Here is a 72,089-nt window from a genome sequence, read left to right as displayed (position 1 = left end):
AACTATATGTATGAACAACATCAATATCCATATCAATTGTAGAAGGCTTCGAGACGGAGTCCCATTCATACTCATTGGAATCTATTTCTAAATCTTGATTAGGATGCTTACACCATGAAGGCTTGGGATGCCTGGACGTGGAAGTCTCAATATCATCAAGGGTCACACTCTCGTGTTCTAAATTTGCAACTGTCTCATGAGACATTGAACTATCTGAATCTCCCCAAGGAGATTAGTAGAAGGGACCCAATCTTCTCACATACCTTGTTTATTTTCCAAATTAGGTATGTACTCTTTTTCTTCTTCACAATCCAACTTATCAAAGATAGGAGCAACATTATTGTGATTTGCATATCCTAGGCCAACTAGCTTCTTAGATTTGTGTCTGGAAAGACCATGATCAAGGGGTTCAGCTCTAACATCCAATCTATTACTAAGAGGGCCATGTCTGGGATAGCCCATCTTCTTGACAAAAATATACCCTCTTCTATGAGCTCTAGGAGAGGGAGTGAAGTTCTCATTGTGCATATACTTCTCTTCTCTATAAATCCAATCTCTAACAACCACATTTTCTTTCTCATCTTGAATAGGAATTAATGACTATACAAATGTGTCAAATAATGTCATAGTTGAAGAGGAAGGTTTCATCTCTTATGAAGGTTTATCATAAGACCTAGGAGAAATTGGTAATGTTGTGAGGGAGTTGAGTTGATATCCCCCCATGCCAAGGTCTATGGATTTGAACTTGTCTTTACATTCAGCTAAAGTTGCATCAAAATCATCTGCTTCTCTATTGAGGGGAACATGATTACTTGCTAAAATTGAGTTAATAGACAAAGTATTATCCCCAGTTATACAAATATTTGCTTCATTGTAAGAGAACTTAACACATTGATGATAGGTAGATGGCACCACTTTCATATCATAAATCCATGGTGTACCAAGTAAAATATTGTACGTAAGGGATCCAACATCAACTATTTGGAATAAAATATATTTTCAACAGGATCAACCCTAACGGGAAGGATGACCAACCCCTTTGAACTTCTCTCTGCCTCGTCATAGGCTTTGATAATAATCTTCCTTCTGGTATCAATAACTTGTTTAGAATAACCTAATGTCTTTAAAAGACTCAAAGAACAAATCTTAAGCCCAACACCCCCATCTATTAACACACACCAAGCACGGGTTCTATGGATCATGACCTCAATATGAAGGGCAAGATTTGTGCGGATGGCTCAATGATTTATCATCTTCCTCTGAAAAGGAAAGGTAATGAGGGCTAGCAGTATGATTAACCATGTTCTAGAATTGATTGACATCTAAATTTTTTGGGACATTTTCCATGCACAAAGCATCCTCAAGGATTTGTTTGTATCTTAGAGACAACTCTAAAAGCTCAAAAATCAAAATTTGAGCAGGGGTTCTTTGTAATTGATCAACAAGATTATAATTTGACATAAGATTGACCACTAGTTTTGAAGGAACATTCTTGGATTGCACTCATTTTGGCTTACTTGGTTGGTTTGAACTAGGTCCTTTGATGAAAATGGGACTTTGACTTTGCGTAACAACATTGAGACTTTAGGAAGACACTTACTTAGGTTTAGTTGACTAGTTTGAATTGGGTCCTCTAATGACAAGGGGACCTTGAGATGACTCTCTAGAGTGAGCACCCCTTAGCACCAAAATAGGTTTTTCACCAAGGATCGGAGAGCTCAAATTTAAATAATAATCATTGGGATCTTTATCTTCCATCATGTTGACACTTTCTTCTACAACCTCAAGTATATTGACAACATTTTTTGCATTTCCATAAGTGTAATTGATTGTAGCCTTGCCATTCTTAGGTTGGAAGGCTTCCCCTTTCTCATACTTGGGCAAAGGCTCTTTGAATGTTCTGTGATTAGTATTGGTATCTAATCCATCTATTTAAAATTTTCCATTCTCGATAAGATCTTGAACCATATGTTTAAATCTCCTATAGTTTTCAATATCACGTATAATGCCATTGTGAAGCTTGCAATAGGCCTTCTCATCCCATCACCACGGCTTAAATTTGGGTATGTAGAAATTTGTAGCATCATAAGGGTGCACAAGATTACGAGCAAGGAGCTTCATGAGTATCTCTTTATATGACTCACCCAATTGTGTAAAGTTAGGTTTCTCTCCTTTAGGCCTTTCTTGTTATCTTGTCTTGTTGCTTTGTTGATTGGCACTAGACAAATGGAGAACAACTTGGTCTTTAGGCTTAGAGGAAGCCACAACTCCATCATTAACCACTTGTTTTTTCTTATTCCAACATGTGTTATTTCCTTTATCCTTGTTATTATTGTTATTCTAACCATTGTTGTTGTTGTTTCTATTTTTTGTTAAACCACCTTGCTCTCTCAAAACATCCTCAATTTTAAATGCAACTTCAACCATGGTATCAAAGGACTCAAAAACCATCTTCTTAACTTCGTACTTCATCTCAGGAACCATGTTACTAATGAGGATTTCAATCTTTTCTTTCTCAAGAATAGTCCAAGAATAGTGAGAGCACTGTCATTTCCATCTTTGCAAGAAAGTAACAAAGGATTCTCCTTGATTTTTGTTTGTGTGACATAAGTCCAATAGCAAGACAGATTGTATGCAAAGTGTTGAACAAATCTTTGAATTAACTCAGGGAACGTCTTAATAAGAGGAGTTACATTGGTAAACCATTCCATTGCTTGACTCTTAAAACTCCTTGGAAATAATCTCATAAGATATGAGTCCTCATGATGAAACTCAAAACTCATAGTATAGAACTGATGCACATGATCATTTAGATCCCCATTTCCATCATATCTGTCATATTGGGGGATCTCAATTTTTCTAGGAAAATCTTTCATGTCAACACTCTTATCAAAAGGATTAGGATAAATTGAATCAAGTGAAAAAGAACTCTTGGGTGCCAATATTTTCTTTAGTTGTTTCTTCAATTGGTCAATTTCTTCTTTCATAGAGGGATCATGCTTTTGAATCTTTTTTTCTATATCAAATTTGTAAGGGACCTTAGCACCCTTGTTGATTAAATGTTGAAAGCATGCATCTCTATTTTGGTCCATATATGCTTCCATATGTTGCTGAAAATGTGGTTCTAGTTGCATAGCCATGTAATCATAAGAATTATAGTCAAAATTTAAGCTACCACCTCCATATTGTGAACCATGATGAGCTTGTTGTGAAGGTTGTCTTGAAACTCTAGGAGGTGTTGGTCTCCTATAATAATCATGTCTTGAAGCTCTCCTTCCTCTAGGGCTAGGAGATTGTGAAGGTGTTCTTGAGTGTCTTCCACTTCATGGAGTCTTGGGAGGGGTGGATGGAGGAGAGTTGTTTCCACCACCAATGTGCACATTGTTGAATTTATCGTCAAGTTGCAAAGCCACAAAAAGGTCTTGTGCTTCTTGACGAGCTTTCCTTTCTATCTCAATCATAACTTGCCTTTCTTCCTCTGGGCATCTAAATTGTTCTTCCTTCTTAGCTTGTTCCTCTAGAAGGGCTTTTCTCTCACGCTCAAGTACTTTGAGTTTGCCACTCGCATAACCTAAAGGTGTCATGAGCGGTGTGTACAGTCTTGACTGTCTAAACCAGTTACCAATAAATGTTGCATTCACACGAGTGCTAGAAGGTTCACTAATTTGATCATCATATTGGGATTTCTCTTCTTGATAGGCATAAGGCTTACCTTTCTCAGCCCTTTGGTATTTATCCAAATATCTATCCTCAATATGGGGTGAGGTTGGTCTATTTTCACGAGTGGCACTACCACTTAAAAGGTCAACATAGTATTCACCACTTTGATTCTTCTTTTGTGGAGCCATTGTAAAATCCATATCCATATCTGAGTGAGGTGATGCTAAGGGTGTACTTAACTCAATAAGGTCACTACTAGGGTCAAACAAAGCTTTTGGAATATGCTAAGGTGATTAAACAAACATAGGTTCTTTTTCCTTATGTCTTTGATGAGTTTGAATTAAAGGTAATTGTTTGAAGATGACTTGAGGTTACTTTCCTTGATCTACTTGATATATTGTTGTAACCGACATGGAAGAAAAGGTACTAGGTGATAGGCTAACCCTAAGAAATGTTGTTACCAAACTACGATAGTAAAAGCACTCACTTATCCAAAAGAGATGTGATAAGATAGAATTTTACAATAGGCATAAACCAACACGGCCACAGAGGTGCCCACAACTTTGAGTGAATACCCTAGCACATATGGACTAGGAGGATGATTTACCCAAATTATAAATAATTAAAATTGAATTTTTATGAAAGTGGATGGACAAGAACTAAGACTCTCCAAGCATAATATCAAATAATCCAAAGGTATATCTTTCTCAATAATGATGGTCTCTAACTCACCAACTCCAAACAAGGTCACTTGTGAAATCAAAGATCACTAATTCAAGGGGTCAAAGCACAATAACTCAAGGTGCAAACAAGTTTCTAACAATGGGTTAAGTAGCATAATCTGAACCGGATCAACCTAGGGAGACTGGAGATAACAGGATAGCAAAGCAATTTGATCATAAAATGTCAATTCAAGAACTTAGATTTTATTTGTTTTAAATATACAACTAGGTGTGATATCTTGAATCATGAACCAAGCATGCACGATGGCAATTAGGAATTTCAAGAAAACATCTTCAAACATGAGTAAGGGATAAATCAACCTTGCACATAAACAAGAATAGTGTCATAGTATCAATCTAATCCCTAGAACCACCACTATGTATGTTCTCAAAATGTTTTCCAATCATGCACATAGTCTTAGAAAAGAAAATTTGGCAGCACTATGGTTCTTAGTAATGTTCAACTCTATAGCTTTTGCAATCTAGAGTGGGCAAAATCCAATCCTAGTACACTAGGGTTTTGACATATTCTAAGAATTTAATCAATTGGAGATACTGAGGAAATCCAACAACTCAACAAAAAACTACACTTATGAGGATTTCCCCCACAAGGACATTTATATAGTGGTTGCTACTACCACGTCAAAAATGGCTATTACCACTTGAGGTTCCATCCACTTGGTTAACCTAATAAAGGGAATGCCCACTACAATTAACCCTCTTTAATCAAGGAAGACTCACAAAGTTGTACCACATGGAGACTTGGTTTGGATTCAAGGGTTCCAAGTTTTTGATGTGTCCAAAAGGGAACAAAGCATCCTCCTCTAGCCTCTTCACCTTACCCAAACATAGAAAAAAAGATTCTTTGACACGCTAATTTTAAATCACCTCACCAAATTTTTGGAAAAGGCAACAATAAATACCGTTAATCTCAAAAGAGAAAGTACCAATGGATGTTGAGGACAATCCCAAGCGAAATAGTGAGATAATAACATATATCCTTCCCTACCTACAAGGGGATCTATCGTCGAGAATAGCTTTGCATCTAAGGCAAGTGAATGAAGCACATTCCCTCAAGAACTCCATAAATAGTGTTCATAGGGCCTAATTATTATATAAAACACATATGCATGAAACTAAATCTAGATCCAATTTTAGAGCACCAAATGAAGTGTGAATCTATGAAAGTATGTAAAAGTACCCAAGCCAAACACATGAGAGGGTTCATTTTACTTCCAAATCCAAATGTTATAGAGATCCAAAAAAATACCTAGTAATCCTTGCAACATGTCTTTTCTCTGTTGTACCTTTTTTTTACGCTTGAATGCTTGCAAACTCAAAACAAGCAAACACAAGATATGCAATATATATCCAACTTATGCAAAACTAGGGTTAGATCTAAAAATGTATTTTTTAAGAGTAATAATAACTAGAAAACAACCCAAATTAAAGCTCACATCATGCATTGATCCATGTGAAAATTAAATGCAAGCTATTCATTAAATGCCCTTTTTTAATATTGATTTTTGACCTAGTCAACAAGATTGAACTTATATGATATGAATTAAAATCTAAAATTCTAAATGTAAAAAAGAAACCCCTATAAAAAATTAGATAGCTTTCCAAAAAATCTAGAATTTTGAAAAGATCTTTTCATTTGTGCCCTAGGGAGCCATTTTGTCAAAACAGACCAATTTTTGCAAATTGAATTATTGAGTCTTAATATGATCTCTAAAATCAAAACACAAAGAACCAACCCTATTTATAATTTAGAGACCTTTCCAAAAATGTATACTTTTCTGAAAAAATTCACTAATTTGCACCCTAAAACAAATTTTCATGAAAAATCAAGAACAAATTATAAAAAAATTCAAAATACCTTGAAAAAATTTGAAAATTTTGCGGAAACTTCTCTGAAATATCACCACCTTGCAAAAAAATTCAAACTAAAATACCAATCCATTTGGGAGATAAGATCAAATCTTTAGGATCTAAGGTTTTTTGTCTCCAACCAAATCTGCATATGAGGGTTAGCTCCAAAAATATCTAAAACTAGCAAGTAAAGGTGGGTTTCCCCACGATGGGTGCCAAAAATTTATGCCTAAAATGTGAGCACACTTCTATGAGTCACTATATCCAAGATTGCTCAAGAATGAGGTCTTGAATGACGGCTCATAGCTCTCTATTCATGGAGTGCAAGAATTTGTGATAGAGGTCCTTAGTTTGATCTAGTTTGTGCCCATGCAAGTACACCATAGAATGAGAGATTCAAAGATCAAAATATGAATGCAAATGAAGATGCAAACTAATCTAAATGATGACAATGTAAAGCAATGCAAGAAAGGAAATCTATTCTATGAAAGGGAAATGCAATATTAATCTATAAAACAAATATGGATCTAAGCTAATATGAAAATGCAAGGATGGATCATGATGATGGAAGCCATGGATGCATGAGAGAAGAAGACAAAAAGATAGAAGTTCTCCACAAAAAGATTTAATGCTCAAACTCCTCCAAAAATCGCTCTCTAAACCTGCAACATAACAATAGCATGATCATGGATCATCAAAAATAAGGAGAGGGCTCTCCATATAAAGAAGAATGGATGATTAAGATTAAAAGGCAATACGATTTAATCAAGGGTGGAGAAAGAATGATCCATGTGAGATGAAATTCCACCAATGAGAAAAGATGAGGAAAATTAAATGGAATACCACTTAGAAATATGTGCATTAAGTGTAGAGGAAAAAATAATTTATTTAATTTCCTTTTTTCAAGTGAGATTTTATTTATTTAATTAAAAGAGGGATCTTCTTTCAATTCAAAGGAGATTTTATTTAATTAAAAGGGAGCAAGTTCTTTTAATTAAATAGAAAATATTTAATTAAATTAAAAGAGGGTTTTTTCTCTTAATTGATTAAATGTGAATTAATAAATTAATTAAAAGAAGGTTGTATTTTAATTAAATAAGACTTAGTATAAAATGATCAAACCTTTAGGAAATATTGAAATAATTAAATTAATTACAATTTGATCAAAGAAATTGATTTGAATTGATTTAATAAAATATTGCAAACCATTGATTCATGAAATTTGATAAATTGAATAATGGGAGCCCATAGTCTAGGTGACCATTTTAGGGTGCATACAGTTCCTAGACCCAAGGACAAGAATGTAATGGACACAAAATGGGTATTAAAAAAAAGCTAAATGAGAACATAGAAGTTTCAAGAAACAAGGCAAGGTTAGTTTGCAAGGGTTATGCTCAAGAAGAAGATATTGATTATGGAGAGAATTTTTCTCCTGTTGCTAGAATAAAAGGTGTTAGAAAACTCCTTGCATATGCAATACACAAAGGATTCAAAGTATATCAGATGAATATGAAATCAACATTCTTGAATGGAATCTTAGAAGAGGAAGTCTACATTGAGAAACCAGAAGGTTCCATTGATCCTAGCAAAATGGACATGGTTTGCAGACTACACAAAGCTTTGTATGGTCTCAAACAAGCCCCCAAAGCCTAGTACGAAAGGTTACATAATTATCTCATAAAGATTGGGTTTAAAAGAACTAATGATAACATCAACATATACATCAAAGAAGGACAAGATAAGAAGATTGTGTTGGCAGAAGTCTTTGTGGATGATACATTATTTACTATAAATGATAATTTGTGCAAATCATTTTTTGTGGAAATGAGTAAGTAATTTGAAATGTCAATGTTTGGAGAGATTAAATTCTTTGTTGTCTTACAAATTCAATAGATGAAGGATGGTATCTACATTACTCAATCAAAATACATCAAGGAGATATTGAAGAAATTTAGAATAGAGAATTCTAGACCAGTTGGAACACCTATGTCTACTGGACATAAGCTTTCCAAAAATGATGATTCCAAGGAGGTAGATTAGACTACCTACATATCAATGATTGGAAAAGTTTAGTATGCAATGCACACAAGACCTGATATAGCATTCTCAATTAATATGGTGGCTAGATTCTTTGCTAATCTTAAAGAAAATCATATGATGGTGTAGATATTTAAAATCATCCCAAATACTATATTAATTTATTTAATATTTCCCTTGACACTATAATTGATTATTAATTAATTAATTATATTTCTCATATTCTTCTACTTTTAATTAAATTAATTAAATTAGATATGTTTACCTCCCTAAAATATTTAAATTTAATTTAAATGCATCTCCTTTAATGTGTTAAATTTATTTAATGCATAGTACTCCATAAATTCCCTTTTAAATAAATGCCAATTTATTCAATTCCCTCCACTTTATTGAATTATATAATCTCATGATTAAATTAAATCCTAATTCCACTTAAAACCTAGTCTACCATCCATCACTCTCATCCTTATGAGTCTACCTACTAGTTAATCCCACTTTATTATCCTAAATAGCCTCCTAAACACCTTTTAGCTTCTAAGTGTTTGCTCACACATATGTGAGCAACTCAAAGCCCAAAAAAGCCCCCCTTTCATTAATTCCTCTAAAAAGCCTCTTACACTCTTATACACTTGTCTCCGTTTTCTTTCTCCAAGGTTGCTCACACGTGTGAGCACACCTTGAGCCATCTTAATCACCAAAAAGGCTTATGTTGACCTTTGTATGGCTTTTCCCCTTAGCCCATGTGTCTCCCTTGTGGCACCTATGTGGATGCCACATAGATGCCACCTCTCCAAGGCCTCTCTCAAGCCTATAAATAGAGCCCTTGTCTCAAGAATTCTTCATCTCTTCCATACGCATTGTTATCATGTTAGTTTATGCTTAGAGCTTTTTAGTGATTTTAGAGATTTTAGTACTAACACCTTTGGTAGTTTGTTTACTTCTTGCATTGTTTTGCATATTCTTGGTAGATTTGCACTCTTAAATTTATTTCTTACATCCATCTCATTATCCTTGAATACCCTCAAGAATTTTTGCTTCCATAGCCATCTCTTGAAGTATTCTTGATCATTTAGTATAGTTTCATACTCACTATTGCATATCATTCATCATCTTGGGATTCAATAGTTGTGTTTAAGGAGAGCACATTCACATCCCTCACTTTGGGCACACCAACAAGGCCTCTTGTGGGCACCTTTGTTGAGCTACTCTGAGGTTGCATGAGGATTATTTCTTTTTAATTGTATTAAGTTTTAAAACTCAAGTAGAATTAGTTGTATTTTAATTTACTTAACTCTTTGATATACATGTACAACTACTGTGTGCATGCTTCTGATAGATTAGGTTTTCACTAGTCCACCCCCTTCATCCAAACTTTTTCATAAGTTCTTGACCTTCATTTACCAATCCATTTCATCCTAAGAAAATATTACAAAATTCCTTGAAAATAATAAAGAAAGAGAAATAAATATCAAGGGATACCATCCATGTATCTAGATGTTTGAGTCCTCCCTTTTTATCTAGTGTCTTCTAATTCCACTTAGTCATCCATTCATTTTTTTCTCTTCTACTTGCACTCTGCATTGGGGGCAAGCTCCATCCATGCTCACTCGACATATTCCTTGGACATTATCCCCACAATATCCTACATACTCCCACCATCCATTCACATATTTGATCTTGACATCCTATCAATATCTTGCATCCCATAGTCCTTGTCATGTTCATTTTGTGCATCCTCCATCCATAATCCTACATAATCCCATCATCCTTTCATATGTCCTTGATCTTGATTATCACATGCATTTCCTCTTTTCCATATTCATACCATCCCTCTTATGTCTTGTATTCATATCTCTTCCACTTTCATACCTTTGCTTGAGATCAGAACTAGAGGAACCAAAAATAACAACAACAACAGACAAAAAAACAATAATAATATCCATGTATGCTTTGGAAATAATTCATGAACTTCCATTCCCTCCATACGTATCATGTACACACCATCTATCCATTTCCATGCATCCTTTCCCACCACATTTCCTTCCATTTTCCTATCCTTGGTATGGGGCATTTTAACTCATTTTGAAGCATGGTCCTTGGCTCCCTGTTGTCCGATACCATATCCTTTGGTCCCCATATTCTTTCATCTTTCACTTCATCCATTTTCCATTCCTTGGTTATCCCTTGTCATTGGTTCCAATCTAATTCCACCTTCCATCAATTTTTACTTCTTCCAATTCAATTCAATCAACTCATTTATCCTCTAATCTAATCAAATTGTCTTCTTCCAATAATTTCCTATAAATCAATTTCCATCCTATCTAACTATCTTTTTCTTCTAACCTGATCTTATCAACATCATTCAACTCATTCAATCTAGTTCTTCCATCATCTGATCATGCATCTTGTCCAAATTATTCTATTCATCATCTCTTCTCATGCGATTGAGCTTCACCCTGTCACATTGAGCTTATCAAAATAGTGATTGCAAACAAACTTACACAAATTCACAATGAGACTAAATGATTTGAGAACCTAGTTCCTTTCACGCAATTGCTAGCAAAGAATAACAAACATTTCAATACAATCAAACAATCAATTTTTGTCTTACATGATGCATCTTTCTTACACATGCTTTACATATTCACCATCTGAATAAAGTTTATGGAAATAACTATTGATTGCATGACTACTTGGCCATAAAGTCTTTTGTTGATTTTATCTTTGTGTGTCAGTGATAGCCTCCTCAAGTGTGCCTCGATCTTCAATATCTTGGTATCATTTGAATGTCTTAACTTGATTACATGGGTTATTTTGTGATATGATCTATTTTCATGATTCTTTAGCACATATCTATCAATTTTTGAGTTATGGTTAGGTATTGCTCACTAGGGGCAACAGGTTAGCACACTTTCCACCAAGATCCCTAAAAATGATTTGGGTGTGCCTAGACCTCTCCAGTGCATAGATGTCATTTATTCTATCATGACTATGAAAACTACATCTATTGTCCTAAAGTCTCGATTTTGTTGAGAGTCTAGTCCACACAAAGGAATCTTGTCATCTACATGTCTATAGCATTTGATGGATAACTCCTCTTATAATATCAAACTAAGGTGTGCTCTCCCCTATGAACACAATTGAATCCCATGTATTCATGTAGTTAGGATACATCTAGTTAAATCATTATCCAACTCACCTGGCTTCATTTCAGTCTTACCGACATGTCATGTAAGGTCATCTTTTAAGCCTTTTTATTTCCCTTCCCATGTCTATTTTTGAGAAAATGGGGCAATATATATTCCTCTTTCACCCCATTTCCTCCAGGGGACACCCTCCTCCCCTCTTGTCACTACAACACAACTCCTAAGATTCCTCTCCTCTTTGGGGCAACCTATATTTTCTTTTCTTTGATGTATTGTTGTCCTTACATCACATCAAAGACATGCAAAATGTAGACGGTTAAAATCGTCCCAAACAATATATTGATTTATTTAATATTTCCCTTTAGACTACAATTGATTATTTATTAATTAATTATATTTGTCATATTCTTCTACTTATTTAATTAAATAGGTTTACCTCCCTAAAGTATTTAAATTTAATTTAAATGCATCCCCTCTAATGTGTTAAATTTATTTAATGCATAATGCTCCATAAATCTTCTTTTAAATAAGTTCTAATTTATTTAATCCCCTCCACTTTATTAAATTCTATAATCCCATGATTTATTTAATCCCAATGTCACCTAAAAACTAGTCTACCACTCATCACTCTCATCCTTCTAAGCCTACCTACTAGTTAATCCCACTTTATTATCCTAAATACCCTCCTAAACACCTAGTATCCTCTAAGTGTTTGCTCACACATGTGTGAACATCTCAAAGCCCAAAAAGGGCCCCCTTGCATTAATTCCTCCAAAAAGCCTCTTACATTCTTAGACACTTTTCCCCCTTTCCTTTCTCCAAGGTTTCTCACACATGTGTGAGCACACCTTGAGCCATCTTAATCACCAAAAAGGCTTATGTTGCCCTTTTCATGGCTTGTCCTATTAGCCCATGTGTCTCCCTTGTGGCACCTATGTGGATGCCACATAGATGTCACCTCCCCAAGGCCTCTCTCAAACCTATAAATAGAGCCCTTGTCTCAAGCATTCTTCATCTCCTCCATATATATTGTTATCATGTTAGTTTACGCTTAGATCTTTTTAGTGATTCTAGAGATTTTAGTACTAACCCCTTTGGTAGTTTGTGTACTTCTTGCATTGTTTTGCATATTCATGGTAGAGTTGTACTCTTAGATTTATTTCTTACATCCATCTCATTATCCTTGAATGCCCTCAAGAATGGTTACTTCCATAACCATCTCTTGAAGTATTCTTGTTCATTTAGCATAGTTTCATACTCACCATTGCATATCATTCATCATCTGGGGATTCAATAGTTGTGTTTGAGGAGAGCACATCCACATCCCTCACTATTGGGCACACTAATAAGGCCTCTTATGGGTGCCGTTATTGATCTGCTCGAAGGTTGCATGAAGACTCTTTCTTTTTAGTTGCATTAAGTTTTAAAACTCAAGTAGAATTAGTTGTATTTTGATTTACTTAAATCTTTGTTATACATGTACAACTAATGTGTGCTAGTTTGCGTGTGCTCCCGATAGGTTAGGTTTTCATGTATACATATCTATTTGGCCTTTGAATGATATAGTGTGAAGTTCCTTTCTTATAGCATTTTATTGGTCTTCGATCTCCATGTGGTTGTTGAATTAAGCAAGGATTGAATCTGTTGTTGAGATTATATTGATGAATTGTGCATTTCTAGGTAGAGATAAGATTGAACATACTATTTTGGTGTATCACCCCCTCTAGATTAGATTAGGTAGTTTGATTTTGATACATTTCCTTCTCCCTTTTCCTCTCAAGAAGTGGTTAGGTGCACCTTGATCGCAAGGAAGCCAACCTTCTCTAGAGACTCAATCTCATTGTTCAAGTCCCACAACTTGGAGATTGTTTCCATGTTTCACAAGGTTGCCTTTAGGTCAAACTTCACACAAGGGTTCAAAATTTTGTGACAAAATTTTTTTAGATAGTTTTCACAACAAGCCAATCAAATAGTCTAAATGTATTTTCTACATTTTCACATATGTATATAAATGTCAAGAAAGGGGGCAAAAATGCAAACACGTTTTGGAGTCTAGATTTGAAGAGTCTCCCACGCTAGGGGATTTGTTCTAGAGGCTCCAATGGATGTTTTAGGAGCCCACTCATCTCTAAATGTTCTTATGATCTATTTAATTATTAATTACTAATTACTAGTATCTTCTAAATCTAAATTGTCATGTATCAAATGAGATTAGTCATTTTATCTCTAATCTAATTACACTGGCATGTATTTTGGAGTTCTTAGCTACTATAAATTCTAGAAGTTTTGTGATGAGAATTCAATATTTATAATGCTAAAAAAATTACTGGCTTACGAAATATGATTGTGATCAACGTTGAATATAGGATTTTTTCCTCTTCTTATTTTTTTAGAATGGATAACACCTTAACCATGGCAAAGCATTTATAAACATCATTCCTTTTCATTGGCCCTAATTGTGTAGGTGTAGTTAGATTTCTATTCTTTTTTTTTTTAATTGTTTTTGTTCTTGCATAGTCTATGGTTTTCTAGACTATCAACTTATGTTTATCCATGGATAATTATTAATAATTTTCTTCTCCCTTTCATCTTTTCTTGAGATATATTGTTATGGCCAAGAATTAGGGCATCAAAGTTGTTCGTAGCTTAAGAAACCCTTGTTCTCAGAAGCCCCTCCCATGATTTGTTTTTCCATTTTTTTTTAACTTATTAAGTAGAGAAGCATTTATGTTGCCTATGTGAACTATTTTTTTCTCTGAATCATATTTTTATTTATTTATTTACTTTCTTCAATTATTTTTTAATAGGCACTTTTTTTAATTTAACACAAATGTTTCATTATAAACAAGGGCTCTGTTAGAGCTAGACTCCCTACCTGTTGGTTAGAAAAATAGAGTATTGTATTGGAACATAAAATAGGAACATGCACTGTTCAAAAGACAAAACATAGAAAGAGGTTTTGATTTCATACCGAATTGTATACAAATAAATTGAGCAGTGATCGAAAAAGTTTTCATTCTATTAATTTTCTAATACAAATATTATTGGCAAGATGAAAAATATGAATTGTTAAGGATTGTAGAAATTTTGATTGTTTCCAAAGCATAGATAGAAATTTAAAACCTGATTAGATATGATGGTCAAGAGCATAAATGTTTTCAGAAAATCATAGATTACTTATGAAACATATGCTTCAACATCCTGTACATGGTCCCAATATGGTTCATTAACGCAATGGTCCCCTATGAGTTCTAATGTGGGCATTAACTAGTAATAATTATCTTGTGAGAATATGCAACATGAATATGTGTTGGTAGATTCACGCTATCTGGAGGTAAAAAAAAAAACTTATAAGAGCTTCTAAATTGTTTTAGTAATCATTTTTGAATTTCTTTTCTAGGTTAAATTTAGTTTCCAATAAATTCTAGATTTAAAAAAAAATAAAAAATTCAATGTCTTGTGAATTCATGATGTAAATATCTCAAACAATGTATGAACTGAGAACAAAGATGATAAAAGAATTTTACCTTGCACATCCTTCAAACTAAAATGACTAATAAAATCTATCAATACATATTTTGTTTAAAGAAAAGATCTATAAAATTGCTTTGAGATATTTTGTAATCTACTGGATCGTACTGTCCAAGACCATGAATAATGAAAACAATGATCTATCTCTAGTTGGCATGAGAGAGAAGTATGTACAATATATGTTGGTAGTAGTAGATTTAACATGTAACTAAAGCCATATGAGATCTCTTGACAACTCATTCATCATTCCATTAAAATAATCTCTAGTAATCACTAAAAATTTAATCAAATTAAAGAGGGTGGGAGTGACAAAATCCCTTTCTTTGTGTTAAACATGAGTATGTTGCCTGAGCAACGAATACAAAACTTCTCAATCTCACTAGTTTTTTCAACGATTTTTGGTAAGGGGTCCTCTCCTTCATGAATAGAAAATAGATGAATTATTCATAACATATATCTTCTACCAATCTATATATGAGTTGTAATTAAAGAAAAAAAGAGATGAGCAAACCAACCCTATAATTCTTGCATACTATGTAATTTAAGGCTGCCATTATTCCTTGAACACTAATTCTAATATGAAAATGGACAAAAAAAGAAAAAAGAAAAACTTCATAATTTACAAATGGAAAATCTATTACGACCAACATTGAGATTTGTGAATTCCAAAGTAAATTTTTATGTTTTCCAAGCACATTATTTGAGTAATTGGTACCAAAATATCACTTAATCAATTCACATAATAGAATGATTCAATAGAATGCTAGATAAAAGTAGAAACATGTTTGAGTGATTCAGTTCTTGAGAAAGAAATGATGGAAGGAGGTAGAAGATATTCTTGCAAGGCTATTGTGATGGTCATAAAGAGATCATTATTATAATATCAAAAATTAGATACATGACAACCTCAAAAGACTATCATAATAGAAAAAATGAATTGTGTAGATAAATAAAAGTAGAAAAGATCATTCAAAATGATCCTTGAGGGAGAAAATCAATGTTAACAAGAAAATAATATGGCATTTTTGTGGAGCTAAAATTAATTACAGAACAATATTTCATGTTGATATTTTTGATGATACAAAAATTCATGCAAAACTATAGTGATGACATCTAGGGAAAGTATAGATTTTTGAAAAGGGACTTACTAGTTATATGAGTGGTATCCAATTATTATAATGGTCTTTATTCTTGTATGATGATTTATGATTTTTTTTTCAAAAGTTTCATATCATAATATATTTTTTGAAAATATTAAATTATGTTTTAACAATGACATCTACAAGTACCCTACTGCTATTTTAAAGGAAGATCTGACCTACTAATCTTGAGCTAGAGAATAGATTGGCATATTGTATTTTGGTTGTAGCCTTGTAGGTGGATTGGTGAGTCTAAGTTTACTATTCAACATGGTCAAAATATTGAAAACAATATGTTGTGGGTATTCATAACAGTCTCACATGCTACACTTCTGCCAATACATATAACTAAAAGATTGCAGAATGCACAAAGATTTTAAATTTGTCTATTGATGCAAACTATTTCATTTAAGTGGGTTGAAAGTAGTATATAACCTACTGCTCTAGAAAAAAGTAGTTTAATCATAAAACATCCTAATTAGCTCACGTTACATTCTCTCATGACGAAATTAATAGTTGCGAAAGTGAAAAAAACTACTCCAACATTCTTCATAGTAACAAAGCAACATACATTTATGCATTTTAAGTTTCTTGAAATGTAGGATATAACCTTTCAACTTGGCTTGAGTCAAATCCAAGCTAAGTTACCAAGTTCACTTATTTAAGGCTCCATTGACGAAATGTTCGGCCTCAAACTCACATATTGTGTTGGCTTTGGAAAGGGTTTCTTACTGTTGTCATGACAATAGCCATCATCCTTGTAGAGCATTCTCAAAGTGGTTGGTAAATCCCCAAGATAAGCACCACTTCACCATGGTGTGAAAGTGGTAGCAACTCTTTATTTATAGACAAAAAAACACTTAGGAAAGAAATTCAAATGATCAACATAGAGTAGGGTTTATTGGAGGGTCAAACACATGTTCAAAATTTGCTTGGCCTCAAACTCACCTGTTGTATGGGCTTTGGAACAAAAATTTGAGTTTCCTAGAAACTCAAAACCCTTTTCCCCTTAGAAGTTTCATAATATAACAAAAATTTGTTGGAACTTGGGAAAATGTTGTTGATAATAACGTATCGGCAAAGAGCCTTGTATGTCCACTCACATCCATTACTGTTAATCCGCCATTACATGTTGTTTTCTCTGCTATGTTTTATTTGACAGTAAGCTTAGATTCAATTTGTATTAGATTTTCTTTTTCATGTGTTGTGGGAATGATGCATGCGAAATTATAAGAATATAGTGCATATTCAATTTCAGCCTTAGCACTGTTTTTCCCCCTAAAAATCTTCAATTTAATTGCTGTAAAATAGTGATAAACTTTCCAAGAATTAATGCAGATCTGTCGGCTGTTGAAATCTATGAACTGCCCATTTTTTATTACTATTTAAGTGATTTGGCTTAGTGTTTACACCTATACCCGTTACTTTCTCTCTATTGCTTTTTTTTTAAAGCTTATCCGAGTATTGGTAGGGGTTTATTCCATGTTTTCTTGATGTTGTTTAACTCTAATTTTGATTTAATTTTTAATTTGAATGATGGGAAAAAGGATAAAATAGAATCTTTACATTTTTAGTCTTCCTCTGCAGGTAAGGTATTTCTTGTCTATTTTCTCCAATCTGCATTTATTATTAGGGACATTTAATAGCAAGGGTTTCATGATTTAGGTTTAAATTAAGGAAGTTTTGCCTCTAGATATTTACAATGCTTTCAACTTTGTTTTCACATTGCACCCAACTCTTTAACTTAATTCACTACAGGTTCCCTAAAACCTAATGTACTATATATTGACTAAACATGTTTTCTAGGCACTTTAAACATTGAAGATTAAAAATCCACATTTGCCTCCATAGGAGTTATGTTGCAGCACATGCAAGTTCTTATTGCCTATGACAGTCTAGATATCATTGACTCTATAATTTGCAATTAGTGCAACAAAGTTATCTAGCCTACGTACCACCATAAATATAGTTGCACATTACATAGAAAAGAAGCCAATATCCATTGTAATTTATAGAGAGATCTATTCGAACAAAATCTTCCTGACATTGTATGCATTATATATGAAGAGTATGACGCAAACATTTCATCTATGGTCTTGCTACCCTTGGTAGGAACTATGTTTCCCTACAACTCTTGTTGGTATTGGACAATTGTGTGGCTTTCTAGAATTACATTGAGTCTAATAGATCGCTTAAAGATCACACACTAAGGCTTCATTCCTAAGCTAAAATTGTTAAATAGCCAAAGTTGACTTATTTTTCAATTAGTGTGTGATGTTCAAGGATGATTGTCTAATTCCTTTTGAGGTAGTTATTCTACAAGGACATGATAGAGTTAGTGATATTCAATAACAAAATCATGTCTTGATATTGATATGCAAGACTGGTAGGATATATCACCAATATACATTTAGAAGCCATGAAGCAATACCAAATAAGTTTGTGTAGTGAAAAGGGTCTCAAATGTTGGACTTGAACAAGGTCAGCTATGAAAGTTTCAACATAGAGAACTTTAATGCCAAAGACTCAAAAGGGATCGATTTTTTTTATAAATAAATAAATAAATTAAAAATTCCTTCTCTTTTTATCTATTTTGTACCCTTAAGCTTATGATGAGTTAATTAAAATGACAGTAGAAAAGGAAACTAATGTGTTTAACTCTATTGAGATTATAGATGCCCAAATTTCAAAACAGTTAATTTTAGTTGATGGTTGTCACTGTTGTGGGGAAAAGAATCATGATAAGATTATGGTAAGTGTATTTTAAAACCTGAGCCATATTATCCATCCCTCTAGACATTAATTTTTGAAATGCTCTATGCCTGAGAAAGTATAATTCGAACAAAATAGAGAGTTTTCTTATCATTTGTGAGATACAAATATAGTTATTTATGGGAAATGCCACTTGTCACAATTGTAAACAGAAAACATCATCTTGTGATATGGAACCATTTTTTAGCATGTTTTGACATTACCCTCATATAAGGAGAAAATTGGGAGTCCAAGTGGAAGAAAGTTTATAAAGAAGTGAGGAATATTTTCAAGATTCATCGTGCTCATTTTTATTGCAATTTTTTAAGGAAAAGGGGGGCTTTCCTTAAATCCACATGCTACAGAGGGAAATAATTTTATATTATGTAACATAGCTTCTTTTCTTTTGCAATCTGTTATGGAAAAGGGGCAAAAATAGTTTATAGTTTTTGTTTATGATATAAAAGCAGTCAAAACTAGGGGGCTCACCCTTTACAATAGTGGTGAAATAACCAGCAGAAAACCAACAGACAACCACACAGACCCCCTAACAATTTACATAAAAAACACAAGTAACAACATACTAGTAATTAAAAGTAATAGAGTTCCTATTCTTAATACACACAAAGTTTAACAAGTTAACAAAAGGCATGTAGGTGGTCATTGCATCGTACCACCTACAGCCTAAATCCAAGTTCAATAGAAAAAATAAAACCAGCACCATAGGATGGAGAGTAGGAACCGACAGAGCACCAAAAAACACCAGGCACTGGGAGGCCACTAGCTGGCATTTTTTTTCTTTCCTTTCCTAGCTAGGAGAACCTGGCCCAGTCTTAGGCGAGGAAATTATAGAGCAGCTTCGAGTATTTTCTAGTTTTTGTTGTAACAATGGAGAAATTAGATACTATTCGTTATATATGGGAATGGATCCTATGTGTTAAGTTCTTTTTGATTTGAGAATTAAAGAAACATAGATCACTCTATATTCATTTATGTTTTCTTTGGATTATAATTTCTAAATGCTATTGCTTCTATTTTGTCAGAAGAAATTATTGTCTCCAATTGTCATTTTTCATTTCTAAATTTCTAATATATTTTGTGCTTGTTTTGTCCTTTTATCTTCTGGTCCGTCCCTTTAATCCTTATCAACATTGACAGTGCAATTCGATTTTTTTAATATTCGTTGAGCAATACTAGCTTCACACAATTTTAATGGTTAAGAATGTAAAAATTATTACTATCATTTTCATTATGCTAGCTGGCTATATTGCCTCACTACATCACTTGGACTAATTTCTAGCCCATGCTCTATTAATGTCTTTGTCAAATGAGTCACTCTATTTGATGAGTTTCCATTCTTTATTTGGTTAATTTATATTGTACGAATGGGGATTCAATATTTACTCCAAAGGTGTCCCTTTACTAAAGTATGAAAATGTCATTTCAAAATCAACGTTCAATATTTACTAAAATGGTGTGGAAGACAATTAAAATCATCTTAATTGCTTAATTTGTCTCGTTAAATTAGGTTTATACAATTGGCAATTGTTCTGCCATCACATGACAAGTGTTATGTGCAAACGAATGAAGGAGATGTATATTTACATATCACACAATGTTTCATAACCATCACTATCCATGACAAGTGTCAGGTTTCTCCATTAAATGACTCACATCTTCCTGCATCTGTGACAAGTTTTGTGAGTTATTTTAATTATCTAGTCTCTCTACATCATGTTTGGATGAATTTCGATGGAAATGGTTCGCATTTTCCTGCATATGGGACATCTTTCCACCATACCCCAATTTGTGGTTGCACTTCGTCTGTAATTGTCTTCTTTTGTACGTTTGCAGTTACAAAAATCTCATTTCTTTTCCTCAATTCAACAAATTTCATTTGGTATGGTTTTATTGAATTTTTGTTTTCTGCTCATTATTTTTGCTTTGGTTTATTTTCTACAAGCTTACAAATGGTTTCTGCTTTGGATTTTTTAGTCTAATTGTTGCCCATAGATTTAGCTTCTTGGCTCTATTTTTTGTTTGTGAGTATCTTTGACTATGGTAGCAATTGGTGAATTAAACCATATAAACTGACCTTACTTATGTGTGCAATGAATAGGTATTGTGACAAGGTGTCCACTCATTTTGTAGTTGCACAAGATTGATGAAGGTAGGAAGAAATTCATTGATTTTGGTAATTTTTTTGTTTCACTACATCAATTAGACACTATATTACATATGGAATAGTGCAACATTTAAGAAGGATTGACCTTCCCTGAAATGCCTCATAGGGCGGCCAACTCTTCATTTTATGTGTGCCTACCCATCTTTGTATTAATATAAGAGAAGCCCAGTAATAGGAGGCACCTATGTTTGCCCTACTATTCTAAGGGGGTTCTGGGAGGAGGCCAAGAGATGGAATGAATTGCATAGTTGCAAATGCATGGAAGCATGAAAATCCTTACAAAAAGGTTTCTGCATATGTAACAAGTGGCTATAGCTTGGTCTCCCTATTCTTCGATAATGGTGAAACTCTTTTCAACAATTTTGTTATTCTATCTTTATTATTATGGTCTCCCTTTTCTTCAATAATGGTTAAACCATTGCTTTTGAGCTTTATTCCCTATGCACTTTACTGCCATTTTTTGTGGGGTTGACTGTGGACTCCTAAAATCTTATAGTTAGGCTTTCTTTAAGCATGGACTCTTCGTTTTGATGTTCTTAATGTGGTATCTTCTGTGTCTGTCAAACACCTGTTGGAGTGAATGGTTTATGTTATTTGAAGATTATTCCTTTTTTCTTTTCCTTCTTCATCCATTTTTTGTAAGTTGGTGTAAAATATGATGCACGTCGAGAAGACGTTGAATTATATACCCTCTCTTCCATCTTTCTTTGACATAAAACCATTTCAATATATCTTTATAACATTAATTTTCTTGTTATTTCCTTGGTACAAGTCAGAGCTTTGTTGCGGTGAAGGGGATTTAACCCAGAAGGTATCATTTTTGCTATGTTTATTTGGCTTGCCATACCTTAAGTTCATAAATAATTCAATCTTACCACCACTTTTTTAACATTGCATACTCAATGCACCTCCTCTTGTGTTGTGGGGGACCTGACTCTGACTCACAGCTTTGAGTAACAAAACAGAATAACAAAGATAGAATAATGAAATCAAATTTATTTTTAATAACAAAGTTAGAATAAAAAAATTAGATTTATTGTTACTCTATCTTGAAAGAATGTGTAAAATGCATCTAAATTTTCACATGAAAGTAACTTGGTTATATTTTTATCTGTCTCTCTTTGCAAATTGTTAGTAGGTAGTTGTTTGAATAGCATTTCTGAACTAGAAATACTGTCAGGTTATTGAATGATTTAGCTAATGTGATCATAGAGCCATTTGAAAAATGCAGTTCTCAAACTTTAAAAAAGCATCTACTGTTTAAAATAGTCAATACATGATGCAAGAATATGGAAACCATGTCTGTCATCTACATTGTTTACTTTTCATTCGTCCACATAGAGATTGAAACAAAAAATGGACTAGACCTTTATTATATTAATTTGAATTAATTAAATTATAATTAATTAGTATATTAAATATTTTATTTTCAATTGAATATTAAAATTAAAATTTTATTATTTCCAATTTTTATATTAGTAATTCTTATTTGAATATTTTACTTCAACTATCTTTTTAAAGCTCAAATTTTCAAAAATTAATTTACTTATTTTTATGTTTTACTTGTATATTTGATATTAATAATGTAGATTTGTATTGATTTTAATTACTAATATTATGTATTATTGTTTGATTTAATTTATATTTAATTTATTGTATATTATTATAATATATAAATAGTATATAAGTAATGTATAATATTTGATTTTTTATAAAATTAACATTATAAATTTTATTTAATAAAAATGTCATAATATTAGAACAATATGTAGTATTTATAATTTATTATGTTTATTATTGATTATGAGATAAATTATACATATTAGGAATATTTTATTTACAAGCCAAAGTGAAATTATTTAGCAATAAATTTTTTTTATTTCTAAAAGATTTAACTAGCTATACATGTATATAATTTTATAATAAAATTGATAAGTAGATTAAATTTATTTTGTAAATTACATTACTATATATAAATAATGTAATTAGAATTTATTATTTGTAATATTTAATGGAAATAAGTAGTAGAAATATTTTTATTAGGTTTATCTTATTGTTATTGCTTGGATTAGAGTTTATAATTATGATTATAGTGGATTGAAGGTTAATTTTATGGAGTTGGAATTTTTTTATAGTTACATATTTGTGTTTATTTTTATTATTATAGTTAACTATATATATATATTTGTGGGAATAATTATTTTATAAAATCATGTTATCAGTTTTGAATTTTTTTCAAACTATATGCTATATTTTTTGTCACACATGCTTACATATGTCATGCCATCAATACCACGTATTCTAATAAAAATATGTTTGTAATTTATGTGATATTAGTTTTAATAAATCTCATTATTCATGAAGATTAAAAAATTATTTGGTGATATAATATTTTCTTTAGAAGTTGGAGCACACATAATTGTCAGCAAACAAAGCTTTCGATATTCCAGATTCTGAATTCCAATCACTTCAAGGTACACAAAAACTACACCTATTTACATATCCCCTGAATTACAAAGGTTTATACACTTGATAGAAGTTATCTATATCATTTTTATTTTTTTACTATTACATACTTTTAAAAATATTAGACTTAGAGAATATACATTGATATACACCATTGAAAAGATTATTGTATTTTGACATTGATCATTACAATTATTAAGTACTATAGTTCTTTTTCATTTTATATTGCATTGATTATTACATTCATATTTATAAATGCTATTTACATTGCCTAGTTTCCTTTATAATTATAAATATTACAATTCAACTTTTCATTCAGCTTCAGACGTCGATACCTATAACTAGAAAAATGAAAAGGCCTCGTCACCCAACTTACATTAAAGTTGGGAAAGCAATGGTGCAAAATAATGATTGTTTTGAGTGTGATATGCCTTGTGACAATGAAACTTTGTTAGAAGCAATGGTGTGCATAAAGAAACAGAGGAAGATTTGGATTGTAACCTGTAGGAAAATAGTTATTGCATCAATTCTAGCTTGCTTCTTACCAAAGCCAATAATGTCACCACTCATAAATGTACCTCAAATTGATGTATGCAAACCAAAGGAAAAAGCATCTATTCCACCACAAACAACAACTGCAATTGTGGCAGAAAAACAACTACAACATTGCATAGCCAGTCTAGGATATAGGCTTATACCATTAGACCTAGAGGGTCAAGAAGAGCCCATAACAAGGAGTGATTGTAGCTCTGAATAGAGCATATAAAAGTGAATATTGCTATGCCTAGATGACAAAATACATTGAAACCGATAAAAGAATAATGTTGTTGTATAATATAACAAATCTCAAAAATAGTATCTTTCAAATAACTAACTACCCACTTAAGCTTAGACGCACATGGAGCATATCCTTGTCAATAATGATGTAGCTTATAGACAATTATGCATTTGAGAGTAATATATCAATTTAGTTCTATTGTACTTGTTACTATGCTTGTCAATACTTCGATTGTTTTTCCTATTTACAAATGTTTAATAATCTTAAATAAGCTAGACTAAAAATGTACTTCTTATTAGACATTTTTATCAGTGAAACAATCTAGACGTAATGACATCAATAACTGCAAATGCAATTGCAGAAATCCTAGCAGAAATTCCAATTAAGGACCCTCTTTTACAAGTTTCAAGTATACAACCAATGAAGCAACAATGTTCCACAACTATTACTTACCATCTACATCTCTCTGATGGCATACACATGCATCCTTGCCTAATTCCTCAACAACTGAACAATTTTGTTGAAGACAACACTTTGCAAGGAGGATCAATCATCAACCTTACAAATTAAAAATGCAAAAAAATTCTGAATTTCACATATATTTAAAAAAAAGTATAGTCTTAAGTTATTTTTCCTCCTTATATCTTTCAGCTAAATTTTGTATACTTTTTATTGCAGTGCAATTTTAGTAAATAGTTTTAAAGTAATATCAACTGCTGCAAAAACTATAGGAACACCAACTCCTCTTTTGAAAGAAATGACCTTGCCAACGAGCAAGCTCAGTCCATTTGAGACTAGTCCAAAATAAATAAATTCTAGCAGTGGAAAAGCAAGTTCTATAGTAGAACACTTTTGCCCAACACCAACAATAACTCCCATTAAAGCATTGACCATGTTATAATAAAATTTTGAAGGAAGGGCACTACATAAAACTCCTATTCATAGATTTACAAATGGTGGACATGATGGAAAAGTATTTGGCTTTGACTATATTGATAAAGAGAAAACTTTGATACATGTCACATGCTTCAATGATGTAGTTGAAGAATTTAATAATGTTATCCAATTAGGTGGGCTTTATGTCATCTCTAATAGCATAGTCAAAGTTGCTAATTTGAAATACAGTAGCTCTACTAACCCATTTGAGATTGTTCTACACAACTCATCTACTATTACTATTTCAACAACTATAGATTCCACCATACCTATCCAATGTTTAAACATTAGGAGCATAGAATCACCACAATTTTTACCTATTAGCCTTGTAGTAGATGTCATTGGCATCATCCTATCCATCCATCCAACTTCAAACATCTGTAAAGTAGATAGAATTGAAAGAAGCAAATGTACAATTACCATCATAGATATGTCTAATTATACTATTGATATAACACTTTGGGGGGACCTTTGCCAAGCTCAAGGAAGGGAAATTTCAGCAATGCCTCTACAACCAACCCCACCAATAACCTTGATCCAATCTACTCGCATTATATCATGGCGAGGAAAGGCTTTAGATAGTATATCTCCAACCTCAATTACAATAAATCCAGATTTATTGGAAGCAAGAACACTTCAAATGTGGTTTGCCACAAAAGCCACCGCTAATCCATCAAAATCATTGTCAAAAACCACCTTATCTATCCCCAACTTTGATAATCCAATACCTATTTCATCATTGTTGAATACAACCATTTTTGAGGAAGAAGCTGTAGGTATAAAAACCACAATTAAAAAAGTTCATTTGGACAAGTTTTTACTATCTCTCATGTCCAAAAGTTTTTGAGAACAAAAAATGCAAAAAAAACTCACTTAAACCTCAGATAGTACATTTGAATGCCCAAAATGTCAGTTAATGTGCCCAACTATGATTTTAGCTACATGTTGAAACTGGTTTGCGAGATCAAACAGGGGAACTACAAAAAGTTACAGCATTTGAAGGACCAACAAATACATTGTTGGGGGTCTTTGTTGAAGATTTCCAACTACTACTTGTAGAGCCAGATGGTGGTGAAAAAATATTGGGCAAAATCATCAATTGTCAATTCCTTTTTGATCTCAAAATCAAGGCATTGACATTTGATGGAAATGCTACACAAAGCATCGTTATGTCTTCCTTTTAGATACTTTGAGATATGCTATCACTACTTTCATATTTTCTTGAAGATGTTATGTATATATTTGGTTATGATCCAAATGTACATGATGTTGCATGAAACTTTGAACCAATGTTTTATACCCAATGTAATTTGATATTATATCTATTTGATGTGTACTATGTTTTGAAAATTTGGTAATTACATTATTTTTTACTTTTCAATCATAGTTTCCTTATACTTTGCAAACTTACTGTGCTTTAAATTATTTGTTATTAATTCAATAATTTGATTTACTACTCTTAAACTCTTAAGAACCCAATTATTTAAAAAACTCATCATCTAAAGATTGCTATAGCTAAAAAGATTGAATATTGAAGTTGGCAATAAAAGTCTCAAATGACATAAATGAAGAGAAAAGGGCTCGACGAAATGAGATGCAACGTAAAAGATACCATCAAAGAGTAGAAGTTATCAACAAGAAATGTTGAGAACAATACAGCTTACAATCTACAAGATGTCAACTATCAATACCATCATCACATATGCTAACCATCTTGCCAACAATTGCAACTCAGTTTGAAAATCCAATCCAAAATTCTATCCCATTTGAATCAATTGAAAGGACACCACAATTCAGTCTTCATTACTACACAGCTAGAAATTTTTTTTGTTCAAAGTTAGATACCCTCTCAAACATGCCAACATGTGTGATGTGCATGGAACATTTTCCAAGTATCAAAACAAAACTATTTGATGGGAAAACAACATGTAGTAGAAAAAAATGGTCATCGATACTCTAGTTGGAACAACATGGACCCTGGAGAACAACTTGCTTATTTGAAAATACTAACTCAAGTAGAAGAGATGTTGATTGCTAGAGTCAACCCAATACTCCAGCTTACTTATGCAAGAGGGGGACAACTCAAATATACTGGTCACACTATTTCATTCCCTTAAGATATTTCAGCAATTGCATCTCATTTTCCAAGGCGCATAGGTGAATTAGACATAATTATTGTCAATAGGGAAAGTATTGGCCAACATCAATACAATTTTTATGTTAGTAGGTATCGAGTCTATGAAGCACTCATGTGCAAAATATGAAATGATCCATATTACAAATATGCACAAGTAGATGGCATTGCATTATCATCTTTTTCCTAATGCTTCTACTGATATATCAAACATCCTCTATGAAACAACTTCAAAAATTGATCATCAAGAATGAGATTTCTTAGAAAAAGAAGCTACACAAGTTAACCTTCTACAAAACTTGGTAGAAATTTAATCTTCTTTTGTGGAAAATCTCCCACCAACATTTACAGAGGTTGCTAAGGTTTGATCTTTTCTTGAAACAAGAAGTGGCTACCCAACACATAAAGTAAAATGGGCCAAGAATTTCTCCATTTCCCATTAATGAGTATAACACTGAAGGCTTATTTGTAATGGATTTTCTAACACTCTTTCCCATCGACAATGTAGATTTTAGGAGACAATGACTAAATGATGTACACATGCATGAATATGCACTACACCTCATGCGATTCAATGCTAATAGATTTGGGCAACATCCAAGTTTCATATACTTTTTACTAAACCTAATTATGCAACATCGAACACAAGCAACAACATTAGTGTTTGCACAACGACAACTTGCTAACTCATTGCCCCCAAATATTGCTGCCCTCCAACAAAGACTAAAGGATCTACATGATGACAAGCTCACATATCAATTGATGTGATTCACATCCAAGATACATGGAACAGAGCCTTTCTAGAATGAAAGAGGAGGGGAGCTATTTGATATGGTGATCCAACTTGGTTGCCTAACACTATTCTTCACCCTCAGTGCAATAGATAATAAATGGTAAGATCTACAAAATGTCATGCCTTCAACAACTCCTTCAAGCCAACATGTAGCAGCTAAAAGGAGACTACAAAATATAATTGAAAATCGTCACCTTACAACATTTTACATGCACCATAGATTTACTGCATTTTGAGAAGAGGTTCTTGAAAGACTTCTAGGGACAAGGGACTTTTGGTATAGGTACATAAAAAATTACCTTTACAAATGTGTTTTTATATCCATTTATATATTATGTACTAAATTTATTTTCCTGTAGGTATGAATGGCAACACAAAGGTTCCACACATATCCATGGGTTCATTTGGCTTCCTAATGCACCAAATTTTGACAAATTGGATTGGAATAATCAACAATCTATTGAAAATGCAATTGAATACATTGATAAGTATGTCTCTATATGAAAGCCACGAACCTTTGAAAAGTAGGAATGAAGTAATTCATCGTTTACCAATAGATGATCCTTGCTTACATCAAACAAGAGAGATTTTGACAAGAAGCCCTTTGATAATTACACTGAACTAGTTAATCATGTCCAATGACATACAAAATGCACATCACAAACTTGTCTTTGAAGGAAGCAAACAAGTATGTTTTTCCAATACAAAGCCCCTTGGCCAATGCAAGACAAATCAAACATCTCTTTAGCAGAAAATGGTCAACCAATATAGAATGCTGCCCAAAATGATGACCAAAAATGGTATTATAGAACCAATCACAAAAAAAAAGTGGAAACAATGATCTAAGAATGCAATAGTTCGAGTTTCTCCAATATTTACCACTATCCTTGCTAGGAATGACAACTCATTCTATACATTCTGTTGGACAAAACTAATGTTGTACTACCCTTTCAAAAACATTCAACAAGATTTAGGAAATACATAAAAAGACATCATACAACATTGGGAAAGCTTCAAGACCATGTATAGTCCATGACATGTACACAAATCAAATGAAACAACAACAAAAGAAGATGTTCCAAAAATCCTAGATATGGAGACATGACCTATGGAAGAAGATAATCATGATGAATGGGAGGTCCTTTCTGGATTACAAGTAGGGGGAGCCTACTCATGTTGATGAAATAAATATGCTTGGTCGATGCAGTATAGATATCAAGCATGATTGGGGAGAATCTCATAGCAATACCCTGAAGAAGGTATAGAAAATTCCTTCATTGACTCCAACTGGAAAACATTTCATGTAGCCCATGGTACTTAACAAAATTTGGAAAACACTCTATCACTAGAGAAAAAAATGGCTAATGCTATAGTTTCTTCCCATGCACAAGCAACTAGGATGAAATCTCCACTAAAAATGATTGTTTAAGGGACAATAGGAACATGAAAATCTCACTTGATTAAATGCATAAAAAACATAGTAATAAAATCAGTACCAAATAGGCCATCACCACTTCTTCTCCTTGCACCAATAGGGGTAGCAACATTCAATATTCAAGCATCCACAATTCATTTAGCACTTCAAATTCCAATTAGAGAAATGACACCAATGCAAGATCAATTACTTTCTTCTTTCCAACAAGCTATGCACTTCATTCAGTATGTTCTAATCGATGAAATGAGTTTCATAGGGCCAAAGCTAATGGAAAAAATTGATAGATGATTGCGTGAAGCATTTCCATGCCAAAATAACATCCCATTTGGAGGGCGTTCAATGCTTCTATTTGGTGATTTGGGCCAATTACCACCAGTGAAAGAGATTCAATGTATGCCTCAACATCTTATGAGGGAAACCTATGATGTAGCTTCAACACAGTTATTACTTTGCAGGAAAATTTTTGCCAAAATGGGGAAGATGATGCTCAAGTAAGCTTTCGATTGGTTTTTTCAAACTTATGAAATGCAAAACCAATGATTGTTGACTAGAAAATAACTTCTAAACAACAATCCATTTTCCAACAATCTACACATTTATTTTCCACAAATGAAATGGTATTGTTACATAATAAACAAATGTTAATATCTTCAACAATGCTAGTTGGCCTCTACATTGCAGAACAACTTAGAGGTTTTACAATTTCAGATGATGTTGAGGAAAAACTAGAGTCAAAGATACTTCTATGTATTAGGAAACAAGTCATGTTAGCCTCCAATTTGTGGGTAGAAAAAAGCCTTGTTAATGGTGCACTTGGACAAGTACAAAAAAATGTTTATGCAGCCACTAAGAAACCATCACAACTCCCACTCTTTGTTGTTGTCCACTTTAGAAACTACACAGGCCCACCATGGGACCCAAATCACCTAATGGATGTGCTAATAACACCATTGAGCTATAGAATTTGTTGACAGATTCCTCTTAAAATGGCATGGGCATTGATCATACACAAAGCACAAGGACTTACATTGCAACATGCAAAAATTGACATTGGCAACATCGATCGCCAAGGATTAACTTTCACAATAATTTCAAGAGTCAAAGAGCTTTCTTCCTTGCACATACAACCCAATTTCACATGTGTTTCTCATCGAATAACTAAGGAGGCATATTTACTACAACTATCTACAAAGACATCATATTCATTAGAATTATAAAACAATAGGTATCTACATTCAAATTACCTTCATCCACTTCTACTAAGAGAAAAAATTCAAATAGTTTACATTGGAACCAACATAGACAAATTTAATATTCACACTATATCTGTACATTTTAGAATTACATTGTCCTAATTTGTACTTTTCATTTATCAAGTAAACTAGGCTTCCTCATGTTATGCTATTCATTGTATTTCCCATTCAAATTCCAATGAATTAAAAGTTTATTGATTTCTCAAAAGACAAAATTCAGCATTTGAGATATCTTATTTAAGTTCCATATAATTATTATTATACTCTTCAAAAGTGTTAATTGCTTCATCTTTAATTTATTTCCTTCACCGTGGAATGCAAACTCATCATTTATATTTTAGTAATGTACTTAATGTATGTTATTTTTCATTTCCCCCCCCCCTTTCATTGCTTATGCTTTATAGATGCTCACAAAGGTTTCAATATACTTTTTACATTTCATTTCCCAAGTCCCACATCATACTCTACCCTCCTCCTGTTTAGGTCATTCACATAATACTTTTGTTTACCCTTAAAGGTAGGTTTATCCAAAACCCTATTTATATTTTATTTTGGAATTAATTATTTCCTCTTCATGCCATAAAATCAAATGAAGTTTTTTCTATGTTTCTCTTTCATTGCTAAATTTTTTTTACAAGCACGAAGGAAAAATGCAATGCAATTAAGCATAAAATATATGTAAGATAAAATATATCTGTTTGAGTACACTTCACAATTTTTTTCTAGCAACACTGTATTTTGGTTGACCATTTTCTGTTAAAGAGATGTTCAATTTGTCTATGGCTAAGGGGCTTTGCATCGACAAACCATACTTGTTTGCTTCCTTGGAAGACAAGTTTCTAATGTGCATTTTGTATGTCATTAGACACGATTAACTAGTTCAGTGTAATTATCAAGAGGGTTTCTTGTCAAAATCACTTTTTTTTGATGTAATAAAGGATCATCTATTGGTGAACAATGAATTACTTGATTCCTACTTTCGAAGGTCTATGGGTTCCATGCAGAGTGTAATGCCCCACTCGGAGATCCTTGGAACAAGGATGAAATACAAGCCAAGATTTATTTTTTTTGACAAGTATGAGTGCACATGACAACATCATACACAGATCACATAGATCACAATGGAAGACATAACCACCATCCCGACAACCAATGAACCTCCTGATGCCACTACTTGAACTAACACAACACAACAAGAAACAAAAACCTGAAATGACAATAGAACCAAGATTCTAAGAACTACCTAACCAAGGAAAATTAAGTCAACCCAATGGGTACTAGAAACACCAAAAAATGATCCCCAAAAACCAATGGAGATACCTCTTGTTTTCCACACAAGGACCTACTTCTGACAAAATTTTGTGCAAAGATGTGCAACATGCCACACGAAGAAATACCTTTCCATGCCAAGATGTGCATAAAGGCATGAGGAAGTGCTTGGCCATTCAACCAAGACACCCCAAGACTGGTGTAGGGTTTCATGCAAAAAAGCACCAAGCCACACAAAGAAACCCAACATGCCATATGAGATCTTGCATCCTCGCGTGAGGATGCACGATTTCACGCGAAGTCCCAAAACAACACATAAGAAGCAAAATGCAAAAAGACTAAGTTAATGAAATTTCTCCACACTAAAGAGTACTGGATCCACATTTTGAGGCAAGAACACTAGAACAATATCTAAAAGACGGAAAGCCAAAAACAACATCTAACCATCTAATCATACAACGAAGGGAAAGAATAGAAGGGAAACATCGTAGAGTACAAAAGCAACATTGCAGTAAATGGAATTAACATCACAATTAGTAGTACAAACGAACTAAGTATGCAGTTCCTTTCAACCATAATAGCATCATAAGACCATCGTGGGCCCTAGCCATCCCTCGCATGTAACATTCCAAGCTACTGATCATAATTGGTACTATCATATAGGAATGTCACTACTAAAACATGCTACAACATAAGCATAATGAAATCTAACATGCTAGAAGTAAAGCATAAGATAATCCTACAACATAGATAACATCATCTATCATATGCAACTCATCGTAATAAGGAAATGTGACAATAAGTAACATCATCTAAACATGATATACAAACATTCCAATGAAAGCATAAATCACAAGAAAGCATACTCTGGAACATGAAGTACCAAGTGAAAATATCCAGCAATGGTCACACTAGGACAAAAACCATCTCTGTACACTAGTCCCTAGCAGCAGTGAAAGTAGCTACACCTCCCAACCACATGGCACCTGCAGGCCTACTCCCCTCTTGTTGGTGGAGATAATGATCCAACCACAAACACACATAAAGCAAACATCCATGGCTAACACATGCTAGATAGTGTGATGAGTGAAACCAAGACATATAATGCATCAACTATAGGTCCTGGTCAGACACTTAATGTGCTACTAAGTAGGGGCTGACATCATGGAGAGTCACTTGGCATTGACAAGCCCAAGCTCAGCTTGTGCATTTCAACTCCTCAATGGAGGGTCCCACACACACATTTTATTATCTTAAGGTTTATTAGCACCTAGTGTTTTCTTTAGTTATCACTTAATTAAAACTTCTTCACGCCAACCCTTAGGAAATAGGCACTAGGCTACAGAGATAGAAGCCCCCTCCATATGACACACTACCCTACCCATGCTCATCCAATGATGAGTGCCCATAGGCATGTACATTCCCAACCCAACCCCCATGATCATAACTTCTAGAAGTACCGCGAAAGATTGGGCCTCACAAGTCATCTAACAAATGTATGTGCATGAACTCGTGTGTGGCAAACCACCATCACAAAGATCATAACACAAGGACTGGATGAGAACATAAAGCAAAAAGTCACTCAACCAAAAATAAACTCGGGAGGACGGATACAACATGCATCCCAATGCAACATAAAATGCAATAAATGTCCAATTGACATCCAAATGGATCGCCCAGGTCCACGACCAAACTCATGCCAAGAACACTCGAGAAAATAGGGTAGCACACAAAATGAGGTAAAAACTTCAAAAATTGGAAAACTTTGAAATTAAAACCCTTTTGGTCCTTGGGTGCAAAAACCTCGAAAATACAATAATATTTGAGTTTGGACACCGTATGCAAAAATAGCGAGCATAACAACTTGAAACCCCAAACCCCCATCCCAAAAATAGGGAAAATGTTCATATCTTGCCAACTGAGCAAAGCCAACAAACAAAAATAGAGGGTAACACTAATTCTCAGCCTCCTAACAAACAACTACCAAAAATACAAGTTGAAATGGAGTAGAAACAATAAAATGAGAAGGCCCTACCTGACATCAAAAGGGGCAAAAACTGGAACCTGCACAATAAAATAAAACACATGCTGAATCTTCCAGAAATCACAACAAAGAAAGGTCTACCTGAGCTGGATCCAATGAGACTGATCTCACAAAAATCCCCTACTCACAGCTCCTAGAATGAATAGAAATCCAATCCTTTAGAAGGAGGATTTTAGAAATGCTCTCAAATTTCTATATTCAAAAAGTGAGAAGTGAATAATAAAATCCCTTTTTCAATACTTATTCACTTTTCGAGTGAATAGCCGATTAGGGCAAATAGCCAGTTAGACTAACTAGACTATGAATTAGCCCAAATGAAAATAGGTTATTCCTCACAATGAAAATTCACCTAATGCAAAGCTGCCATAAATCAAATTCAAGAAGTTTTAGAGCCCAAAAACCCAAAATCATAGAAATCACTAAACAACTTTCGTGACAATGCGAACCTCTAAATGCGTAGACACATCACTAGTCTAATCACATAATGTACATGAGTTTAGATTTAATAATCATCGAAAGGTTTTAATTTGAACAATTTAAAATAAGGATACATTGACCATATAGGGATGACATTGTTAAAATATGAATAGCTAAATCACTAACTCCATAGGCCACTGCTAGAGATATAAATCCTGCACACTAAAACACACGATCAAGTGTAATTGCATATAATATCATAGCTGAATTAATTAATGCATTACATACCTAATCAATGCATTTACATCACTCATGTTCACATAAAGCATAAAGAGACAAGAATGAATTAAATAACCATAGCATAAAATCCATCTCAAAACATAATCAACAAATATGTCCAATAGACCATATAACCAGATATCATCATAGATCTACTATCATCTCAAAATAGCGTCAACATGCAAACATGATAAACTAAAAAACATAGTAGTATAACATCTATGATACTAAATCAAAGTATAACATTTGACCCTCAGGTCATCTCAAAGTATAAATAATAGTAAGAGTATCAAGTATCTCTCAAATAAAAAATAGACAAGGTATAGACTGCAAACACGAGAGGCACTACATGGAGACATACTTATCAATGTATTCGATTGCATTTTTAATAGATTTTTTATTATTCCAATCCAATTTGTCAAAATTTGGTGCATTAGGAAGCCAAATGAACCCATGAATATGTGTGGAAGCTCTATGTTGCCGTTCATACCTAAGGGAAAACAAATTTAATAGGTAGCATATAAATGGATATAAAAATATTAGAAATGCTTTAGAATAACTGGGGGGGGGGGGGGGGGAGGCAGGGGTGAATCAATTATTCAAGATCTAAATGTCCTATTCAAATTTTTCACTAAGTATAGTGAGCCCATTCAACCATTTAATCATCCAAGCTTTAACTTTTTAATCAACAAGTTACTATAAATCAACATGCAAGCATAACACAAAATAAATCAACACATGACACAATGATTTACGTGGAAACTCAATTTGGGAAAATCCACCAGTAACATGCTACTCAATTCTCACTCTTCTGAAGTGATTCCCTATGAAAGGCCTACCCTATTAAAGGCTTACAACACACTGCTAAATGTGACCTTGTTAGAGGATTTAACCACCCTGTTAGAAGTGGGCTTGGTTAGAGGACTTTAGAACATTCACTTGGAATGCCACCCTGTTAAAGGATTTAAAAATGGCTATTAAACCAACCTAAGTCCATAAGATTTTCATATCTAATACAATTGCTATAGAGTATTAGAAAATCTTTGACCTCACTACAACATACAACTTAACTTGCAAATTTTAGATCACTTCTCAGCTCATACCATTGCCTAGGCTTCAATCTCTGCAACTCTTGACAGCTTGCCCTCCTTTCAAGCTTAGTCTCCTTGAGTCTCTATGCTTAATGTACCAGTGCAAGCATCTCTTCATGACCATTTGTAGAAGCAGAGCCTCTATGCTCTTCCTTCTCCTAGATGTCTTCTCCTTGACACCCTTCGAAGCACTTCACAATTTGGCACTTCAATAAAAATAGCATTAGCAACATTTTCTTCTTGGTCTATGACTCCTTAAATATTCTTTTCCTGCTTGATTCTTCTTTCCTTTTGATTTCAATTTGTATGGATTAGGTAGGATTCATTGCATCTAACCCATATTTTGTTTTCGAGCTAGAAACTTCTTGAATAATCCTCTTGAATTCACCTAAAAATGTTTTACATAGAATTTTGTGCCACCAGCTCATCATTCTTATCTTCCAACTTGTTCACAAAATTCAAGATAATCACTTTGTTGGCTCAGATTTGGCGAACCTTCATCATTTGAAATAGTGTAGCAACTTGGCACTATTGAAATACTAATGCTCAACCCATACTGCGTTACTTGGCATCAACTATGTTTTTCCTGATGCTCGACAGTTGAAGATCACTCGGCACCAACCAAGATTTTCTGATGCTCGACACTTGAGCTTCACTCGACACCTACAGATCACTCGGCACACACTAGAATTTCCTATTACTCAGCTCCAACTAAGAATTTTCTCGGCTTCAACTAACTTGCTAAGCACCCACTAATGATCTTAGTTTAAGCTTTGCTGTCAACCTTGTTACAACTTATTCCTCCAATGTTTCTAAGTGTGACCAACCTCTGTATCTTTGAGTGTGTTATCAATACATATTTTAACCATTTTCTTAACTAATCCTTGCACTTCATTACAACATCATAACTCAACCTTTCCCTTAGGTGTTCTTTTTACATCTTGTTGATCAAATCCTCTTCATCAATCAACTAAGTGATAGTACTTGGAGCTTATAATCAAATGTCATTCCCACAAATAGCAGGTTTGACATCAATGACAAAAAAATGATTGAAAACATTCTTTTTGACAACAATCTTCCTTCTTTGCAACAATCTCCCTCTTTGATCTTCAACAATGAGCTTTTCAATCAGATTTCCAACAATCTCCCTCTTGGCATTGATGGAAAAACAAATTGATCAACCATCAGACTAAATTATTCAACAACAAATTAACTAGGTTAGAACAGTAAGTCAAATGCCAAAAAGTAAATTGTGACTTCACATCTCCCTCTACTATCTTGATTGCTTCATTTTTGCTTCTCCCTCTTAGCTATTGTATCCTTATTCTTTGTTTTTCTCCCCTCTGTATTGCTCATCTTTTGTTGTTCTGATCAACCTTTGATTATTTCTATCAACTTCTCCCTCTATCTTCATTTTATTACATGCTATTGATCAGTTTCTCACAACTTCTCCCTCTTTGACAACAATGCCAAAGACATATTAGCATCTTAGTATGCAAGTGTAGCTTTTGCAAGTTCATTCAATTTCTCCCTCTATCACCTTGCTTGTGACTGATTTGGAACTTCAGCACTTCTACTACTTTAGGAATGAATCCTAAAGTAAACATCCTCTACATCAATGTGTAAAATCTTTCAACAATTAGCTCATTTGATGTTGGGCATTCTTGTTCTTACTTCAAGTAGCCTTGGCTAGGGTATCACCCCTAACTTACCTCTAAGATACTCAAAAGCATCTTTAGGTAGTTTTTTTGTGAAGATGTCATCGATCTGTTCCTTTGAGCTAACATATTCCATCTTCACTTGTTTATCTTCGACCGATTCTCTTACATAGTGATACTTGATTGCAATGTGCTTGGTTTTAGCATGCATTACAGGGTTTTTTGATATGTTGATAGCACTTGTATTATCACAATAAAGTATCACAGGCTTAGTTACCTCTTCCTTCATACCTTGCAAATTTTTTTTGATCCATACAATATTGGTGCAATTTATAGCAGCTGCAACATATTTAGCTTTAGCAGTGGACTGTGAGGTACAACTTTGCTTCTTGCTGGTCCATGTAATCAACCTTTTTCCTAAGTAAAGTGCTCCTCTACTAGTGCTTTTTCTATCATCAATGTTACCTCCCCAATTTGCATCAGTATAGGCTTTCAGTTCAAATTTTTCACTTCTCTTGTAGTACAAACCAAAGTCATCAATTCCTTTCAAATACCTTAGTATTCTCTTTATTGCCATTAAGTGATTTTCTCTTGGATTTGCAAAAAATCTTGCTACTATTCCAATAGCTAATGCAATGTCTGGTCTACTATGTACAACATATTGCAGCTTTCCAATCATTGATCTATACAATGCCTGATTTACTTCAACAGACTCATCATTCTTGGATAGCTTATGTCCAGTTGCCATTGGTGTGCTAACTAGTTTTGACTCTTCTAATCCAAATGCTTTGAGTATCTCCTTGATGTATTTGGATTGGGTCACAAATATGCCATGCTTCAATTGATATACTTGTAATCCAACAAAGAATTTGATTTCTCCAAACATTGACATCTCAAATTCATGCTTCATTTGATTAGCAAAATCTTTGCATAGAACATCTTTTCCTCCAAATATTATATCATCAACACAGATTTCTGATATCAAAATATCTTTACCTTTTTTAGCTTTGATGTATAGGTTGTTGTTGTCATCTTTTCTCTCAAATCTTATCTTCACAAGATATTTGTGCAATCTCTCATACCATGCTCTAGGTGTTTGCTTCAATCCATAAAGTGCCTTATGCAGTTTGTAGACTATGTCCTTGTTCTTGTCAACTACAAATCCCTTTGGTTGTTCTATATAGACTTCCTCTTCCAGTATACCACTCAGAAAAGTAGACTTCACATACATTTGGTGGACTTTGAAACTTTTGTATGCAGCATATGCAAGTAATGTTCTTACTCCTTCCATTCTTGCAACAGGGGAAAATGTTTCCCCATAATCTAGTCCTTCTTCTTGTGCATAGCCTTTGCAAACTAGTCTGGCTTTGTTTCTTGTTATCTCACCATTCTCATCAAGCTTGTTTCTAAACATTTGGTGCCAATCACATTCTTATTAGCTGGTCTAGGAACTAGGGTCCATGTTTTGTTCTTCTCAATCTGATCTATCTCCTCTTCCATGGCTTTATACCAGTCATCATCTTGCAGTGCATCTTTCATATCAAGGTAAAACAATTTACTCCTAGTTTGTTCACCTTTTCCTATCAGATTTCCATCAATGTCATAGATCTTGGCAGTTTTGTTTCCATATTCAACTTTACAACCTACATTACCTAACTATGACACACTCAACAAGTTGTAGTTCAATCCTTCAACATAATATGCATTATCACATGCAATTTTTTCTATGAGTTTAATAGAGCCTTTTCCTTTGATTTGACATGGAGCATCATTACCAAATCTAACACTATTTCCATCATATTGAGTAAAGGTAAGGAACTTACTTTTATCTCCTGTCATGTGATGTGAGCATCCATTGTCTATGATCCACTTGTCATTCTTGTTCACACAAGTAACCAATGTTGTTGCTTCATCTTCATCTTTATCTGATTCATCCTTCATGGCCACATAGACTACTTCATCACCATTCCCATCAAAATCTTCTCCAACAATGTAGCATCTTTTGCCTTTCCCCTTGTAGTCTTTGCTATCATCTTCCCTCTTGTTCTTGTACTTGTTTCCTTCTTTTTAGTTCTTCTTATATGTACATCTTGCAGCAATATGACCTACTTCATTGCAATTGAAACATATGATAAGGAGCTTACCTTTGAATTTAGCTTTGCCTCTATAGAATCTCCTAGCCAATAGTACCTCTAACTATTCCACATCTTCCTCATCTATGCTGCTATCACTGGATGCATGTTTTCCCTTCTTCTCTTCTTGCTTGATGTCTTTTCCTTAGTGTTTTTTATTGCCATCTTGACCTTGAAGGTAGATTTAAGGTTTTCAGGTCTGTAGTTATCAAAATCAGACAATTCAAATGTAGTAAGTCTTCCCACTATTCCTTCAAAGGTTAGCGTGTTTCCTTGTACACACCTTAGCTCTTGGAAGGCTGAAATTCTGATAGCATAGATAGGGAGTAGAGTTCTTAAGTATTTTCTGATGACAATTTCTTCTTCCAATTGACACCTAGACTTCTTATTGCACTTACCACTTCTTTCATTCTTGCAACATATTGAGCAACATTTTCACCTTCCTCCATTTTCATGTCATCAAAATTTCCTCTTAGGATTTCTCTCTTTGTTCTCTAGACATTCTGATCTCCTCCATAGATATCTAATAAGGATTTCCACATCTTGAATGTAGTGTCACAATCTTTGATATCATCATATTCTACATAATTAAGTGTAGAGGCAATTTCCCGCATTGCTTGATTGTGCTCCTTTTTATTCAAATCATCTGCAGTAAGAGGTCCTGATGGATTTACATGTTCTATTCCAATTGAGGTTTGTGCATGGTCACCTATTGATCCAAGGTGCAATCTCATCAGACTTTGCCATGCAACAAAGTTGTCTTTGTTGAGCTCGAGAACTTCTCTCTTGGACATCTTGATCTTCCTACTTCTAGTACTTTAAAACTAAATTAGCAGATGGATTTGATGCCAATTGTTAGAAATACTTTAGAATAACTGGGGGGGGGGGGGGTGAATTAGTTATTCAAGGTCCAAATGTCCTATTCAAACTTTTCACTAAGTATAGTGACCCCATTCAACCATTTATTCATCCAAGCTTTAACTTTTTAGTCAGCAAGTTACTGTAAATCAACATGCAAGCATAACATATAAGAAATCAACACATGACACTATGATTTACGTGGAAACCCAATTTGGGAAAAACCAACAGTAACATGCTACTCAATTCTCACTCTTCTGAAGTGATGCCCTGTGAAAGGCTTACAACACATTGCTAAATGTGACCTTGTTAGAGGATTCAACCACCCTGTTAGAAGTGGGCTTGGTTAGAGGACTTTAGAAAATTCACTTGGAATGCCACCCTATTAAAGGATTTAGAAATGGCTATTAAACCAACCTACGTCCATAGGATTTTCGTATCTAATACAATTTCTAGAGAGTATTAGAAATTCTTTGACCTGACCACAACATACAACTTAACTTGCAAATTTTAGATCACTTCTCAACTCATATCATTTCCCGACCTTTAATCTCTGCAACTCTTGACAGCTTGCCCTCCTTTCAAGCTTAGTCTCCTTGAGTCTCCATGCTCAATGTACCAGTGCAATCATCTCTTCATGACCACTTGTAGAAGCAGAGCCTTTGTGCTCTTCCTTCTCCTAGATATCTTCTCCTTGACACCCTTTGAAGCACTTCACAATTTGGCACTTCAATAGCAACAACATCAACATCATTTTCTTCTTGGTTTATGACTCCTTAAATAGAAGTCTTAGAGTTCTTTTCCCACTTGATTCTTCCTTCCTTTTGATTTCAATTCATATGGATTAGGTAGGATTCATTGCATCTAACCCATATTTTGTTTCCTCTAGAAACTTCTTGAATAATCCACTTGAATTCACCTAAAAATGGTTTACATATAATTCTGTGCCACCAGCTCATCATCCATATCTTCCAACTAGTTCAAAAAATTCAAGATAATCACTTTATCAGCTCAAATTTGGAAAATCTTTATCATTTGAAATAATGCAGCAGCTCAGCACTATTGAAATACTGGTGCTCGACACATATCGTGTTACTTGGCATCAACTGTGTTTTTCCTGATGCTCGACACCTGAAGATCACTCGACACCAACCAAGATTTTCTGATGCTCAACACTTGAGCTTCACTCGGCACACACTACAATTTCCTATTACTTAGCTCCAACTGAGAATTTTCTTAGCTTCAACTAACTTTCTCAGCACCCACTAATGATCTTAGTTTAAGCTTTGCAGTCAACCTTGTTACAACTTATTCCTCCAATGTTTCTAAGTGTGACCAACCTTTGTATTTTTGAGTGTGTTATCAATACATCTTTTAACCATTTTCTTAACTGATCCTTGCACTTCATTACAACATCATAACTCAACCTATCCCTTAGGTGTTATTGTTACATCTTGTTGATCAAATCCTCTTCATCAATCAACTAAGTGATAGTACTTGGAGCTTATAAGAAAATGTCATTCCCACAAATAGTAGATTTGACATCAATGACAAAACAATGATTGAAAACATTCTTTTTGACAACTATCTTCCTTCTTTGCAATAATCTCCCTCTTTGATCTTTAATAATGAGCTTTTCAATCAGATTTCCAACAAAAAACACATTTGTAAAGGTAATTTTCTATGTACCTATACCAAAAGTTCCTTGCCCATAGGAGTTTTTCAAGAACCTCTTCTTGAAATGTAGTAAATCTATGGTGCATGTTAAGTGCTGTAAGGTGAGGATTTTCAATTATATTTTGTAGTCTCCTTTTTGCTGCTACATGTTGACTTGAAGGAGTTGTTGAGGACATGACATTTTTTAGATCTTCCCATTTAGTATCTATTGCAATAAGGGTGAAGAATAGTGTCAGGAAACCAAGTTGGATCACCATATCAGATAGGTACCCTCTTCTTTCATTCCAGAAAGGCTTTGTTTCATGTATCTTGGATGAGAACCACATCAATTGATCTACAAGCTTGTCATCAAGTAGATCCTTTAGTCTTTGCTAGAGGGTAGCAATAGTTGGGGGCAATGAGTTAGCAACTTGTCATTATACAAACACTGATGTTGTTTCTTGTGTTCAATGCCACATGATTAGGTTTAGCAAAAAGTATATGAAACGTGGATGTTGCCCAAATCTATTATCATTAAATTGCATAAGGTGGAGTGCATATTCATGCACGTGTACATACTTTAGTTATTGTTTCTTAAAATCTGTGTTGCCCATGGGAAAGAATGTTAGAAAATCCATTAGAAATAAGCCTTCAGTGTTGTACTCATTAATGGGAAACAGAAAAATTATTATTCATTGTACTTTATGTGTTGGAAAGCCACTTCCCATTTCAAGTAAAGATCAAACCTCTGTGACCTCTGTAAATTTCAGTGGAAGATTTGCTACAAAAGAAGATTGAATTTCTTTGAGGCTTTTTAGAAGGTCATCTTCTATAGCTTATGTTTCTAAGAAACTTGTTTCTTGATGATCAATTGTTGATGTTGTTTCATAGAGGGCATCTGATATATCAGTAGAAGCAATAGGAAAAGATGATAATGCAATGTCATCTACTTGTACATCTTTGTAATATGGATTATTTTGTATTTTGTATATGAGTTCTTTCATAGACTTTATATCTACTATCATAAATATTGTACTGTTGTTGGCCAATGCTTTCCTTATTGAAAATAATTATGTCCAATTCACCTCTGCACCTTAGCAAGTGAGATGCAATTGTTGAAATATATTGAGGGAACGAAATTGTGTGACCACTATATTTGAGTTGTCTGCCTCTTGCATAACTAGCCTGAAGTATTTACTAACTCTAGCAATCAACATCTCTTCTATTTGAATTAGTATTTTCAAACAAGCAGATTGTTCTCCATGGTCCATGTTGTTCCATTTAGAGTATCGATGGCCATTTTTTTCTATTGTACATCTACAACATGTTGTTTTTCCATCAAATAGTTTTGTTTTGATTCTTGGATAACTTTCCATGCATATCAAACATGTTGGCATGTTTGAGAGGGTATCTAACTTTGAAACAAAAGTTTTTTCTAGTTGTGTAGTACTCAAGATTGAATTGTGGTGTCCTTTCATTTGATTCAAGGGGGGTGGAATTTTGGATTGGATTTTTAAAGTGAGATGCAATTGTTGGCGAGATGGTTGGTATATCTGATGATGGTATTGATGGTTGACATATAGTAGATTGTAAGTTGTGTTGTTCTCAACTTTTCTTGTTGATAACTTCTCTTTGATAGTATCTTTTATGTTGCATCTCATTCCATTGAGCCCTTTTGTCTTCATTTATGTCATTTGAGATTTCCATTGCCAACTTCAATATTCAAGCTTTTCAAGCTAAAGCAATTTGTAGACGATGAGTTTTTTAAGTAATTGTGTTCTTAAGAGTTTAAGAATAGTAAATCAAATTATTGAATTAATAACAAATAATTTAAACCATTGTACATTTGAACAATATAAGGAAACACCAATTAAAAAGGCAAAAACTAATGTGCTACATTTGAACAGTATAAGGAAACATTGATTGAAAAGGTAAAAAATAATGTACAAAATTTTCAAAACATAGTACAAACCAAATAGATGTATTATCAAATTACATTGGGAATAAAAAATTGGTAGGTTAAAAATTTCATCCTACATTATGTATATTGGATAAAAAATAACAAGTCCTAGAACCACAATATATACATGACATCTTAAAGAAAAATCTGAAAATAGTGATAGCATATCTCAAAGTATCGTAAAGGAAGACATAACAATGCTTTGTGTAGCATGTCCATCAAATGTTGATTCCTTGACTTTGAGATAAAAAAGGAATCGACAATTGATGATTTTGCCTAATATTTGTTCACCACCATATGGTTTTGCAAGTAGTAGTTGGAAATCTTCAGTAGAGACCCCCAACAAGGCATTTGTTGGTCCTTTAAATGCTATAACTTTTTGTTGTTCCCCTTGTTGATCTCGCAAATCCATTTTCAACATGTAGCTAAAATCATAGTTGGGCACATTAATTGAACATTTTGGGCATTCAAATGTACTATCTGAGGTTTGAGTGAGTTTTTTTTTGCATTTCTTGTTCTCAAAAAATTTTGGACACAAGAGATAGTAAAAATTGTCCAGATGAACTTTTGTAATTGTAGCTTTTATACATGTAGCTTCTTCCTCAAAAATGGCTCTATTCATCAATGATGAAATAGGTATTGGATTTTCAAAGTTGGGGATAGATAAGGTGGTTCTTGACAATGATTTTGATGGATTAGCGATGGCTTTTGTGGCAAACCACATTTGAAGTGTTCTTGCTTCCAATAAATTTGGATTTATTGTGATTGAGGTTGGAGATATACTATGTAAAGGTTTTCCTTGCCATGATATAATGTGAGTAGATTGGATCAAGATTATTGGTGGGGTTTGTTGTAAAGACATTTCTAAAATTTCCCTTCCTTGATCTTGGCAAAGATCCCCCCAAAGTGTTATATCAATAGTACAATTAGACATATCTATGATGGTAATTATACATTTGCTTCTTTTAGTTCCATATACTTTGTAGATGGTTGATGTCAGACTAATGGATAAGATGATGCCAATGACATCTACTACAAGTCTAATAGGTAAAAATTGCATTGATTCTATGCTTGTAATGTTTAAACACTGCATAGGTATGGTGGATTTTATAGTTGTTGAAATAGTAATAGTAGATGAGCTATGTGGAAAAATCTCAAATGGGTTAGTAGAGCTGCTGTATTTCAAATTAGCAACTTTGAATTTGCCAAAGAGATGACATAAAGCCCACCTGATTGGATAACATTATTAAATTCTTCAATTACATCATTGAAGCATGCGACATGTATCACAATAGTTTCTTTATCAATATAGTCAAAGCCAAATGTTTTTCCATCATGTCCACCATTTTTAACTCTTTGAATAGGAGTTTTACTTAGTGCCCTCTCTTCTATAGTCCAAATTTTATTATATAGGGTCAATGCTTTAATGGGGGTTATTGTTGGTGTTGGGAAAAAGTGTTCAACTATAGAGCTTGCTTCTACGTAGCTAAAATTTATTTCTTTTTGACTATTTTCAAACAGAAAGTGCTTTCTTGTTGACAAGTTGGTTGCTTTCAAAAGAGGAGTCAGTGTTCCAATAGTTGTTGTAGTAGTTGATATTACTTTAAAACTATTTATTGAAATCACACTACAATAAAAAGTTTCCAAAATTTAGTTGAAAGATGTAAAGAGGAAAAAAAACTTGAGATCATAGAATTTTTTTAGAAAACATATGTGAAATTCATAAACTTTTTGCATTTGTAATCTGTAAGGTTGATGATTGATCCTCATTGCAAAGTGTCATCTTCAACAAAATTGTTTAGTTGTTGAGCAATTAGGCATGGATGCATGTGTATGCCATTAGAGAAATATAGATGGTAAGTAATAGTTGTGGACCATTGTCGATTCATTGGTTGTATACTTGTAACTTGTAAAAGAGGGCCCTTAATTGGAATTTCTTCTAAGATTTCTACAATTTCATTTACAATTATTGATGCCATTACATCCAAGTTGTTTCACTGATAAAAAATGCGTAATAAGAAGTAATTTTTTAGGGTAGCTTATTTTGAGATTATTAAACATTTGTAAAAGGAAAAACAATCAAAGTATTCACAAGCATAGTAACAAGTACAAAAAAACTAAATCAATATATTATTCTCAAATGCATAATTGTCTTTAAGCTACATCAGCATTGACAAGGATATGCTCCATGTGTGTCTAAGCTTAAGTGGGTAGCTAATTATTTGATAGTTACTATTTTTGAGATGTGTTATATTATACAAAAACATAATTCTTGTATCATTTTTCAATGCTATAATTGACTTCTAGGTATAGCTATATTTACATTTATATTCTCTATTCAGAGCTACAAACACTCCCTATTATGGGCTCTTCTTGGTCCTCTAGGTCTAATGGTATAAGCCTGTATCCTGGACTGGCTATTCGATGTTGTATTTGTTTGTTTGCCATTATTTTGGTTGCTGGTGGAATATAAGCTTCTTCCTTTGGTTTGCATGCATCAATTTGAGGTACATTTATGAGTGGTCGCATTATTGGCTTTGGTAAGAAGCAAGATAGAATTGATGCTGTAACTATTTTCCTATAGGTTATAGTCCATATCTTCCTTTGATTCTTTATGCGCACTAGTGCTTCTAGCAAAGTTTCATTATTACTAGGCACATCACACTTGGAAAAATCATGTTTCTATGCCATTGCTTTCCCAACTTTAATGTAGACTGGATGTCCAAGCCTTTTCCTTTTTGTAGTTATTGTTATCGACATCTGAAGTTGAATAAAAAGTTGAATTGTAATATTTATAATTATAAAGGAAAGTAAGCAACGTAAATTACATATGTAAATATGAATGTAATAATGAATGCAATATAAAACTAAAAAGAATTGTATTAGTTAATCAATATAATTATGAATGTGAAAATACAATAATCTTTTCAATGGTGTATATCAATATATTTTCTCTAAGTCTGATATTTTGAAAAGTAGTTAATCTATAAAAAAAAATTAATGATAAGGATAATTTCTACCAAGTTTTTAGACCATTTTAATTTAAGGGCTATGTAAATAGATGTAGTTTTTGTGTACCTTAATGTGATTGGAATGTTGAATTTGGAATATCAAAAGCTCTGTTTGATGACAATTATGTGTGCTGGAACTTCTGCAGAAAAGATCATATCACAAAATAATTGTTTGATCTTCATGAATAATGAGATTAACTAATCATAATATCAAATATTATGTGGTTTTGAGAAGCTTCAAAAATTGATATTGAAACATAATTCACTAGTAACACTGAAGAGATATGTAAGGTCAATTAGGATAAAAAATGAAAATTTTAATGTAAAAACGGAAAGTGTGTAAAGAATTTTTTAAAAAAAATTTATATAAAATCAAAGACAATATTATGCTAGAAAAATTATACAAAAAAATTTAAAGTCTTTTGTATCTTTAGACATAGCAATTTCCATTGTACGTTACCTAATATTATAACTTTAGTATGATTTTTTCTAAATTAAATTAATATTTTTCTTAGGTGTGTGGTTATGCTTAAATTCTGGTTACAAATCCAATTAGCATTACAGATCAAAACTATAAAAAACTCTATGATTAAATAAATAGATAAGTTTACAATCTAATTATGTTATAAATATTATTGATCTTTATGTATATTTATATTTATAAATGTATACTATAAATATAATTTAATTTAAAATAATATAATAATATAAATATAAAATGAGAAATTACAAACATTGTAAATTTTTATATATTAATCAATATTATAGATAAATCCTAATGTTTAAAATTAAAAAAGATTAGCATACATTTCATCTATAAATAGTATAAGACTTAAAAATAGCTAAGATTTCAATACAAATTTATCAAAAACTAATTTCTATTTTGTAAATAATAAATTCTTATTATAAAAATTTAAACATAAAATTCATAGTAGATATAATAAAAGTTTAAATTGTAAATAATAAATCACAATAATAAATGTTAAACCTAGTCATAAATCTAATATTAAATCTAATTAACTTCACCTTAATCCTATATTATTCAAGGTAGACCCTAGACAAAATTGAGCCCTAAACAAATTTCCCATGAAGCTAAATTGTAAACAGAAGTTAATCCTACAATAAGTAAAACCACTACTTAAAAATAGCTTTAGATTAGCTTTTCCAAAACTAAAATAAAATTTGAAAAATTAAACAGAGAAAAAACAAATCCCAAATCCTCAAATATCAAAGTTAGACACCCTTAAAAGTGAAAACACTAAAAATAAACAAGCAGAGAGAAAATACAAATCATGAGTAAGCAAAAATTGAAATGTTTTCATTGGATCTTCTTTATAGAGTACTACAAAGTTACAAACATAGATATACAATTAAACTTCTCAAACCTTGGTCCTTGAACAATGAAATACATGATTTTATAGGGTCAATTGAGGGATTAGATGTCCATATAAGCTTTGAAGATCTGATAGACAAAAGCGAAAGGCAAAATCTTTCACATCATAACTTGAAAAGTAAAACATTTCCATCCCCAAACATATATATGGACTATAGATATCTAATACATTATTTCTTGTTTAGTTATTGCAAGTAAGCATCAAATTGATCTATAAACTCAGTGCTACAAATTTTAGACAATAAAATACCAAAAGCTAGCTACTTTGACACAGTTATGGCTTGAGAACAAAACAAATATATCAATTTTGATTTCTTAAATAGAAAAAGAACAAATCACCCCCCATCTTGATCCTAAAAACATAATTTCTTTTACAAATTTGATCTGCAAACCTCAATCCCCAACACAAGAAAAGTTTTACAAAGTTGAAATCTTAATAGTTTATACCTAAAAATCACAACCTGAATATATCTATAATCTTGACACCACCAATGCAAAGTTTTACAAAGCTCAAATCTTTGCTGCAATAAGTGTAAGTTCATACAAAGCTCAAATTTTCATAAAAATCAGTACAATTATGTAGAGACCAAATCTTCACCCTAAGAAATAGAACTCTAGACAAACAAAGTCAAAAATAGAAATTTTCATTGAGGCTTGTTTATAGAAGATTAGATATCCAAAACATAATGATAATAACCCATTGCTCATTAACTTTTCTCAAACAAATTATAAAGCAAATAAACAATCAAAAACATTGTGGGCTTTGATTGAGTGGATCTGTTCCCTAGAAAAATAGAAAGATTAAATCTAATTTTCACCCTATTCCCAAACCTCTTGTAGCCCTCCTCCTTCTTCCACTAAAGAGAGAGAGATTTCTTGACTCTGTTTGGTTGAGATTTTAGGTTTAAGAAATAGTAAAAGAAAATTGATTTTCATTGGAATTGTTTGAAGTATATTTTTGGAGTTAAAAACAACTTCTGAGTTGTAGTAAGTACATAAGAGTATGGAGGCCAAATGAAATAGGGACAATGAGAAAAAGAAAGCTTGCTTGGAACACTTACATAGGTTTCTACTTCCATGTATCAATATAATATGCCAGAAGGGTGTGTTGGCTTAGTTGCAAAAGTGCAGGAAAATAGAATCTCTTTGAATGATAATAAATCCTAAAATCTTTCTACAATATATGGAAAAGGATAAGAGAAATAGAGGATTTTCAAGATGCCAAAGGGAATGGGCATGATCTTACACATTTTTGGATACTTGGACAGTGGATAAACAATTGAAGCAGGAAGCTTCATAAATCTCATAGGAAGGATAGCCAAAAAATCATAATTCCAATGTTGTAGAGAGAATTTTAAAATTGCTATGAAGTTTCAATGCAATAACTAATAAAAAATGAATTTTGAGTTACAACATGAAGAGTTACTTGATGAAAATGTTGTGCTTGCAATGCCAAACTAAAGGAATGAAACTTACGAAGATTGCAAGAATACCTTTATAGACTGTAGTAGAAGATGCAGATCAAACACATCCTATACAATTAGAAAGAGGGACAAAAGAGTGACAGACAAACCCTAGAAGTAGTATTGTTTGATTACAACTCAGAATTCACTAAATTTTCTCATGAAAAATAGACCTAGGAAAATGCTTTGTACAAATCATGTTGTAATTGTAGGAAAATGTGGAGAAAGCATTACCAATCAAGGTGCTAATGAAGTCACAGAAAAATGCAGTTTCACCTACTTGTGTACCGATAAAAACTCCACTACTAACATTTGTAAATGAAGTAATGTATGAGGATAGGAAAAATATGCTTAATAAAATAGATACAATTTAATATAAGGTTTAAATAAATTTTATATGTGAAGGACACATAAAGTTGATGTGGAAACATTATGACAAAGCGCGCAGAACTAAATTACCTCCCATGTTTTGCAAAACAATTCAATTAATAAGTGGAGTGGAATGTAGCATCAATTTTCTATAAAAGTGGGAAACATTTATGGGAAAAGAAGAGAAACTGACAACGACTGCTTACGTATTGAACACATGTATGGTGCTGGCTAAATACAAATTATAGGATGCTTATTTTAAGGAAATAAAATGAAGGGTGCAGATTTGTTCAATCTGTTAGAGTAAATAATTAATTAATTATTAATTATTTACTTAAGATTACTTAGGTTAATGCATTTATTTAATATTAAGTGTTTAATGCATGTAGTAATGAGTTGTTGAGAACGTGGGAGTTTGTTCCCTTCTAGCATTTTCCACCTTTTTGTGGAAGTGTGCTTGGTTGTCAACCTTATCTTCTACCACTTTCCAGCTTGTTCTACAAGCTTCCATGAGGCTTTTATATTCGGGCTCTCTCATTATATCTCATATGGCATTCTTGTAAATAAATATTTTCTTGTGTTTGCATATATTTTCTCTCTCATGTCCATTTAGGGTTTTTCCCTAGGTCCACGCTCTTCCTTCTTGGCTTCCCTTTGACAGGTTATTTGCATGCAGGTGATCCTGGGCATCTTCAGAGTTGGCTTTCATCAACTCTTACATGGTATTAGAGCCTCCCTGGTGCTGCTTCGTTGAAGATTTTTTGAAGTCGCAATTCGGAGACACAAACCCTAGTTTGTTTGTGCATTTTTCTTTAATTCGGGAGAAGAGCATTTTTTTGGAGCACATTGGGCCCAAACAGACGCTGCCATAGGATTTAGAAGACACTTTTCACTTAGGATCCATATAAATTTTTTTGATTTTGGAGACAGGGCTCCGAGAGGCAAATTTTTTTTAGTCACAACCCTTTCGTACAGACTATACGAGCGATTTGGGGTTTAAAAAATTAAAAAAAGGCAAGTGCAGGGCGCATCGCTATGGCACCACCCAATGGACACTACGAGGCCGCCCACACTCTGCTCACACCCCACTATGATTGGCTTTGCCACCCAAGTGACGCCTCAGCCTTCCCGTTGCCCTCCACCCCTTTTCCACTGGTGGCATAGTCAAATCCTGCTGCTCTGCCAGTGTTTTTCAACTGGCACGCTACCAGTCCGCTTGTTTGCACCTCTGCACACTTAGCAGTACAATCAACACTCCTATGAGTGACATGTGAATTTTTTGCTTCTGCATCTACTTCCGCTTGGAGTCTCCTGCTACGGATGTGTGGTGTTCCTTTTAGTTGTAGTTTGTGCACAGTTGGCACTGTGTGAGGGTGACATGTGGTACGGGTACCACATGGCACTTTGCCAAGCCTCCCTACCACATCACCCTGCCACATCAGATTTTGCCAGGTGGTATGCCATGTGGCCTCTTTTTTTTGGCAACGGCCATGTGGCTGTCAATTTTAAGCTTGCTATCTACTGACATTAGCATGACATCATCTTGCATCATCCTCTTGCACCTCTCCAAGGTCCTTTTGGCCCTAGCTTCAGTTTTTTGGCCATAACTTGAGCATACGAAGGTATTTTTCCAATTTGAAAGAAGTGTTGAAAAGTTGGTTTTGAGATGGAGACATTGGTGTAGGTATTTTCAGGTTTTGATGCAATTTTGTTGCTCATTTTTTTAGTTGAAGTTTGAAGTTCTATTTTTGACTCTAGCATGCATATCTTTTGCGTCCCATGTTAGTTTTTTGAAAATGTTATATTTTTGGAAAGCTGGTTTTGTCACTTTTTCAAAAATGTGGTCCTTTTCCTTAGATTCTAGCCCATGCTCTTTCTATCATGTTTTTGGCATTTTTGCTCTATGGTGGATATCTTGGGTGTTTTAGGTCTAAGGATCATTTTCTCAGCATGGTTTCTTTTGTTTTGGGCTGTCCTATCTTTTGTGTTAGCTTTTTTCTTATTTTGATCATTGTAGACATCATTTGTAAGTGCTCTTTTGTATATGCATTGAGATAAAGTGTCACTTTTGCATTTTGGGTTCATGAACGTGGTTTTTGAGATAGTTGTACTTGCACTTTTTTTATAAAGCACCATGGGGGGGATAGTTTTTTGCTATTTTAGGCCTTCTCCCTTTTTCAAGTGAATGTCCCTTCCATGACATTAGCCCCATGCAACATCATTGTGACTGTGTCTTTATAGGTGTTTGTACCTCTTCCTCTCTCGTTGCTCTTGGTCCTGTCTGCAGAGGATTTTGGCCCACCTTCTCAGTTGCCTGTCATCTCACCCCATCTGCATTAAGGGGGATTATGTTGTTGTTCTAATGAATTTGTGGTTCGATGGTTCAATAGTGTGAACTATGTATTCAATGGTTGATCCTATATACGAGGCAATTGCAATGGCTGGCTACCTATGCATTTCAGTGAGATGGATCATCTACCATATAGACATAATTGGTTCATGCCTTTTTCTTCCATTGAGGTTCTTCAGATCAATAGTTTCTTTCTAATGGAAAATTTTTCAGATTCTTCATGCTTCAGTGATGCTCTTCATGATCACTTTTTGTTCTTGTTTTAAGTGACATTTCCCTAGTTGGAGGCTTCTTCAGTTCTTCGCTAGGTTCTTACCTCTTTTTGGGAGAGGATTTTTTGCACATGGTTTTCTCTCTTTCCCCATTTTTAGAGGTTGCATCTCTTTGCATTGTACATGGATACCTAACATGGCCTTGTTGCTGGAACCCATTCTGCTTTTCATCTTAGTTTTGTGAGCTTAAGGCATTTCCCTAAGTTGCACTTAAGGGGGAGCGTTAGAGTAAATAATTAATTAATTATTAATTATTTATTCTATTTACTTAAGCTTACTTAGGTTAATGCACTTATTTAATATTTAGTATTTAATGCATGTAGTGATGAGTTGTTGACAACACGAGAGTTTTTTTCCTTTAATACATTTATTTAATATTTAGTATTTAATGCATGTAGTGATGAGTTGTTGACAACATGAGAGTTTGTTCCCTTTAATGCATTTATTTAATATTTAGTATTTAATGCATATAGTGATGAGTTGTTGACAACACGAGAGTTTGTTCCCTTCTAGCATGTTCCACCTTTTTGTGGAAGTGTGCTTGGTTGTCAACCTTATCTTCTACCACTTTCCAGCTTGTTCTACAAGATTCCATGATGCTTTTATATTTAGGCTCTCTCATTGTATCTCATATGAAATTCTTGTAAATACATATTTTCTTGTGTTTGCATATATTTTCTCTCTCATGTCTGTTTAGGGTTTTTCCCTAGGTCCACGCTCTTCCTTCTTGGCTTCCCTTTGACAGGTTATTTGCATGCAGGTGATCTTGGGCATCTTCAGAGTTGGATTTCATCAACTCCTACACAATCATTGTGCACATCTTATCTAAAATTGTTAACCATTGATTTTGAAATGAACACCTTTGGTGTAATTATAATAGATAATGAAGATGGAGCAGAATCACTTCTCTTCTTCATTTACACTGATTAAATTGCAATAGGTAGAGGGCTATAGATACTAGATCATATGATTACAATAATGATTGAAATATGATATTAGACTCTTCATATATCTCATTTTATACAAGTGTAATTGATACTTTTTTGATACAAATATACCCACAATGTATAGGAAAGTCCATGATGATCGACATATGTAAATATTTTAGTTACTACTCTCTCGTCACTACCCTCACATAATATTAGAAAATGACAAAAGTATGGGAATACTACCAAATATGGGTATATTTACGAATGTCTTCACTGTGTGTACAAAAAGTGTCACACTTCTATAAACCATTATTCTTGAGAATACCCATGAAAGAGGGCATATCAAGAGGTGGCTTATAGCTCTCTATCTATGATGTGTAAAGGTTATGAGATAGTGGCTCTCAAATGAACTAAACTATACAATCCTTGCAAGGTGCACTGAAAGATCCTTGATGGATGCCCTTGTTGATCTGTTGTAATTTTTAAATTAATAAACTATATTTTCTTGTGATTTATTTGATGGTCTTTGAGAATAGATAGAAGTTGTAGAAGGTTTTTTGTTTTGTTTTGTGTTTTTTGATAGTTTTGACAATAGTAATGAATAATGAACAATAAACATGAAAGGAGACTGAAAATAAATAAGAGCATAGAGCCAAATTAGAATTGCTATAAATCGTACCAGGCAAATTTCTTATTTATAAAGCCAAATAATAAATCCAATGTAGTTCCAAGGAGCTTACATCCAACAATGATGCCAAACTAGATGGTGAATAATGAACATGAATCAAGGATACATTTGAGGCTAAATACAAGCATTCCCTATATTCCATGTGGGGTGTACATGCTACAAATGGCGGTCCTCAGAATGCAAGGATCATGTCCCAACTGAAAGAATCAATCTGCAACACTGAAACCATAAATTTGCAACTTGAATCCATAATAAAGAATGGTGTACTCTATCCCTAATAGAAACACACACTGTCTAAAGAATCCAATGCCAATAACTGCTGAGGGCTACGTCCCAGCCAATCCAGAACCTAGGGTTTGCATCCTAGATGAAGAATTGCTCTCTTAGAGCCAATTCACAAAAATAAAATTTTCAATATGCAAAAGATAATAAGAAATTAGGTCTCCATCTCCTTATATCCCCTTCCAATTGTAAATCGAACCCTAAAGGGAAATTACACTTTGCCCTTTAAATAAAATATAATAAAATAACATTTTCCCAATTAAAGTTGTCCATGCTATAGAAAAAACATTACTTTATTAAAATTCCATAACTGAAGGCACCAAAAAGTCTACAAATAGTAAAAATCATGTATAATAATTCGAGACCTTTCCAACAAGCTATAACACATAGGTGTACCTGATCAACTAAAGCCAGAATCCCCTTATTACTCCAAAATGGTTATATTATTAACCTTATTTTAATTTATTTAATCACCAACTTAGGAAATATTTAAATATATTAAAATATTTCCAAAATGGTCCCAAAAGGCCCAAAATGACCAATCAAACATGAATATGACCTTATCACCTGTCTGTGACTGATGCTGGACAAGATGGGTCAACTGGCAGTCCATCCCTAAAATCTAGGGATGCTCCTAAAAAGTAGGAGACAACCCCAATCAACCAAAATTGAGTCCCAATGACTCTCCCCTACTACGTGCACCTCTGAGAGAACTGTCATTGAATTGGGACTTCCTCCTAAAAAATAGGAATGCCTCCTAAAAAATAGGAGATGCACTCTAAGTCTCCAAAACGTTTGCCGAGGTCTCCAAATGCCTCCTAGACCACTCCTAGTGAATCCCTACAAATTAAGAATCCCTCCTAAATTGTAGGAAATTGTTGTCTACTACTCCAAACTACTTGGGAAGCTCATGCATGAGTCTCAAAGCCCTTGGGTTGGTTCCCTCTATGCTCTACTGGCCTATGGGAACCAAATAATAGACCAAACCTGCTAGAAATGTTGTCACTAAGGAAGGGCAGAAATTGGAGACATGACATGCACCATAGAACAAGAGATTCAAAGATGAGAGCAAGAATGCTAGCATCCAAGAATCTAAAATAAAATGTAATGCAAATGCAAGCTATTCTAAATGAAATGCAAGCTAACAAAGAGAACTAAGCTAAAGCATGAAGGAAACTAAGCTAAAAAGTATGCCATCATGTAAGTAGAATGAGAGCTAAGCTAAAATGCAAAATGCAAGAATGCTCCAAGTCTCCAAAATCACCAAGAAAACCTACAACATAACAATAGAATGAGAGACTAAGATTCTAATGAGGAGAGAGCCCTCCCTTTTAAAGAAAATTGGATGGTAGAAATTAAGAGGCAAAAGAGGCATAATCAAGGGAGGAGAATGAATCTTGGGTGATCCATGTACACAAGCATCTCAACTAATCACAATTAATGGTTGACTTTTGAGAGGGATTGAAATGTGTGGAGGAGAATTAAAGTTATTTTAAAAGTAGAAGATTCCTCTCACACAAAAATGTTCATTCATGTGTAGACAAAAATCCCTTTTATTTTATTTTTAAAATAGGAATATGCTTTATGTGTGTACACTTAGGATAAGTGGGAAGTGGAGATTTTATTTAATTAAAATGGAGGATGTTCTTTTAATTAAATATGAAATTAGGATAAAGTGGTCAAACTATAGGTTATAATCAAATAAATAGATTTTTGGAGATTTGATCAAGGATAAACATTAGATAAGTTATGAAAAAATGCTAGAAAGAGGGTTCATAGTCTAGATGACCATTTTTGGGTGATTATATTTGCCCCTCTTTGACTAATGTGTGATTGATTTGGGAACACATGAGGTCAAAGAATATAGAAGCCAAGTAGGCAACAGTAGATAGAGATATGATTTCAAAGAATGAAATGCAGAAAGAGATAGCAAGTCCTGAATGTACATAATGATAGTGATAATACTAAATGCTAGGAGAGAGAAGAGACAACATCAGTACCTAAGACAAGCATTGATATATCGAGAAAAGAAAGTAGAAAGATCAAGAGAAAATAGACTAGCAAAAAGTAATTTGCAACAATGATAGAATAGTCACGCCCCCTCAGGATCAAAATTGAAATGAAGTAGAGGAGATGCATAAATAATTTAGATTTGATCAAATTAGAACAAAGAAAAGTTCATGGTGATAGATAATAGATTAAGACCAAAGGGTGACCACCAAGCAATGAAGATATGCCCCAATTTGACTAAGTTTGACCATAAAGGATAAAGAATGAAAATTAGGTCAAATTGAGTAGGAAGGTGATTTAGACATGAAAATGTGAGTTGGAGTAGATATGAAATGTAGAAATGATGAAGACATGAAGAAATAAAGATTTCCCCAATAAGGTTCAAAGATTAAGCCTCAATAGGTTAGCCAACTACATAAAAGAAGGAAAACATTTTGACTAGAGAGATGAACCCAAATTTGGATTTTGATCTTGAAAATGGATCTAGGATGTCAAGATTATAAAAGATAGGTCAAAAGCATAGATGAGATGGTAAGATAGAAAAGAAGAGAGAAATAGGAAAGAAGAGATAAGATAAGATTGAGAAGAGGCAAGAGAAGGATGAATGCAGTTAGCTGACACATCCATGAAAGATAAAGAAGAGAGCTCTCTCAACAAGCAAAATGCAAAGTTAAGCTAGAATGAACCCTAGAATGCAAGCTAGTATGAAAAGGTGCAATTGCAAGGGTTACATAAGTAGGTCCTGTTGACAATTGGCTAATGAATATATGGAATTTTTGTCATTTATGGCAACACATGATGTACATTCTTGTAGAAAACCTCAGAAATAAAGATACTTAGCTTTTGGTACCTAGAAAATTGTCCAAGTATGAAATTGGTTTACAACAATGTATTGTTTTGTATGTTACTTGTTACTAATGTCATATTATGACTAGCAAAGTTTGATGGTGATAGTATACATGTTAATGATGATGTGTATAACCTCAGACATCAATACATATAGTGGAGAAAAGAGATATTCATGTTTTACTAGTGAAACAAAACTACAAAATTAAAGGTAAAGGAATTATTTTGTTTATAAAATAATTACTTGAGCAATTAGGGCCGACATCCTAGATGTTTAATTTAAGTTGGAAAAATGTATTATGGTCTTAGTCTTCCTAGTAGAAATTTGTGAAAATACATCAGATTTATGCAAATGACAACTTGTGATAAGAAGTTTGCAATTGTATTGTAATAAGTGATATGCAAACTTTCTGTGAAGCGATATATGCGAAGTTTTGTGAACCTAATTTTGTGATCCAAGATTGAACTGAGGTCTAAGATCAGTCAAGAAAGAAGCTACAACACTTATATACCAGAGGACTAATTACATGTTTGGGTAGTGAACTCTTCTTGTAATTCAAAGTGCATGTTTGGGTAGTGAGCTCATCTTGCATCTACTATACTACAACTCCTAACAAGGTTGAAATCTCCTAATAGAGATTTGAAGTCTCCTAATAGGGATTCTCTATACTGAATTTTCTCATTGTCTCCTAACAGGACCCATCCTCTAAAAAGGAACATATATATCAGTATATTATCTAGTGGGTATCATCTCCATTGGGGTTTTCCCTTAGCCAAGGTTTCCTTAGTTAACAAAATATGGTGTTATGAGTTCTTTTTATGCATTGTTATTATTTCTATTCAGCATTGCTTGTTTACTTTCTTATGCATAATATAAAGTAATTAATAATATATAGTTGGCAACAAAAGTTTGTAGAATACTAATTCACCCCCTCTCTTAGTATTCCCTATCTCTAACAATTGGTATAAGAGCACAGTTACTCAGAAGAGGCTTAATAGCTTGAGTTAGATCCCTATGGATATGAAACTATTGATGAAGAACCTTGAAGAGGCACTTGAACAAATTGATCTCCTTACTGAAGAAAGAGATAAGATGAAACATAGCTATGAAGACTCCAAAGTATAGATTGGACAATTGAAGGTCAAGATTGAACATCTTAAATCCAAGCCTGAAACTACTGAATCTAAAGTTGATGATGATGAATATTCAAAGCTAAAGATAGAGTACAAGATCTTAAAGCATGAATTGAAGATTTCTAATCTAAAGTTGAGCTTGAAGAGTGATCCTAGAAAAGTTGAATATGATTTGAAGACTAAAAATTTAGATCCTTGATCCAATCTAGAAAAGATGACATATGAGCTTGAAGCATTAAAAGCAGATCATAAAGAACTTTAAAAGTATGACACTATTATGAAAGGTGAACTAACTCAAAGAAAATTATAGCTTGAAAAGCTTTATTCTAGCAGAGAAAAGCTTGATGATTCAATGTCAATATAAAGATCTACTTATGATAAGACTAGTCTTGGTTATCTATTTAACATATCTGCAAAGAAACCTGAAAATAGAAGAAACCTGAAAATAGATCAGAGCTGAAAGGAAAAGATAAATATGATGATAAGATTGAATCCAGTCAATCTTCTGATAAACCTAAAGAAGTTGGACAAGACAAGGAAGTTGTGAAATTAGATGAACCTAAGAAAGTAGAATCTCTTAAGGAAACCAAGTATGAATTTAGAGGTAAGTGTTTTTCATGTAATGAAGTAGGTCATATGAAAAGAGATTGTACAAATAAGTCATTTAATCATTTTAAGGATTTTTATTGTCATAATTAACATGGTATGGGTCATAAAGCAATTGATTTTAGGAAACCTAAATATGATAATGTTAAAAGGAATAGTAGATGTCTGGAAATACTAATCTTGTAGATAGAAGAAGATCTAATGAGAGGGTATCAAGAGAAGGAAGACATTATGAAGAAAGAAGGTAGATCATGTGTGATAAGTGTTACAACTTTGGACACATAGCTTGGAATTGTCATGCACCTATTATTTAGAAGAATCCTAGAAGTAGAACTCCAGTATGTCAGTTATACACCAACTTCAGACATACAACAAAGTATTGTAGAATGGACAAAAACTTCGAAGATAGAAGGAACAATGGAAGAAAATTTAGAAATAGAAGGAATATAAGAAAATTCAGAAATGACAGAAGGATCCATGAAAGGAACTCAAGAACTAGAAAAGATAATGAAGATCAAAGAACTATAGTTAGTGAACTTCGAGAAGAATTTAATAGGAATTTGTGAAGGGATTGAATATTTTTGAAGAGAAGTTAGATGATGCAGAGACAGGAAAGTTGAAGTCAATGATTGAGTTTGATTCAACAAGTTGAATTAATCTTAGTCATCACACTAGAATTTGAAACTTCATTTAGAGATCAAACTATGGGTAGCGAAGTTGGAAAAAGGTATATCAAGATAAGTTTAGACTCTAGCTAAGCTTGCTTGCAATTTGGAGCTTATCAGAACTTGTTATGAAGGAATTAAGAGTTACTATTATAATAGAGGAAGTTAACTCTATGGAAGAAGATGAAAACTATGTTTTTACAACGAATTTCATGGAGCAACATTCCTTGGAGCATTTTCATGATGAAAAGAAGCTATGGTTAACCTTGGGTAGCACTTGAAGATTGAACAAAGATTTTGAGCAGATATTTGATTTCAGAATGTAATTGACAACTTTTTCGTGTTTGCAAAGTATGCAATTAATTCAAGTACAAATATAATGAATAAAATTTAGTACAAACTTGATTACCACTTCATTGCGATCACATCAGAAGCATAGAGCACTCCGAAGCAACTTGACAAGGTCATTTCAAACTAAACCCTATTTTAGAAATAGGTATTTTATTGTTTCTTTGCATAATTTCTTCGATAAAGTTTATATTTGATAAAATCATGGATATGTCAATAGTTCATAATGTTGAGACTGAGGGGAGACTAAAATTGAAGGTTTTTTCCGTGAGTCCTGTAGAAGAAAACCCTACATTATCCATTACTTTGAACATTGTAGTATATTTGGAAGACTTAGGAAGTTATCCTAATAGTAAGTTTGAAACTATTGGGAGCAAGTATATGAATAAAGATATGGAAATTGTCTTTAACCATGATATGTCAGTAAAGCTCAAATTTTAACATTTGAAAGAACTAGACCTATTCAAAATCACTTCTACCATGAATTGGACAATGAAGAATGGACTCAGATCATACTATATAGAATTCATGATGGAAATTTGTGGATGAAAGACAATGTAGTTGACATTTCAGCCAACCTTATTCATGAGGTAACTAGTCTTAGCAAACAAGGCAATGTACCTATAGGTCAAAAACTAGTTAAGAAGAAGGTTGAGAGCTACACTAAGGTAGTTTATAATGGGAAGGGCATGGTGATTAGCACAATTAAACAAGATGATGTAAGATTCCTAAGTAGAATCAATGCCTATTCTATTTGTGAAAGTTCTAAGATAGATGACTTGTTAGTGGGATTCATCTATGCAACTTATAAGATTTGTGTTGAGAAGGGACAAGTTAACCTAAGTGAAATTTTGAGAGTGCAACTCCTTGAAAACTTAGAGAAAATCAAGAGGACCAAGAATGGTGTGTTTAGATTCCAATCATTGATCAATCATATATTCTCTCATGTACTTAAAAGATTTCCATACTTATTAGTTACACAATTAATGAGTAGTGAGAGATGTACCATGGAAAATATTACAGATGTATGTAGAAGATATCCAATAGACAAAATCCTGGATAGCAAAAATTTGATCATGAAAACATTTCAAAATGGGATGAAACAAATATTTAGAATATCACATGTAATTGTAGAAAGATTAAAAAATGATATACATGTTATGGTTGATACAAATTTAACTCATATTCAAGTGGTAGAACCTTGGGAAACATTCCTTGATCCCTTAGATTATGAGTTAAGTGATGAGGTAGCAATTAGATATATTAATCTATTGTTGAACTTAGTAAAGGACCAAGCTAAGTATAGATTTGGGACATATGAAGAGATTACCCAGTTAGCTTATCAAGAATCCTTGGAGAAAACATCTCACAAAAAGATTGAGACAATAATGAAGAAAGCTCTAACTAAGGCTGGTATGATAGAAAGTGAGTCATAGGCAATTAGATAGAAAATGAAACAAGGAATAGTGTATGTGCAACCATTATTAGTTGGACAACCATTTGGTGTGTCTATTGTAGAAACTACTTCAGAATAGAGCATTCAATATGCTGTAGTATCAGCTAAACAACCATGTGAGCCAAAGAGAAAATCTGAAAGACTAGTAGAAGCTATGACTACCAAGACTAGAAGAGTCAAGCAACAAGTTATTGGACTAGGAAAAAGAAATAAGTCATTGTTAGCAATTGTAGAATCCAGCGAAGAAGAAGATGAAGAACAAGAAGTAAAATAGGCAAAATAATTTACTATTTCTAAATAGTTAGCAGGAAAAGCAAGACAACCTTGGAAGCAAAAGATTTGAAATGATCAACTCAACCATTGAAAATAAAGGGAACTTTGTTTAGATGAACAAATTCTATGATCTATATAATAATATTGAGAAAGATTCAATTGATATATCTACTGTGAGATATATGATTGTTAACAATTTGAAACTTGAGGATACTAAAGGCATAGTAAATCAAAAAGTCTATGAAAAACTTATAGAGAAGAAAGCACCAACTTGAGAAGAGGATATAAAAATTCAAAAGTCCATGATAAGGACTATATGCAAAATAGATGATGAGGAAGAAGTCAAGAAATTGATGAAAAAGTTGGCACCCTACTTGAGAAACAAGGTGAGACCATTTTTATTTATGGCAGGCGAGAAGAATACAATAAGGAATGAAATAGCTGCAACTATTAGTCAGATGATGATAGAGTCAAAGGCAACACCTACAACCTTGAAAGTGTCAGTAAGTGGTGACACTATGTAGATTGGCCAGACCAATGTTACTATCAACATTGATGACACTAACCCTTTTGAAAGTTTTAATCAGCTTGAATCTTAGGCCAATGTCATTCAAGATCAATTGAAACAAATTGAAGAAGAAAAGAGACAATTAGAGCTAGAAAAGAGAAAGATGAAGAATCCAAGCAGAAATTACTTGAAGAAGAAATGAAAAGGAGAGCAGAGGATGAAAAGAAGAAAAGAGTAGAGGAGGAAGAAAAGAAAGAGAAGGAAAGAAAAGAAAAAGAGGAGAAAGAGAAAGAAGAGAGAAGAGATAAGGAGGTAGTAGAGAAGAAGCAAAAGGAAGATGAAATTAAACCATCTAGTTCATCTACTCCACTTTCGCTTGCTAGCCTAACCAGTGATGATGTTGATCAAACTAACTTGATCTCATCTCTAACAAAATTGATTGAGAAGAACCAAAAAGTAAAGAGCTTACAAAGAACCTTAATGGAGGTAATTGATAGATTACATAGTACTTTGGAAGTCAAGCATATAGAGGTAGATCTAGAATAGAGGGCATAAGAAGTACTAAAGTCTTTTGATGAGGAATTTACAAATTTGTTGAATTTTGTAGTTTCTAAGGCTCATATTTCTCATGATGATGCTAATCTATTTAGCACCATTTGTCAGAATATCAAGAATGATTTTCTAAGTCTTCATACTTGCATCAAGGAACTTCAAAGATGTCAACAAGATGGAAAGGTATTGTACATTAAGTGTATTTTATCACATAATTTGACCAAGGATTTAGACATCAAGATTGAAGGAAAGCCAAGTGAGTTAGAAGCTCTATCAAGCTAGATACAACATACTTCAAACAAAGTTGATGACTTTGATGTATAAGTGGCCAGTGTTTACAGTGATATTAGGAAACAATAACTTGAGAAAGAACAAACTTTGAAGAGATTATAAGAATTTAGAGATTCTATTGCCATGAAGATATGAACTATTGAGAGATAATTGGAGGAATGTGTCATAGCCAAGGACACCTATTCAAATTTCTTATACTTCGATCTCAATGCAGTTGAGATTGCATAATATGCCCTATGTGCAATTCTCACTTCTGTTGAAACAAACAAGGATGCATGGTTAAAAGGTTTGAGCAGTCTCAAGACAAATTTTGATGATTGTATGAAGATGTTATCAGCTTAAGGAAAATGAATAGAGTTTTTGACAGTAGATGAATAGTTTTGATAAATTTTGACATTCTAACCTTTTTCATTAATGTTAAAGGGGGAGAAGATGCATGATAAAATTTTAAGGTAAGGTATGAAATCATATCAAAAGGGGAAGCATGCATAAGTTGGATCAATTGTAAAAGATGATTAATATATTGATACTGTAATATTTTGGACAAGTTTTTGATACTTAGCCAATTTTCCCTATTTTGTTTCCATCAATGCAAAAGGGAGAGATTGTTGAAAATTGTTGTCATTTATGGGACCACATGATGTACATGCTTGTAGAAAACTTCAGAAATAAGGATACTTAGCTTTTGGTACCCAAAAAATTGTCCAAGTATGAAATTGGTTTACAATAGTGTATTGTTTTGTATGTAACTTGTTATTGACGTCATATTATGACTAGTGAAGTTAAATGGTGATAGTATGCATGTTAATGATGATGTGTATAACCTCAGACATCAGTACAAATAATACTAAAAAGAGATATTCACGTTTTACCAGTGAAACAAAATAGCAGAATTAAATGTAAAGGAATTATTTTGTTTACAAAATAATTACTTGAGCAATTAGAGTCAGCATTCTAGATGTTTACTTTAAGTTGGAAAAGTGTATTATGGTCTTAGCTAGCCTAGTAGCAATTTGTGAAAAGGCATGGTATTTATGAAAAAGATAACTTGCGATAAAAAGTGTGCAATTGTATTGCAATAAGTGACATGCAAACTTTTTGTGAAGTGATATTTGTGAAGTGTTTGTGAACTGAGATCGAGCTAAGGTCAAAGATCAATCAAGAAAGAAGTTACAACACCTATATACTAGAGGACTAATTACATGTTTGGGCAGTGAGCTCTTCTTGTAATTGGAAGTGCATCTTTGGGTAGTGAGCTCATCTTGCATCTACTATACTACAAATCCTAACAAGGTTGGAATCTTCTAAAAGGGACCCTCTATACTGAATTTTCTCATTGACTCCTAACAGGGTCCATCCTCTAACAAGGAACATATATATCAGTATATTATCTAGTGGGTATCATCCCCACCAAGGTTTTCCCTAGTTAACAAATATGGTGTTATGAATTCTCTTTATGCATGGTTATTATTTTTGTTTAGCATTTTTTGTTTACTTTCTTATGCATGATACAAAGTAATTAATAATATCCAGTTGGGGAGAAAAGTTCATAGAATATTGATTCACACCCCCCGCCCTCCCCTCGCACCCCCCCCAAGTATTCCCTATTTCTAGCAGGTCCTAGTTTTTTTAATCATCGAGCCTTATTAGGGACATCAGAGGATCATACAAGCATCACTAGTATGGCTATGAGGATATGAATATGATCTATATCAGATAGAAATGTGGGAATCCAACCTATGCATCAAAGACATATAGGTCAAGATGACTATGCAGTTAGATTTTCTAGTTTAGTATAGCAAGATTACACTTGCATGGAGGCATAAGTGCCAGGATAACCCCTGAGTGTGGTCTTGCAAAAAACAAACAAGAATGATATATTGTTGTTCCAAAGTATCAAGTAGGACAAGCATGAATTCTCAAAACACCTTAGATTAACAAAGTATGCCCACAAGTAGAAAACAAATAAAACATGCCCCATGCCCCTAGTCTTCTAGTCCATGACAGCTCAGAAGACTATTAGGGAGGGATCACATAGCCAAGAAATCATCATAGACAACACACAAAGTAGATAAAGTTCATCACAACTCAGTCGGTTAAATGTTTAAGTGTGTGCGTGTAAGTCACTTGGCCATTTCTTCAAGACTTGATTCTGATAGTGAGAAATATCATGACATCAGAGACTATAGGTAAACTTTTTGGAAAGTGTTAAAAACACTTGATGTCAAAAGGGGGGGTAGTGTTGAGAAACATTGTTTTGTGAGATGCCAAAGAGACCCCAATGCATAAGGAGACCTCAATAGACTAAGCTACTATGCCTCCAAGACGAGGACAAGAAACAATTCCAAGCTAGGAAATGTGTTGTAGAGTGACTGATTAAGATTGATAGACATAGGTGCAAGGGTCTCAAGTAGCACTCGTGTCTAGGTTTTCACCACTTGGTATATTTTTTAAGGATTTTTTTCAATTTTTTTGAATTTTTGGATTTTTTTGGTGATACATCAAAGTGCCTATTGCTATGTTTCACTAAGATCATTTTTTTAGGACATTTCCTGATTTTTAGGAATTTATTTCAGCATCATATATGATTTTTTAAGATTAGAGATCACTAGTTTTCAAGCAAGATCACATCATTTTCTCCTATTTTCTAGCAAGGTATAGGACATGATGGAGTAACAAGTCTATGGATAAGTAGAGACAGATAAGAAATAAGTAAGAAGAAAGTGAAAGTGATCCTCAAGTACTGACTCCTCAAGACTACCCAAGCTAGGGAAAGAGGTGAAATAGTCATATGAAGTATGTTTTGGATAAGCCAAGAAAGCCAACAAGTGAGATAGCATATAGGATAAGTAGTGAAAGCCAATAAGAAAGATATCATGAATTGTGTAGTCCAAAAGAGTAGACATGTCAAGAGGCCTAAGAACCATGTTTTTCTTTATTGTGATCAAGATAAAGGGGTCAAATAGATAGGATAGCAATGAGATAGAGAAATAAGAATGAAGTTGGATATAAAGGCTATGAGTGAATAAGAAAGCACAAAAGGTAAGCTGATGAAAATGATAGCCAATATGCAAGGATAGCTCAACATTGTCAAGATCAAAGAAAGAAGAGGGAATAGATAGATGATGGAAGAATTACGCATGATGCTTGTTTACCATGTTTTCATCATAGTACTTATGCAAGGTGCCACAAGAAGTAGTTTTCACCATAGGATGCATTTATTTATCTTTACCTTTTGCTACCAAGGTGCCACAAGCAGTGATTTTCACCAAGTCACATTTTTTTCCTTCTTCTTTTTCCTTTTTTTTTTTTGGTTTTTAAGAAACAGGTCAAGCTTTTTTTCAATTTGGATAGTGTTCCTATTGGAAAGATAATTCATGATAAACCAAGACCATAGAAAGGTATGCCCAAAGATGCTGATAGGGTGATGAAAGAGAGATAATAGTAGGAAGAGTATATGGAGGATAAGAGCTTGTATCTTGGAAGGATTGTAGGAGTATGGATAACAAGTAAGTGTAACTTTTAGAGGATTTCATGAGGGTAGGTGAAAAAGTGGGCAAGATCAATATTGACACACACCTTGAAGGGTTATGTAATGATGGAGGAATTGTGGATGAAATAGCTTGAGGTTTAGATGTATGAGGTGGTAGGATAATTTTAGAAGAAGATAGAGTGGAAGCCTTTGGAAGCTTTTGAGGAAGTTGTTTAGAAGAAGATGGAGTGGAAGCCTTTGGAAGCTTGAATGTCAACTTAGATTTATGTTCAACATTCAAGTCTTTCAAGAGAGACTTGCGAATCCATATAGCTTTAGATTTTCCTTTGGATACTTTAGAGCACATTTCTTCAATAATGAGTTTAGGAACCCAAATTTTCTTTGATTTAGCTCTTTGGGTAGTGGACCTTTATTGTCACTTGAATGTTTTTTCTTTCTTAGCATTCACATGTCGATTAGATGGGACATAGTGATCTTCATTTTTCAATGGATTCTTATGTTTATTCTCACTTCCAAAAGACTTGGGATCTGTGGATGAATAAGGCTAATATGTCTAGTTTAGATGGATAGATGAATGCAAATTTTTCAAGGATGAGGGTCTTTGTTGATCTTGAGGTACAATAAGAGAGTTAGGAATGAAAAATGTAGGAGATGAAGGAATATACAACCCCAATATGGAAGAAAGTTTTGAAGGTTCTAGCTTAGATGGATAAGGACCAAGGATAGATTTTGGATATTCAAATGGATAGTGAGCAGGGATATCATCATCTTTAGAGTGAGAAATGTGACCATGGGCATCAATAGATTCATGAGTATCTTTGATAGGAGTAACACCTTTGATAGGAGCATTTGAAGCTTGAGCAAAATTTTGAAGTGGATATGGAGAAGTAGAACATGAGAGGACACTTTGATCTTGACAAGTTTCTTTAGATAGCATAGGCATAGAAGTTTTGTCATAATTTTCATTAAGCTCAAGGGAAATAGTGGAAGTGGTGTCTTCATCATACTTAGGAGGTGGGTAAGACATAGGATATGGAAGAGTGGCATCTTGAAGGAGATAAACGGGTGCTTGATCTTGATATTTCTTTATAGCTTTAGCTTTTTGAGAGTCCTCTTGACATGGAACCACTTCAAAGGACAAGGGAAAATGAAGAGGAAATAGAGTAGGTATAATAGCACACAAAGGTTGGGGATCTTTAGTCCTAGTAGCATGGAAAAGAGTTGCAATCAATTGAAGATTGGCTTGAGTTTCTTTTAGAGGTAGCCATTGAGGATAGATATATTCAATACCATCATCAATAAGATCTTGGATTTTATGTTTTAGGTTAATGCAATCTGAAGTACTATGCTCATTATGTTGATGATAAGAATAATAGATATCCAAGAATGGATTTCTATATGAGCTAGACTTACGCAATGTGATAATCTTAGTACCAAGAAGTGTTTGTAAAATTTCATCATGGGAATCTTCTATTGGAGTAAAAGTTCTCTCAAAATTATTCTTAAGATCTTCTTGTTGTTCATTAAGTGCATAGGATGCATCAATATCTTCATCAAAGATAGGTTTATCATGAAAGCTTGGCATAGGCTCAAAGGAGATATCATTTGCTTTTTCTCTAAAGAGATCTTTAGATCTAGAAGATGAAGAAATTTGATGTCTTGGAGTAGAGCATGTAGACTTAGAAGAAGATGATGTGGGAGAAGAGGGTGTATGTGCATACAAAGGCCTTAAGAAGGATTCATCAGAGAATTCCCTTCTCTCCTCTAACATTTTCTCATACTGAGAGTATGTGTTCATTAGGTCCCTAGAGAGATTAGAGTAAGCGAGGTTATTGGTCCCCTCTAACTTACTACGTTGAGTGTATAGATATTGCAACTTCTCAGCAACAAAAAGAAACTTAGGATTATTGAGAAGTAGTTGTATTCTAGTATCAAAAGATTGGAAGCCCATAGTGGTAGATAAAATATCAATTGTGACAAGGGCTAAAATGAGATAATAGGGTGACATAAGATATATTGATGTCCAAACTAGAAAGGTATAGTGTTCTTTTGTCAAAAAGAGGTAGCAATGAGTGGTGACTTGTCAAGAAAAGTGTCCAAGATACTTACAACACTAGCGACTCAAGTCAAGAGCTAGGAAACAAGATAAATAGCCAAATAGATAGAGAAAGTGGGCTGATAAGTGAACAAATTTCCTAACCCAATAGTGTAGTCAAGAAATCAAGGTAACCATTTCAACAAAAAGATAACTAGAAAGTGGACATAGACCATGAAGATAGAAAGACCAAGAGCACTAAGACCATAGAGTCACTTTAAGCATGTTCAAGCACTAGAGACATAGAAAGGAAAAGCCAAATGATGAGACTCCCCTTAGCAAGCAACATAGGCAAATGTTTGCACTTGATGTTTTGAATTGGTTGAAAAAGTTTGACAATAGTTGATAGCATAGAAATTTTCATGTTCAAAAGCAATTTTTTTCCAAGCAAGATAGTGACACATGGAGTAGTCTTCAAGAAATCAAGCAAGGGACAAAGAAACCTTGCATGATACAAGCATCAATGAGGTCTCAAAAGAAATCCCTATAACTATCATCATTTGTATGTTCATAAGATTTCCATTGGTATAACACTTTCAAAAACACATCAAGCAATATCTACTTAAAGGACATGGTTCACTACTCAATACCTTGGCCCACAACTTGATGCTTCCCTACCTCACATAAAGTGGTTTCCCACAATAGATATTGGCTTTGTCATAGATGAGTTATCTAAATCTAAAGAAACACATATGGTGAGTCAAATCTTGGGGTGATCTGGGTAGTCCACTAGGATTGATCCTTGCACCAAGATATTAAGTGGAAAAATAAGGCAACCTCTAATCCTAAGGTGTCTAGTAAGGGATTCCATTCATAATACCCCTCTTGCTCTCAATAACGGACACCTTACCTTGTGGCAAGTAATGAACCTCACAGCCACAAGAGTACCTGAAGCATTCTTGCTTAGGATTTTCCTTATGGTCACAATCCCACAAGCACTCACACTAAGAAAAGATAAACACTATGTCTATCAAGGTTTTGTGTCCTTGATAGCCTTGAGATTATAGTGGTTTGGAATAGCCAGGTATTAGCTTGTCCACACTTGGGTCATTCCTCTTGATCTCTTAAAAGAAGGCTTGCTAAAGGATTCTAGACTAAACAAAATGCGGATAAACCTTTGACAGTCAAGATTTCTGATTCACCACAAGGATGAACAACATACTCTTCTATCTCAAAAGCCTTTCCCAAATGTGACAAACAATTTTCAATAAACCCTCTTGCTTTCAAAATCTAGAGGTGGGTCAAGATTTATGATTCACCACAAGGATGAAGAGCATACTTTCCTACCACCAAAAGACTCTAATGACAATATATAAAGTGCCTAATTCTACACTTAAAAATGAAAGGAAAGAACAAACACTTTTTTGTTTGGTTTTTATGCTTTGGGCTTCCCTGCAAATAGAATTAGTAGCCCTTTTAGCAAGCAAGGTCTTTGACATGCGTTCTTTTTAGCAATGAAATGAGAAACTCTCTAGAAAAAAACTAAGGTTAGGGCATAATAACCAAGTAAGACCTGCAACACAAAGTGGTTAGTTGCCTCAAAAATTCAAGTTATCTTCCAACCAAGTGTATGCAAAGAAAGTGCAATCTAATCACAAAATGATCTCGTTTTTACTTTTTGCTTTTGACCTAGTAAAAAATATTGGATTAGTTTGCTATAATTTAATCCCAAAAAATAAAAATACAAAGAAGAGACCCTTGCTAAAAATTAGAGAGCTTTCAAAAAATGCAAGAAATTCAAAAATATCTCTTCATTTGTGCCCTAGGGACCCATTTTGTTAAAATAGACTAGATTCTTAAATCAAATTACTGAGCCCTAATATGAGTTCAAAATTTAAAATAAAAATAACTAACACCCTGTATAATTTAGAGACCTTTCTAAAATGTAAGTTTTTCTAAAAAATATGTTAATTGGTGACCAGAAATGATTTTTTTTATGAAAAATAAATAAAAATTCATAGCGGATGCAAATAAACTCCAAAAAAATTGAAAATTGGACTGAGACATCTCGGATACATCTCCAACCTGGAAAAAATAAATTTAGATCTTAACTCAAAGAGGTTTGAAAGATATGCTCAAATCTTTCAAAACTAGAGTTTTGCCCTTCAAACAAATCTGCACAATGGTTAGCCTTAAAACCAAAGTAAGAAACTTGAAAAACCACTTGATTAGATGCAATAAGTTTCTATAAAATAATCAAACATGAGAATCCAACTAAAATACCAACAAGAAAATGGAGCTAGAAACTTGGTTCTAGCTCCACAGCGGGCGCAAAAAATGTGTGTAAAAAAAGTGTCATACTTCTATAAACCATTGTTTTTGATAATACCCATGAAAAGGGCATCTTAAGAGGTGGCTTATAGCTCTTTATCTATGATGTGAATATTATATGAGATGGTGGCTCTCAAATGAGCCAATCTATTCAACCCTTGCAAGGTTCACCATAGAACAAGAGATTCAAAGATGAGAGCAAGAATGTTAGGATCTAAGAATCTAGAATAAAATGTAACATTTGCAAATGCAAACTATTCTAAATGAAATGCAAGATAACAAAGAGAACTAAGTTAAAACATAAAGGAAACTAAGCTAAAAAATATGCCATAATGTAAGTAGAATGAGAGCTAAGCTAAAATACAAAAATACAAGAATACTCCAAGTCTCCAAAATCACCAAGAAAACCTACAACATAACAATAGAATGATAGACAAAGTGTTAGAATTTCTTTAGAATAAATAAGAGAGAGAGGGGGGGGGGGGGGGAGTGGTGAATCAATTATTCAAGGTCCAAATGTCCTATTCAAACTTTTCACTAAGTATAGTGAAATCATTCAACCATTCATCCATCTAAGCTTTA

The sequence above is a fragment of the Cupressus sempervirens genome, chromosome 7 (assembly GCF_028749045.1).
Source record: "Cupressus sempervirens isolate cs-2001-9-10 chromosome 7, ASM2874904v1, whole genome shotgun sequence".
NCBI lineage: Eukaryota > Viridiplantae > Streptophyta > Pinopsida > Cupressales > Cupressaceae > Cupressus > Cupressus sempervirens.
Note: the sequence above shows the minus strand (reverse complement) of the source record.